General features: G+C 37.1%; 1 protein-coding gene across 1 annotated transcript; it reads right to left on the bottom strand.

The window, feature by feature from the left end:
* Positions 1-13,255: 13,255 nt before the first annotated feature.
* LOC128664695 (extracellular calcium-sensing receptor-like) lies at positions 13,256-60,251 on the bottom strand. Its single transcript, XM_053719505.1, has 6 exons — positions 59,980-60,251; positions 41,738-42,032; positions 28,753-29,565; positions 21,886-22,110; positions 14,802-14,925; positions 13,256-14,160 (listed from the first exon to the last, which is right to left on the bottom strand). Exons 1-6 carry the CDS (start codon positions 60,249-60,251, stop codon positions 13,256-13,258), a joined length of 2,634 nt encoding a protein of 877 aa, XP_053575480.1.
* Positions 60,252-72,089: the final 11,838 nt, after the last annotated feature.

Below are 72,089 nucleotides of genomic sequence, written 5' to 3'. Positions count from 1 at the left end.
GGCTTGGAGGATTCATTACACCCAGCCGAAGCTCTACTGACTGGGTGAGTGCACCATTTCTCTACTACTTTCTGTAATCAATAATAATATATAACCCATATGTGGAATAAGTGTATCAGACATTAATTCAATACAGATTAGTTTAAAATATTTACAGAGCTCTATTATTCTGACAGTGTGATCCTGTAACAAGTTATTTTTAGGTTATTAACAGGTAACTAGAGTTTAGCAGAAACATAAAGAAAAGTGTTAAATATTTTGTTGAAATAACTAAATAATATACATGTATCACAAGTATGTCTGTGTGATAAACAGCACAGATATAGGCAACTCCAGAAGCCAGAGAGCAACAAGGCTATTATAGGAATAATGCAATAGCAAACAGTAACAGTTAGGCATGTGTATCTGGCAGAAACATTTTTTTTCAAGTGATTTTACAAACACCTAGCAACTAAATGTTCTAAAATAGGAAACAGACAATGATAAGTGCTAAATCACTGGGAATGTTCTGATACACTCTCACTGTATTTACAAAAAACAGCTGACTTGTGACATGCACAAGAAATTGCAAAATGGCATTTGGGAATTGGATCTTGTGTGGAGGAGAATCTGGCCAATGTTCATCTCTCATTTGTGTGGTTAAGACAGCTATAGAGGCATCCAATTCATAATTCCAGATTATCAGCACTTCCAAGACCATGAAAGATTCCAGATCTTTACAGGTAAAGGGAAACTCTAAGCAGAGCAAACGCATATTTCACGTCTCCATCATTTAAACTAAACTGAATGGTCAATTAAATTACCTTATGTAGCAAGCTTCTTCACAAGGTGGAGAGCATTTTTTAAATTTATTTATTTATTAAAGAAGCTCAATTACCATCACAAATAACTGAATAGGCTACAAAATGAAAACGTTATCAGTAACATTTAATTTAAAAGGACAGTCAACACCAGAATTTTAGTTGTTTAAAACGATAGATAATCCCTTTATTACCATTCCCCAGTTTTGCATAACCAACACAGTTATATTAATACACTTTTTACGTCTGTGATTACCTTGTATCTAAGCGTCTGCAAACTGCCCCTTATTTTAGTTCTTTTGACAGACATGCATTTTAGCCAATCAGTGCTTACTTCTAGGTAACTTCACGTGTGTGAGCTCAATGTTATCTATATGACACACATAACCTAACACCCTCTAGTGGTCAAAAACTGTCAAAATGCATTCACATAAGAGGCGGCCTTCAAGGTCTAATAAATTAGCCTATGATCCTATCTAGGTTTAGCTTTCAATTAAGAATACCAAGAGAACAAAGCAAAATTGATGACAAAAGTAAGTTAAAAAGTTGTTTAAAATGACATGCCCTATTTGAATCATGAAAGTTTATTTTGAACTTGACTGTCCTTTTAAGATATAATTATAGGCAATAGTACAGGTTTTAAAGCTAGCCAGCACTGACAATGTTAGTTAAAGGATAATAACTGGATCAATGTGGCACTCAAGCTTTTTTTTAACCCAAAAGAGGAAAACATTCCTCAACTTAAAAAAATAAAACAAAAATAGAACCTACAAAAACCAAGAGAGGATTTCTCCTCATCTAAATAACTATAACAAAAATAACTCAATAATAATGCAAATCTACCATGTTTCAATCAAAATATAAGAGATAAATGAGATTGCCATTACCTTAAGAAAGATTGAGCATGGATGAGTGGACGTGTCCCCCAGCCCTTTGCCTGAGCTGAGGAGACCTCTTCGAAGAATGACCAAATGTATCAAAGCTAATGTTGTCAGGGAACATCTGCCATGTAGGTTTTCGATGAACATAAATTTAGAATGTTGGAAAGGTTGTAAAATTATATTGCTTAATTGTACTGGGATATATAATAGGTAGGGTTCCCATTAAACGTATCCTCAATTTTAAATTACCTTGAACATCTTTTTGTTCAACCAACAACTAAATATGTAAGGCATTGAGTAGTTTTTTAAAGGGCGTGTCTCTATTCTTAGTCCAGTATTGCAGTATAAGTTTCCTGGCATTTAACACAACCATATTTAAAAGCCTATAATGTTTAGGCTTGCCATTATCATCTTGTAAAAGGAAGATATACTTCGCCGATAGTACTATCTTGACCTTAAGTGCTTTGGAAAGTCAGTATGTTAACTTATCATAAAACCTTTTCAACTTTGGGCAATCCCATATCAAATTCATTAGGTCTGGGGAAGGGATCAAGTATTGATTACAAATATCTTGTGCTCCCGGGACCCAAATACTACTGGTGAAGTGTTTAAAATTTCGAATCGTTTCAGTTGTGAATCTAGTTATGTGGTCTATTTATTAGACTGCATCTGTGGGGTAGAGTATGTAGGTCGTACTATTAGAAAAGTATGCACCCGTTGGGGTGAACATTTTCTCAACTGTAAAAATTGCAAGAAAACCAAAATCAAACACAGTGTACCGAATCATTGTGAAATGATACACAGTGGTAAACCAGACATTTACAGATTCACTCCCATTGATTATGTTCCCCCTTCTACCGACTATGATCGCTTGGTTAAACTTAGACAAAGAGAGACCTATTGGATACAGAGATTGAAAACTCTGTATCCTTTGGGTCTCAACATCAATGTTGATCTTGCTGCTTTTACATAAAAGCTTTCTGATACATTTTTAAAATATTTTATAATACATTATAATTTTTTATAATTTGTTATAATTTTTTGATAATTTTTATAACTCTTTACAAAATATTCCCTCACGGAGGGTTTACAACTTATATTATATACTAATATCACACTTACACTACACACTTTTTATTGACCAGGCGTGCATATAGATCTTGCAACCGTAAATATTATATTACTTTCACACAATGTTTCTCTAAAAATCTAATTATTATTCACTTCTTCCTTTATATAATAAGTCACTATATATATCTTTAAAACCATAAAACATAGAGGCAAATTATATTTTACCTAGCTCTAGGTCATTTGATTTCAAATATCTTCACGCACCACACTTGATCTATTATCTTACAGTCACTCGCTAGGTATTTCCAATAATTATATATAACATTGACCTAAATATCATTTAGGTTTTAACAAGTGAATCTATATTAATTGAACACTATATCAATTGTGTTGACCGAGAAATGGTCCCTGTGTTTGAGAGACACATACACGCTGCTTCGATCCAGTGGAACACGCTCTCCTCCTGTCGAGGTATACACCTCCACTCTCTGAGCCCTTTGGAAGGTGGCTATTTGACGATCTGAGTCCTGATTTGGCGGGTCAAACATACGAAGACCCACAGCGTACTGACTGCTGCCTTAATGTAAGTCTGCGTGTCAGCATTTTATTGGTTTAAGATGCCAGTATTCTTGTGAATAGTTTTGATTTATTTCGACACACATCATGTTTGTAATTACATATTACACTATGAGGCGCCCCTTGTCTTTCTTTTCAATCTAGTATCCTTCGAACCATCACACAGTGGGACACAAGTAGAGCTTGCCGACTTATCATTTTTACAAGAAACTTTTCACAATAACTTGGAGCAAATTACAGGGACATTCTTTTTATTTACACATATTTATTCATCTATTATTCAAATTTTATTATATTTTAGTTATTTTGTTTTTGTTTTTTCAGTATATTACCAATCACTCCGATTATTTGGTTACACTTTTGAGGGTCTATATTGAAACCAAATTTATCTATATATTTTTACACACTTAGTAATATCACTGTTTTTTCACATATACAATACGCGCTTCCTCTTAGATATTCCCTAGAGAATATCCCTATTACAACCATATTTAAAAGCCTATGATGTTTAGGCTTGCCATTATCATCTTGTAAAAGGAAGATATACTTCGCCGATAGTACTATCTTGACCTTAAGTGCTTCGGAAAGTCAGTATGTTAACTTACCATAAAACCTTTTCAACTTTGGGCAATCCCATATAAAATTCATTAGGTCTGGGGAAGGGATCGAGTATTGAATACATATATATCTTGTGCTCCCGGGACCCACTTAGAATGCAACTTGGGTGTAATATTTGCATGATTTATGAATTTTGTATACATTTCCCTCAAGTATGTGGATAAGATTGCCTCCCTAACCCTAACAAAGCTCTTTGCTTTTTCCTTCAATGTGATGGATAAGCCCCTCAACCCCAGCCACCTGTTCCGAGTGGGATCCTTGCTTAGTTTAAATACAAAGCCTGTCCACGTATGTTAGAAGTTAAAAGGCCAGTAGACAGACGAGATTGTATGTAATGACGGCATTGAAAGTAAGCACATTTCTGAGTGTTGAGTAAAGTATATTATTCCTGAATATCTGAAAAGTGTAGAATTTGGAGGGAGAACTGGTTTAATAATTGTGCCACTGAGGTAAGTGCCTGCATTCCCAGTACTGAAAGACCTTGTGGTGAATCCAAATATGAAGTTAGGGTTTCCTTGAATGGGAAGGTATATGCTGATTTTAAAATCAATATTCCATAGTCTGTATATCTTCGCGCAGGCTCTCCAGGGATCTCTGAACAGAATGTTCTCTTTAATATGTGTAGAAGAGATGATAATTTAGAGTGTGGCAGGTAGGCAGGATGGATGGATGGGGGATAGCAACTCTTGCTCTATTAATGGACAGAAATAATCTGAACGTATAAGCCATCCTACAACCAATTTAATTAGGGATGCCCAGGTATACCATTGAAGGATTGTGAACTATAGACCTCCTGACTCAATTGACATTGCTATATTTAATTTACTTATTTTATGTTTTTTTCTGTTAACAGATGAATGTGCCAAACAGTGCTGATGAAGTATTTAAGTCTTAAAAAGGAGGGGAAGAATTTGTAATGGATACAAGGTTTTTGGAAGGATGATCATTTTACAGAGATATATTCTACTAGATAAGAAGAGAGGTAGAGTGTTCCAGTTACAATGCTAATAATGGCTTTATCAATGTGGTATAATTAGTACAGATTGATATGTAGCTGAATTCCCAAGTATTTAAAGGTCCCAGATGTTATTTTCAGATTACAATTATGCAGCAGGGAGTTATGTGTTATTTTAGCCAGGTATATTTATCGAGGGATTAGTTAAATAAAGTAGGAGATTGTCCGTATAAAGTGAAAGAATGCATAGTCTGTGTGTGGACCTTTAAACCTTTGCTGTGTTATCTGATATAACAGGCCAATGGCTCAATTGCCAGGTTGAACAATAGGGGAGACAGCAGGCATCCCTGCCTGACACTTCTTCCTAGTAAGAATGAAGGTAAGATTCCCCCATTGATGATTAGGGAAGCAGAGGGTGAGGTGTATAATTGTTGGATTGTTAGGGAATTTCCGGTTATGCCAAATCTATGTACGTATGTAAGGTGGTATAAAGGTGGTTCCACTCTACTCTGTCAAATGCATTCTCAGTGTCGACAGATAAGAGGCAAGTTTCCGCAAAGGAGAGCTTTGCGTCAGTTTGATGTGTAATGAGAAATGTCAGCAAGAGGTTTATGGATGTAAACAACAGAAGAACGTTTTTTGATTAACCTGTCTTATCATGATGTATTAAGAATTGTAGGACCTCAGCTAGTCTATCTGCTAAGATTTTCGTAAACAGTTCATAATCGCTGTTAAGTAGCGAGATTGGTCTTTACGAGGAAGTGTAGGTGGAATGTCTCTTAGGTTTTGTCAAAACTCAAATATGAGCATTTGTGAATCAGCTGTCTGGCTTAGATTGCTTGGATAAGTAATTCGAAAACATAATAGTAAAAAATGCGCTATGTCTGTACTTAGAATTTTGTAGTACTCTATAGGGAAGTTGTCTGGGCCTGGAGAGTTTCCTAATTTACAGTTTCTACTAGCCTTGAGGACCTCTTGAAGTTGAATGAGGGCATTTTGGACGGACTGCTAATTAGTAATCCTCTGTTAACTGTGGGATTTTAGGGCGAGATTACATATGCGGCCCAAGCATCAGCGTAACTGCTGAAACTTGCGTCGTTCTCACACATCGGGGAATCACATAAACCCTGCCAGCAGTTCATAAAGTTCCGTAAGTCGAATAAGCTAGCGATGTCCAGAAATGTGCGTAAATACAAATTTCGGGAGTCGCCAGTGACTTACGGCACTTTAGAAACTACCGGCACCTAATAAAATAAAAAAAAATTAAAAATCTACGGTAAAGTCAAACTGCCTACCAAAATAAACCCGACACGTAAAACCCCTATATCCCCCATCAAACCCACATTGCAACTAATAATAAATGTATTAACCCCTAAACCAACAACCCCCCACAACGCAATATGCCTAATAAAACTATTAACCCCTAATCCGCCATTTACCCACATCGCAATCTACCTAATAAAAGTATTAACCCCTAAACCCGCCAACCACAACATTGCAAACTACCTAATAAATGTATTAACCCCTAATCCGCCATTCACCCACTTTGCAAAGTCCCTATTAAAACTATTAACCCCTAATCTGCCATGAACCCACATTGCAAAGTACCTATTAAAACTATTAACCCCTAATCTGCCATTAACCCACATCACAACAAACCTTATAAATCTATTAACCCCTAATCCGCCAAACCCACACAACGCAATAATCCTAATAAAACTATTAACCCCTAAACGGCCAAACATCCACAACGCAAATAAGTAATTAAATTACTAAACCCCCTAACCTAACACCCCTAAATTAACCCCAATTAACTAAATTAAAAAATACTAAGTTACAAACAATTAAAATAAAAAAACTAAAATTACTTTAAAATAAAAAAATAAATAAAATTAAATTAATCTAAGATTACAAAAAATAAAAAAAGTCTAACATTACATAAAATAATAAACCAAATTATCAAAAATAAAAAAATTAAACCTAATCCCTATGAAAATACCCCCCCAAAAATAAAAACACCCCCTAATCTAATGCTAAACTACCAATATCCCTAAAAGGACCTTTTGTAGGACATTGCCCTAAATTAAGCAGCTCTTTTATCTTAAAAAATACTAAGTCCCCCTCTAACAGTAAAATCCCCCACCCACCAAACCCCCCAAAATAAAAAAAACCTAACACTAACAAATCATAAACTTCCCATTGCCCCTAAAGGGGCATTTCTATGGACATTGCCCTTCAAAGGGCATTCAGCTCTTTTTCAATGGCCCATTAAATGCCTAATCTAAAAAAAAATAAAAAAAAAAATAAAAAAGCCTAAGCCTAACCCCCAGATAGGTACTCACGGTTCCTGAAGTCCGGCGGTGAAGTCTTCTTCCAATTGGCGATATCTTCTATCTTTTTCCAGCTTAGCTTTAGAATAGGGGTTGTTTTTATTTTTTGGGGGGGGGGGGGGGTTCATTTTTATTGGGAATAGGTTTAATTTTTTAATTTTTGATAATTTGGTTTATTTTATGTAATGTTAGACTTTTTTTATTTTTTGTAATCTTAGATTAATTTAATTTAATTTTTTTTAATTTTTAATTAATGTAAGCTTTTTTATTTTAATTGTTTGTAACATAGTATTTTTTAATTTAGGTAATTGGGGTTAATTTAGGGGGTGTTAGGTTAGGGGGCTTAGTAATTTAATTAGTTTTTTGTGTTGTCAGGGTTTGGTGGGTTAGGGGTTAATAGATTTATTAGGTTTGTTATGATATGGGTTAATAGCGGATTAGGGGTTAATAGTTTATTAAGGTATATTGCGTTGTGGGGTAATGGCAGTTTAGAGGTTAATAGGTTAATTAGATGTTTTGCGATGTGGAGGTTGGTGGATTAGGGGTTAATATAGTTTATTAGGTATTGCGGTGGGGGTTGGCGGTTGACAGGTAGATAGATATTGCGCATGCGTTAGGTGTTAGTTACTATTTGCAGGAGGTTACGGTGCTCACACACTGCAAGTGCAAGTCTTACTGCGCCTGCCTATGTGTGGCCAGGTGAAAATGGAGTAAAATTTCTAAATTTTCACCGCATAAGTCCTTGCGCTGAATATGTGATACCGATTTGCGACGCGGTTCTATGTTAGCTTATGGTAGTACAAATTGCGGGTGACGGGTAAAATATACGCGCCACATTTATATGCCAAAACCGTGTAAAAAACGGCGTCGCCTGCTTTTGTGGGCGACGCCGCATTATGTAATCTTGCCCTTAATAATTTTCAAAAACTTCTGTTTGTTTTGTGCTACAATCTTCTGCCTTGCATATAATGATTTGTAATAAGACTCAAATTCTTTCATGATGTCTGATCTATCCATCTTAAGCTGCGTTCCTACACTAATAGCTGTTATGATGGATTTAGGGGAATTAAGTCTGACCATGTTCGCTAGTAGTTTTCCTGCTTTATACGCATGACGGTATAATTTACCCTGTCTATGGAAATTATATGCCTAATCTTGAAGTGGTAAATGGATGTCTCTCTCTTTTTTTAAAGTGTAATATTTTTGTCTATTTTGAACACTTTAAGGGACAGTCTACTCCAGAATTTGTATTGTTTAAAAAGATAGATAATCCCTTTATTTCTCTTTATTCCCCAGTTTTGCATAACCAATACTGTTATATTAATACCCTGTTTACCTCTGTGATTACCTTGTTTTTAAGCCTCTGCCAACTGCTTCCTTATCTAAGTTCTTTTGGCAGACATGCTTTTTTAACCAATCAGTGCTGACTCTTAAATAACTCCACTGGAGTGAGCACGATGTTATGTATATGGTATGGCACACATGAACTAGGCGTGTCTATCTGTCTAAAACTGTCAATATGCACTGAGATAAGAGGCAGTTCAACGACTTAGAAATTAGCATATAAGCCTACTTAGGTTTAGATTTCCACAAAGAATACTAAGAGATCAAAGCAATTTAATGCTAAAAGTAAATTGGAAAATTGTTTAAAATATAGTTTGGTATTCCATAAAATCAGTCATCATTAAAGGGACAGTAAAGTCAAAATTGTACTTTCATGATTCAGATAGAGCATGCCATTTTAAACAACTTTCCATTTTACTTTTGTTATCAAATTTGCTTCGTTCTCTTGGTATCTTTCTTTGAAGAGTAAAACAAGGTAGGCTCATAAAAGCTCAGGAGAGTGCACGTGTCTTAAGTACTCTATGTACATATGTATTTATTTGTTTATATGTGTATACATGTCTGTAAATACATAAATACATATGCACGCACGCACACACACACATATATACATATATATATATATATATATATATATATATATATATATATATACACACAGAAAGAAATGCACTCACAGGAACGAACAACCAGCTCAATACCATTGTTAGCCTGTTCTATGGCGATTTACCACCTGGGTGCAACTTCTTTTAGCCCAGCAATGCTTTTCACAGAGTAGAACTTTCCTGTAGTATATCAGTCTGATCCCGCCTATTACGGTCAGTCTAGCGCCGAAATACCAGGCAATTCCTCTCTGAACAAAGAACACAGCAACCCCAGACGATCGTTTCGGCCTTCATTGGGCCTCGTCAGTGAGGTGTAGCAGTATTCCTATAAGCACACTGAGCAAGGAGTCCACGTCTGATTTCCCCTTTTTCCCATAGGGAGACTTAATACACACAGAGAGAAATGCACTCACAGGAACGAACAACCAGCTCTCTGTGTGTATATATATATATATATATATATATATCCTGTATATATATATATATATATATATATATATATATATATATATCCTGTATATATATATATCCTGTATATATATATATATATATATATATTCACATATGAATACTCAGATCTTCATTTTTAAACTCTTTATTGTAACATAGTCCAACGTTTCGGCCTCCACATGGACCTTTGTCAAGGTAACAATACAGTGAACATCATCACCCTTATATACTCTCTAGTATTTACAATATACATATACATATATAACTATACATATACAAATTTATACATATGTATGTATCTCAATTTAGCGTAAATCGTAAGTGTGCTCATGCCAAAATAAACCCTATAACTAGTAATCTGGCCCAATGTAGGCTAAAATGCAGTGTATAAACACCTGCTTTTTTGTTAGTTACTGAAAATATGTGGGTTAAGTCTCTGCAAAATACTACTGGTAACAGGTATGTTAAATCATTCTGTAGATTAATAACAGCAAGAGGGTAACCGATGTGCTCTGTGTATTATTGGTAAAACAGTTAATTACTAATGCTCAGTTCTGAGAATTATAACTAAAACACTTGGAAACATACTTTTGTGTGTCAAAAATTAAACAATTGGCTTTTTTGTTGGACTATTTAGAATAGAAGAGATTGATGATATTGAAAAACTTTGGAATGATACAGAGGGCTAATCAAGAATCTGCACCACTTATTTTGTACTTTTTATAAATATTCCGCTCATCCCATTAATCATAAGAAACAGAGGCCTAGATTACAAGTTGTGCGGTACAGCTATACCGCTGAAAAATTGGCCTTTGCGAGCGGAATATTCAGCTCACCCGTATTACAAGTCGCGTGGTATGACTGTACCGCTAGTGTTTTTAGCCTATACCGCAATGATCCATTCCGCACTCAAAAAATGGCTTTTTAGTGTGGAATTTTCAGGTCACCCGTATTACAGGTTGTGCGGTCTGGCTATTCCGCTAGCTTTCTAGCTTATACCGCCACTATCCATTCCGATAACAAAGACCAGTAGTTATGGATTTTGTGTAATGAAAATGTTTCACAAAACTCATAACAAAAATGCTACAAAATACACTAACACCCATAAACTACACTATTAACCCCTAAATCGCCACCCCCGCATAGCAAATACTATAATAAACCTATTAACCCCTAATCCGCCGCCCACCCACATCGCCAACACTAAATTAAAGTATTAACCCCTAATCCGCCACCCACATCGCCAACACTAAATAAACCTATTAACCCCTAAACTGCCAGTCCCCCACATTGCGACACACTAAATTAAACTATTAACCCCTAAACCTAACACCCCCTAACTTTAAATTAAAGTTACAATATAATTACCTTAAAATAAATTAAAACTTACCTGTGAAATAAAAAAAACCTAAGCTTAAACTATAAATAACCCTAACATAACTATTTTAAAAAACTAATATCAAGTAAAAATAAAAAAATCCTAACACTACGAAAAACCCCCCAACTAAAATTACAAAAAAAACCCTGTCTAAAATTGTGAAAAATAAAAAAATCTAAGATTACAAAAAACGAAATGATCCAAAATAAGAAAAATTAAACCTAATCTAATACCCCTATAAAAACAAAATAAAAACAAACCCTAATTTAACAGTAAACTACCAATAGCCCTTAAAAGGGCCTTTTGTAAACATTTTTTACAAAGTACAGTAAAATCAGCCAATAGGATTTAAGCAGCTCACATCCTATTGGCTGATTTCAAAATTTCAGCTAATGCAAGGTACCCCAATATAAAAGGGGTATGTTGCATTCAATCTTCAGTGTGCGGTAGAGATCATATGAAAAGGAGGCTTTGTGTTGGATGTCCGCGCCGCCGACGAACCTGCCCCGTGCCGCCACAGCTCTGCGCCACCGGGATGAAGAAAGAAGATGGCCCCTCGCTGGATGAAGATGTCATCGCTTGGATGAAGACTTTACACCACCTTTAAGAAGATGGATTTCCAGGTTTTACTGTTAGGCGGTATTTTGTAATTTTTAAATGTAAAAGAGATGATTGGTAGTTTATTGTTAGATTAGGGGGTGTTTTTATTTTGGGGTGGCTTTTTTGTTTTTATAGGGGTATTAGATTAGTTTAATTTTTATTATTTTGGAGTTTATGGTTTATTATTTTTTGTAATCTTAGATTTTTATTTTTTTTGTAATATTTTAGGTTTTTTTTGTAATTTTTTTCTATAGTGTTAGGATTTTTTAATTTTGTAATTTAGGTTTTTTATTTTTAGTTTATTTTAGTTTTTTTAAATAGAAATGTTAGGTTTATTTATAGTTTAAGGTTTTTTTTATTTCACAGGTAAGATTTTATTTATATTAAGGTAGTTATATTGTAACTTTAATTTAAAGTTAGGGGGTATTAGGCTTAGGGGTTAATAGTTTAATTTACTGTGTCGTGATGTGGAGGGCCGGCGGTTTAGAGGTTAATATGTTTAGTTTAGTATTTGCGATGCGGGGGGGGGGCGGCGGATTATGGGTTAATAGGTTTATTGTAGTGTTGGTGATGTGGGGGTCGGCAGTTTAGGGGTTAACAGGTTTATTTTAGTAGTCGCAATGTGGGGGCTGGCAGTTTAGGGGTTAATAGGTTTATTTTAGTAGTTGCGATGTGGGGGGTCAGCGGTTTAGGTGTTAATAGGTTTATTTAGTGTCGGCGATGTTGTGTTAACGCACTATACCGCACAACACAAGACTTTTTTTTGTAACTTTTAATGGCAGCACTATGGAAAGTGCGGATCCGCTAAATTTTTGGCGTTATTTACGCACCGGGTTTAGCACACAACTTGTAATTTAGGTTAGAAATAGAAAAAAAGATGATTGCTGGTTAGATGACTGAGGCTGCATTTATATTGCTGGTGTTAAACTTGTCAGATGTTAATTTGCACCAGCTATTTAACCCATTAGAGTAAACATGCCAGCCAACGTACAGGGTAAGTTGGCTGTCATTAAGGGGTTAATATCAGTACTAGTTTGATCCATGCCTTCTGCAAAAAGATACACCTTTTCTTGGAGAGCATTACCATGATCAATGATAAATATGACCCAACAGACTCAAAGACTAATCCCTGACAACTTTATGTTAAACAAATTGTAGTGTTCCTACCAACATATTGTGTTGTAGTTTTCATGTCAGTATTTCATAGAACCATGTAACATAAGAAATTCTAATCATCTGCAAGTACACAATCTAACATTAACATGAGCCGAAGTTATTAAAAAATATATATGTTTTTTTATGTTATCTGTGTCTGATTTACACTGAGGATAACTGAAATAAGGGTGGATTGAACTGTAGTCCCTACTTATAGATGGACTAGTTCTTTGTTAGTTTTATTTTTACAATTTTGTATTTTTTTCAAAGCACCTGTTGGTTAAAGAACAAACTAAACTTGTTTTCGCCTCAAACAATCAACACATTAATGGCAATAATATTAACCAGTTAGTACAGCACACAACAAAATATAGTAACCTAAACAGAATTAGAGGATGGAGGAAAAAATACTTTGTAAAAATTAAAAAAACAGAATGCACAAGAAAGAAGAAAATATTTATTGGTGGCAATATAACCAAGTGATTTATATCATCATTTTTTCTTTTGTCCCATTAGAGAGTCTTTTGTATTTAGTTCAGGGCGAAAGATGATGATAAAACACTTTGGCATAAAAATGCAGACAACCAGAGCCCAGCTTGAAGAAAGTATGGCAAAAATCTCCATAGCAACTGTATACTTGCCATGGGCACTGAGGTAGGCCGGAATGAAAGTAATCCAGACAGTAAGAAAGGCCAACATGCTAAAAGTAATATATTTTGCCTCATTGAAGCTATCAGGAAGCCTCCTAACTAGGAAGGCAAGAATAAAACTGATGGTTGCCAAAAGTCCCAAATATCCTAACATGCTCCACAATGCTGTAGGTGAACCCTCATTACAACTGACAATGATAACACCAGGTTTTGTTTGAGTCTCTTCCTCTAAAAATGGAGGAGAGAAAGATAACCACATAGTGCACAAACAAAGCTGAATGAGCACACACAAACCAATGACAATATAGGACACATTTGGACCTGCCCACTTTCTTAAATTGCTTCCTGGCTTAGTGGCTTTAAAGGCAATGACAACAGTGATTGTCTTTGCCAGAATACAGGCGACACATAGGGTAAAGACCATCCCAAATAACACCTGGCGAACAAGACACTTGTCAGGTTGTGGGTATCCAATAAATGTCACAGAGCAAAGGAAACAAAAAGATAGAGATAGGAGAAGAAGGCAACTTAGTGTGTAATTATTGGCTCGGACAATTGGAGAAGTCTTATAATGGATAAAGAGACTCAATATTGCAACTGGGACTGTAGAGGACACAACACTTGTGGCTACCAAAGTAGAACCAAGTGACTCATCATAAGAAAGAAACTCAATAGTTTTCGGGAGGCATCTGTCCTGTTGGATGCTGGGCCATTTGTCCCATGGACATCGAAGACAGTCAACAGAATCTGAAAAAAGAAAGAAATATATTATTCACCTGTTGTAATAGCTTAATGGGGAGAGTAGTTGTATAAGCAATAACTATACCAATACAATACAACACAGTATATATATATATATATATATATATATATATATATATATATATATATATATATATATATATATATATAACAAAAAAATGCCTGTAATGGAATTTGAAACATAAATTAGTAATGCTTGTATGCATTGCACTGGCAAAAGCCTTGTTAGAAGGGACAGTAAAGTCAAAATCAAATACACTTTAAAGACACATGCACACTCCTGAGCTCTTATGAGCCTACCTAGTTTTACTCTTAGAATTTCTGTTAAAAGATAGGGGAAACCACATATGAGTAAACAGTTAAACAAAATGATAAAATATATAAAATGAAACATCAGTACATTTTAGTAGTATAATGCCAAATGATCTTATGTTAACTATACTTGAACAATATCATGCTAAACATACAGTATACATATATATTATATATTTATTTATTAGACATGTGCAATTGTTGTATTCTGTGCACAACAAATGCAAAATATATTCAGCTCTTTTAGGAGTGGGATTTCTTTGTGTGAAAGAGCAAATCGAGATGTGATCCTAGTACTAGGTATATTGTCATACCTGTTTGATTGGAGATGTCTCCACTGGGGCAGGGAACGCACAGGAAGCAGCAGATAGGCTTCCCTTGTATTGCTGCCTTCCTGAACCCTGGAGGGCAGCTCTTACTGCAAATAGAGAGAGGAACCTGGTGAAGGGGAAGAGAATGGAAACAAATAATGGGAAATATTTCCTTATAGGTGGAGCTGTCAACAATTGATGCCAAAAAAGAGAGACTGAGTTGTATAAAGACAAGTAAGGCTAACTATACTATTACATCTCGGAACCTCTGGATTCAGTTGATGATAAAACATTGTTGTTATTTAGACTCCCCTCCCAACCTAGTGCTGACCCAATCTCTGGGATATCTTTTCTATCTTTTTTTTCTCTTCTTTCTTTCTTCCAGCATTGCACACCTAGCTCTCCATATTCTCAGCCAAGATGTTGTCTTTTTTCTACTTCATTATAATTCTATCTTTCTGCCTATTGTAAAAAGAGAAAGTTTTTTTTATGGATTGTTTACCTTCATTTACTGATTTAGTTTGTCTAAAGGTGTGTATTTATCTACCATGTGAATTCCTTTGTACCTTTCTTGCTGATTTTTGAAATGTTTGATGTGAAATTTCAATAAAAACAATTTAAATAATAATAATAAAAAGATAAGTAAAGCTATTATTCTTCATGATTAGGCAGAGCAGACTACTTTAAGTATAGAGAGAGCAGACAGCTATCTATTACCTGTAAATATAGAGGGAGAGCTGTCTATCCCTTTGTCATATTTAATCTGCCTACTTCTCTTAAACAGTTTGACTACCGCACTCTTCACTTTTGACTCTGACACCTCCTTTGGAAATTCTATAAAAGACCTCTACATCAAGCAATCACTGCTTGGAAATTGCTATTCACGCTGTATCTGTGACAGCCACTCTACGCTACAAGCTTACTACACAGCTGCGCTCCAATTGCAGCTCCTTGCTCTCCCGGACCTAGCGGTGACGTCACACGCCGACATACGCGGCCGCGCCGACACAGTCTCTTCACTGCACACTAACAAGAAGCAGCACCTCTCGCCTAAACTTAACTTTGGAAGTAAATCTACCGGAATTTAATACCGGACCGACTCCTTGCAAATTAACGTGAGTTAACTTACCCTTACATTCAATAGCGATTACAGGTTCTTGTTCAATTGTCTCTAAATACAATCACGATGATTACTATTCATTCTCTCATTGCAATGCAGTCTAAACAATAGTTATTCCTCTTACTACCACTACTAATTATTCAGACAGACCTAAACTATTAAATAGTTTACTCACTTACATTAATTAAAGCCTATCCTGTACAATAGCTATTTAAGTACAGTGTCTATACTCTAAACCTGTATACAGTTTGGAATTGATATCATATCTAACCAGGTGAACAGGACAAATACTGAGCTGGGCATAAAGTTCAAATTATCTCAGCAATTTGTACTGTAGAACCTAATATCAAACTTAAGTGCATTGGCTCACTGCAACCTTGTTGCGCCCATCACAATTTGTAGTTTGCCACATTCACTTAAAACAAAACCACTAGGCTGCAGTTGTGGTCCTCATACTAACTATAACCATTTTGACTTACAGGGAAATACAGAGTTAAATAAAAAACCCTGACAGTAATTTCCAAGCCTGTGTAAAGATGGACCCAGCAGCCCTAGTAACACATGTAGAGGCTCTGACACTAACAGTTGAAAACCTCTCTAAGGGGTTAACTGCACTACAGGCAGAGAACACCTCATTAAGATTATATATTAATGAGCGACTAGATACTATGAAAATAACCCAAACCCCACATGAACCACAACCAAAACCTCCACAACCATTCAGTGGTATTAGAAGTGAGTTTAGAGAGTTTAAGAATTCATGCCTTCTTTACTTCCAATTGAAGCCTAAGACCTATACTACTGACCACTTAAAAGTTCTGACTACCATATCCTACCTACGTGGAGAACCCCGTATATGGGCCAATTTGTTCTTCGAATGCAACGACCCCATACTTTATTCCTTGGACCAATTCTTCAAGGCAATGGGACAATTATATGATGACCCATACAAGCAGTTATCAGCTGAGACTGCTATGCGTTCCCTGCGCCAAAACAAAAGGCCAGTGGAAGATTACATAGCAGAATTCAAGAAATGGTCCCCAGACACACAATGGAATGACCTCTCACTCCGGAATCAATTTAGGCTAGGTCTCTCAGAAACCCTAAAAGATGAGTTAGCAAGACAACCACTCCCAGACACCCTAGACAACCTAATTGACATCAGTATTATTCTAGATAGACGTATCAGGGAGAGACGCTCTGAAAGAAGCCACCACGACACTAGCCCAAAACAACCCACACAAAGCACAAGTATTACTCCCTCACATAGGCCTCCAACTAGGGCTGCCGAGACTCCCATGGAACTCGGTTTCATTAGAGGACCTCTCACACCTCAGGAGAAACTAAGGAGAAAAACCTTGGACCTCTGCATGTACTGTGGGGGCTTAGACCATTCTGTAAAGGATTGCCTTCAGCTCCAAAGAAGGAAGGGTAAGCAACAACCCACACAGTTATGTTTATCTGCTAAACAAGCACACACTAATCATTGTACTCTTCCTGTTCTATTACAGTGGGAACATCACAGAATCCACTCTGAGGCAATCCTAGACTCTGGAGCAAGTCACAATTATATAGATCACCAGTTTGTTGTTAAAACTAAAATACCTCTTGTCACTAAAAACACCCCCAGTGTCCTTCGTTTTGTTGATGGGAAGGAGATTGCCTCAGGGCCCATTAGGTACCATACTATCCCATTACGGGTTACAACTCACAATCTACATACTGAATTTTTGAGTTTTGATGTCATACCTTCCCCTATGTTCCCAATCATTTTAGGTATCACCTGGTTCAAACAGCATGATCCAAATATAACCTGGTCCACGGCACAGGTAGTGTTTAACTCCACCTACTGTGCTGATACTTGTCTCCATCAGGAACAGATTCTTTTGGATACTGCTACTCCATACCCCCATGAATATTCATCTTTTTCTGATGTTTTCGACAAAAAAGAATCCTCCAACTTACCTCCCCATAGGGTATATGACTGCCCTATTGATTTACTACCCGGGGTTGATATTCCCTACGGTCATATATTCCCTTTATCAGAACCAGAACTAGAACACCTTAAAAACTATATCAATGAGAATTTACAGAAGGGTTTTATCCGCCCTTCCACCTCACCTGCAGGGGCAGGCATTTTCTTCGTTAAAAATAAAGATCAGTCCCTAAGACCCATAATAGATTACAGGGAATTGAATTAACGTACTATAAAGAACCGTTATCCTCTACCCTTAATACCACAACTAATTGACAGACTCCGTGGCGCCTCTATTTATACTAAACTCGATCTTAGAGGTGCCTACAACTTGGTACGTATTAAACAAGGACATGAGTGGCTAACCGCTTTTCGTACTAGATACGGGTTATTCGAATACACAGTAATGCCTTTTGGCTTATGTAATGCACCAGCCACTTTCCAATATTTCATTAACGATATTTTCAAGGATTACTTAGACATTTTTTTGGTCATCTATCTGGATGACATCCTCATATACTCCACAAATCTCCACGAACACATCAAACATGTAACTTTAGTTTTAAAAAGATTAAGAGATAACTCCCTATATGTAAAGCTGGAAAAATGTACCTTCCATACACAAGAGATAAAGTTCTTAGGATACTCTATATCACCTACCGGCATACAGATGGAGGATGACAAGGTCTCAGCCATTCTGAATTGGCCTGTACCGAAAAACAAGAGGGACATCCAGAGGTTTATGGGTTTCGCGAACTTCTATAGGAAGTTCATTAAGAACTTCGCTGAGCTATCCAGACCACTAACGAACCTAACTAAATCGACTCAACGATTCCGCTGGAATGAAGACTCACAACGAATCTTCGACTTTCTAAAAAAAGCTTTCACAACAGCTCCCATCCTCCGTTATCCTGACCCTTCCCTACAATATGTATTGGAAGTAGACGCCTCAAACTTCGCACTTGGCGCCATCCTCTCCCAGAGAATTGCGCTTACTCAACCCTTACACCCAGTAGCATACTACTCTCGCATCCTCACTGCCGCTGAAATCAACTATCCGATTGGAGATAAGGAGTTGTTAGCCATCAAAAGCTCCCTGGAACAATGGAGACACTTAATGGAAGGAACCACACTCCCAATACTAATATACACAGACCATAAAAATTTGGAATATTTAAAAACAAACCGGACACTGAGCTCACGTCAAGTACGGTGGAACCTATTCCTCTCCAGATTTAATTATCTTATTACATACAGACCTGCTCAAAAAAATAAGAAGGCTGATGCCTTATCCAGACAATTTATAGACCCCATGATACCTCTCACTGAAGCACCTCTAATACCAGCAGACAGGATTTTAGGCCTGACTACAGAACAGACTGCTCAGTTCAAGTCCGAACAACTATCCGACATTCAAAAACCCCTTCATAATCTCACCTTGCATGATGATGGACTCTACTATTACCAAGAACGAGTCTATGTACCCCCTTCACTCAGAACAACTGTACTTAAGACCTTACATGATTCCCATCTGGTGGGACATCTGGGTATAAACAAGACCCAGGAACTGGTACAGAGGTTTTTCTGGTGGCCAAGTCTCCTCCCGGACACAGCTGAGTATGTCCAAACCTGTAAAACTTGTACTACAACTAAGACTGGGAAATCTTCCCCGTTCGGACAATTGATTCCATTACCAACTCCACACCGGCCATGGACTGATATAGCTATAGATTTCATTGTTGACCTCCCTGAATCACAGAAATGTAATACCATACTTGTTGTAGTGGATCTATTCAGCAAGATGGCTCATTTCCTTCCTTACCATAAATTACCTACTACTGCAGACACCGTAACTCTTATGTTCAACCATATCTTCAAACTACATGGACTTCCAAATACTATAACATCTGATCGGGGAACACAGTTCACCAGTAAATTCTGGAAACAGCTTTGCCAGTCACTCAATATTACCAGACGTCTCAGCACCTCATTCCATCCTCAAACTAATGGACAAACAGAGAGGACAAATCAATGGTTGGAACAATACTTGAGATGTTTTGTCTCTGCAAGACAGGATAATTGGGTTACACTCCTGCCCTATGCCGAATTCGCTTTCAATAACTCAGTTCATGCCTCCACAAGGTCAACCCCATTCTTCATCAACTACGGTTTTCATCCTACCTTCGAATGGGATTCCTCATCCACTACTATGTCCCCCGTAGTGAACGATCTACTTAATACCATATCTGACACATTTTCTTTGGTGAAACAGAACATCAACATAGCAAAATCTAGATATAAACTTCAATATGATAAAAGGAGGGTACCATCTCCAACCTATGCTATCGGGGATTATGTCTGGTTATCAACCCATAACCTGCGTCTACCAGTACCCTCCAGGAAATTGCCTTCCACATTTGTTGGTCCATTCCCTGTTGTTAAGGTCGTCAACGCCAATGCAGTCACTCTTGGATTGCCTCCTTCCATGAAATCTCACCCCACATTCCATGTCTCTCTCTTGAAGCCCTATAGGCAACTACGGCAGCATTCTCCTTTGAACCCGATCATCCCTCTGCTGCCGGATCCTTCCTTGGAATATGAGGTTCAAGATGTGCTGGATTCACGCCGAGTACTTGGACGGCTGCAGTATCTGGTTCACTGGAAGGGATACCCATCCTCTGAGGACTCTTGGGAACCGGCTGCCAACCTCTCTGCCCAGAGATTGGTGACTCGTTTTCACAGTAGGCATCCTGATCGTCCCTCACCTGATCCTCGGTGTTGATCCTTGGGGGGGGGATCCTGTCATATTTAATCTGCCTACTTCTCTTAAACAGTTTGACTACCGCACTCTTCACTTTTGACTCTGACACCTCCTTTGGAAATTCTATAAAAGACCTCTACATCAAGCAATCACTGCTTGGAAATTGCTATTCACGCTGTATCTGTGACAGCCACTCTACGCTACAAGCTTACTACACAGCTGCGCTCCAATTGCAGCTCCTTGCTCTCCCGGACCTAGCGGTGACGTCACACGCCGACATACGCGGCCGCGCCGACACAGTCTCTTCACTGCACACTAACAAGAAGCAGCACCTCTCGCCTAAACTTAACTTTGGAAGTAAATCTACCGGAATTTAATACCGGACCGACTCCTTGCAAATTAACGTGAGTTAACTTACCCTTACATTCAATAGCGATTACAGGTTCTTGTTCAATTGTCTCTAAATACAATCACGATGATTACTATTCATTCTCTCATTGCAATGCAGTCTAAACAATAGTTATTCCTCTTACTACCACTACTAATTATTCAGACAGACCTAAACTATTAAATAGTTTACTCACTTACATTAATTAAAGCCTATCCTGTACAATAGCTATTTAAGTACAGTGTCTATACTCTAAACCTGTATACAGTTTGGAATTGATATCATATCTAACCAGGTGAACAGGACAAATACTGAGCTGGGCATAAAGTTCAAATTATCTCAGCAATTTGTACTGTAGAACCTAATATCAAACTTAAGTGCATTGGCTCACTGCAACCTTGTTGCGCCCATCACAATTTGTAGTTTGCCACATTCACTTAAAACAAAACCACTAGGCTGCAGTTGTGGTCCTCATACTAACTATAACCATTTTGACTTACAGGGAAATACAGAGTTAAATAAAAAACCCTGACACCCTTGTATATACGGAAAAGAGAGACCACTGAGTTATGTTTTATATACAGAACAGTATTATAGTTACCTAATTAGGAATTCTCATGCATTGCTAACAAACACATACCACACTTGCATTTCTTTTCTTTTTAAACTATCTTTGAATAGTGGAGAGATTCTCTTAATTTTATACTAATTATAAGATTAGTGAATCCACTAACTCATGGAAATTGTAAGCTATCTTGAATAGACTGAGTTGATTAGAGGGAAACTGACAAATGCTTCACAGCAAAGATTAGTGCCACAAGAGATATAAAACAGCATACATACATGTGTGTTCCCTGTTGTCCATTGGATGGCGCTGATGTTCACCACAATTGTATGTCCTTCCTTTGTGCTATCATAGCTCCCAATCTTCACATGTCGTACAATGCCCTGTGAGGTTATTTGCCAGTTGACTATATCGTATACAGCTGGAATGTTACCATTAGAGTCAAAATAAATTTCTCTGTTGTCTTTAGTCCAGAAATGGACAGACTTCATAGACTGCAACACCTACGGAAAACCAAATGGAAACTTGTCAGAGTTGCCACTATATGTGATAAACACTTCTTCTTCAGGAGAATCACAATATTAGAGTCAGGAGTTTCTGGCACGGAAAGTTTTAATCATGATTGATTATAAAGAAACTCAGGATATGGAATAATTCTATAATTTTGGGCATGTGCAATAGATTCTGAAATGGCTGCAGACACCATTAATTTTAGATGCATATATAAATATACTGGGCCCTATTTATCAAAGGTCTTGCGGACCTGATCCGACAGTGCGGATCAGGTCTGCAAGACCTCGCTGAATGCGGAGAGCAATACGCTCTCCATATTCAGCATTGCACCAGCAGCTCACAAGAGCTGCTGGTGCAACGCCACCCCCTGCTGACTCGCGGCCAATTGGCCGCCAGCAGGGAGGTGTCAATCAACCCGATCGTACTCGATCGGGTTGATTTCCAGCGATTCCTGTCCGCTTCATCAGAGCAGGCGGACAGGGTTATGGAGCAGCGGCCTTTGGACCGCTGCTTCATAACTGGTATTTCTGGCGAGTCTGAAGACTCGCCAGAAACACGGGCCCACAAGCTCCATTTGGAGCTTGATAAATGGGCCCCATAGACTAGATTAATTAGATTTAGTAATTTCACCATTTACAATATGAGAACTGTAATTAATCCTGATATAGAAGTTGATATAAGTTGTAGCCAATTTTCTCTTATTGGATTGCATTTCCCACACTGTTCTTCTTGAGTTTAGATAAAAATCTTGCTAAAACAGAAAAAGAGGCTTTGTCACTTAATAAAAACCATTAGAAAAAATAATTTAAAATGATTATTAAAAGTTTAAAAAAATGTATTTTTTTTGGGGAGCAGCATCAATGATGGTAGTTTAGTTTGCCATTGGGGGAAAATGGAGTTTGCGTTTCGTAGCAGTTATCCAGCTTGGCTGTTTTTGATTTGGAACGATTGTGATTGCTTCATTAATGAAAAAGAATATAACAAAAAGAAAATTACAGTAAATCAGAATTAGAATTGACCCCATTGTAATAAGAACTGATATTAGATTTCATAGTTCTCTTTAGGAATTCATAATGGCATTGGTTGCATTTTGTTGTAGATAATTACCTGTTGGCCCTTGTTATTAAACATTACACAGAATTTGCTGGTTTAATATTACATAAAATGTTTCTAGAGATCATATAATTATTTTTAGAGATTTCAGATTTCTAAACTGTGAATATCGCTGGAAGTAAACTTTTCACACAAGCAGAATAGCGCTGCATTGTAAGTCGACTTAAAGACTTCTCCCCATAGAGCTGCAAAGTTTAAAAAAAAACCTAACACCTATCGCTAGTGTGCTATCCAGACCATGTTTAACCAAGTGCACTACAGCCGACGGGAGTTATTGATATTTTACTTTCCAATGTCCAATATATTTCTATATGTGTATATACAGTATATATATATATATATATATATATATATATATATATATATATATATATATATATACACATATAATCCCACAAGTAGTACTGTAATACATTTTTTTCTATCAGTCCAGTCCAGTGAGTGCGGATTCTACTACTTGTTGGATTGTATCTTCTTTTCCTGACACCCTGGAACATGTCTATTGTGATGTGAGTGCAAATGCTTATTTTGGACTCTATGCGGCATATTTATCAAGCTCCGTATGGAGCTTGATTCCCCGTGTTTCTGGCTGATTGACACCCCGACCCTGAATCTGCAGGGGGCGGCCCTGTGTTTCTGGCTGATTGACACCCCCTGCTAGCGGGCCAATCTGCAGGGGGCGGCATTGCACCAGCAGTTCACAAGAACTGCTGGTGCAATGATAAATCCTGAGAGCGTATGCTGTCAGCATTTATCGATGTGTAGCGGACATGATCCGCAATATTGGATCATGTCCACTCGCACAATGATAATTCGGCCCCCATATATGTACATGTTTATATGCAGGTATAGATATATACAGATACATGTAGGAATATCTATTTAAAATACTTAGAACATTTACCCCAATGTGAAGAACATTGGAATGTAAAATATTTACAGTAAATACACAGTTAACCACATTATTACATATTAATACTGAATAAAAATATTTGATTATTATACATACTATAAAAAATTCTAAATAATCCATAGGATAAATCTATATTTTTTACAGTATGTATAATCATTTTTCATAATTAATAATCTTTTACAATATTTAATATTTTTTAATATTTCAAGAATGTTAGCAATTCTTCATGTACACTAGCCAGACGCGCTAGACCTAAATTGCAAACCCTGATGCACGTTACGCATATTTTACATTCCTATATTCTTATATATATAGGGTCTGCGTGCCCCGAAACGTCACCTTAATACATTTTTTTATTTTATATACCAAATCCAGTGAGTGCAGTCCTCTTCTATAATGGATTATTGATATACCTGACTTGGCACCCTGGTTGATGTCCCTATTGCATTGTGAGTGCAGACACACATGGAAGTTATATATATATATATATATATATATATATATATATGATAATGTCAATGTAAACTAAATATCTATACCTATATATCTATAGAAATAGATATAAAGGTATAGATATAGAGATATGTATTTACAATAAGAAGTATATTGTTCTGTATGTAAGGGTTATTGGAATATGAAATATTCATAACTCCTGTTGGCTTAGCGCGCAAGTGATAGGTGTTAAGTTTTTTTCTTCTGCTTTCTCCATTGACTATGGGGAGAAGTTAACGCGGTCTCAATGTTTGGTTAGCGTGCTTCGGGTTTCGCTTGCAAACATTTTACTTTTAATGTGTACAGAACAAATCACCTGTTCAGGAAATGCTATCGTGGGAAGCTATGAACACCGCAGCAGCTACCAAGTTTTCATCTAAGCTGACCGCTGTGTGTGCCAGCTGGCTCACTCTGCGCTGTTTTCTCAGTGCCAACCCAATTGTGAGTGATATTTCATGCATTCAGTTGGAGTTTTTTGTGCAAACTAGATTTGACTCTTAGGAACCAGTTTCCGTTCTTGCGGATTTTAAATGGAGCGACCAAGCAGACTTTTTACACTTTGGACTGAGAGGACTGAGAGAACTAAGGTCTACTGTTTGTATGAGATTTCTCGCATTATTGATTAATTGATTTTTAACGCCAATTTTAGTAGATATTTGTATTTTTTCATTTTAATTATTCATTTTATATTATTTTACTATGCATTTTAGTGCTTAGTGTTGGTGCGTCCCTTTTTCATAAAAAATCACGTCTTTTTCTTCAGTTTTGCAGAAAGTCACTTTTATGCCTGTTTGTGGGTGGCTGGTGTTTTTTCTGGGTTATATGACATGAGTATAAAAATATGTTTGGGAAGGTGAAATTATGAATTTGCTTTTTATTAATATTTGCACTATAATATCTATCTTTATAGGGGACCAAGGGATCGCTAAAATGGTTTTCACATGTTAAACATTACAGAGCAACAAGTAGTTTTTTTAAATCCTTAAAGGGACATTCAGTTTAAAAAAAAATCTTTCATGATTCAGATGCATGATTCAGATCATTTTAAAGGGACTGTCAAGTCCAAAAAAAAAAAAAAAATCATGATTCAGATAGGGCATGTAATTTTAAAGGGGCAGTCAAGTCCAAAGAAATCTTTCATGATTCAAATAGGGCATGTAATTTTAAACAACTTTCCAATTATCACCAATTTTGATTTGTTTTCTTGGTATTCTTAGGTGAAAGCTAAACCTAGGAGGTTCATTTGCTAATTTCTTAGACCTTGAAGGACGCCTCTAATCTAAATGCATTTTGACAGTTTTTCACCACTAGAGGGGTTTAGTTCATGTGTTTCATATAGATAACATTGAGCTCATGCATGTGAAGTTACCTAGGAGTAAGCACTGATGCAAAAAAAAATGGAAGTCTGTCAAAAGAACTGAAATAAGTTTGCTGAGGCTTAGATACAAGGTAATTACAGAGGTAAAAAGTGTATTAATATAAAAGTGTTGATTATGGTGTTGACTGTCCCTTTAAACTACATTCCATTTTACTTATATTATCTAATTTGCTTCATTCTTTAGATACCCTTAATTGAAGAAATAGCAATGCACATGGGTGAGTCAATTATACGAGACAACTATGTGCAGCCATAAGACAGCATTAAAGGGACGTTTTATCTCTGTAATTACATTGTATCTAAGCCTCAGCAGACTGTCCCATTTTTTCAGTTCTTTTGACAGACTTGCATTTAAGCCAATCAGTGCTAACTTCTCTGTAAATTCACGTGCATGAGCTCAATGTTATCTATATGAAACACATGAACTACCGCCCTCTAGTGGTTAAAAATTGTCAAAATGCATTTAGATTAGAGGCGGCCTTCAAGGTCTAAGAAATTAGCAAATGAACCTCCTAGGTTTAGCTTTCAACTAAGAATACCAAGAGAACAAAGCAAAATTGGTGATAAAAGTGAATTGGAAAGTTGATTAAAATGACATGCCCTATTTGAATCATGAAAGTTTTTTTTGAACTTGACTGTCCTTTAATTAAAGAGTTTATGGAGAATGAACTAAGCTGAAGGTGCACATTTCTAATTGCTTTAAATTTTATTTCTAATGAGTTCAGTCATCAGATAGTTCACTGGTTATCAACTACCATAAACCTGCAGAGGCTGCCTCCATCATAAAAATGGTGTCTCACAATGGAAATTCCTTAAAAACAATTATAATTTATCAAGCCCTCCACCTCCCTATGACTGCAGGTTCTCACATAGAATTTGCAGTCAAGATTTATCTAGCAACAGTCATCAGACCGCTGTTTCCCTACCCTTTTTCTTCACCTTATAGGAGGAGAATTCCAATCTCCCCGGTCTTGTCCAATTGGGGAGATTGACAGCTCCTGCCCACAGGTGATTGGCTGTGTGCAGGCAGGGAGTGGGATTGCTGACAAGTGCAAAATAGCGCTTGTGTGCAATATTAAATTCCGGCAGCGGATTGCTGCCAGCCAGAGGCAAGCTGGGGCGGAAAGGGGGGAATATGTACACTCCTGTCCGCCATTAAATTATAAATAAAACCCAATTAGAGTGTTTAAAATAGACCACATTTATCATATATAAATGATCATATATCTAACAGACATGCCTAAAGTTGACTTCTATGATTAAAACAATCAGATTATTTATACTTCCTGATAAGATGAGAGGTTTCCTTGCTATAAGTTTATATTGAGTTAAAATGTAACCCCCACCATTTTGCCCTTAAAATATAGTGTATTAAATTGGCTAGGTCATTTATATATTTTTTTAACAGCGGCCAGGTTTTTTAGGGTTACCTGAATTAGTACTTATAATAAAATAAAAAGATGGTATACATCTACAAAACTTTATAAATGTACATAGGATATACATTAAATTAATTTTAGGAAGAATTTATTATGTAATGTTGAGCTAAAATTAAAGGGACACTGTACCCAAAATTTTTCTTTTGTGATTCAGATTGAGCATGAAATTTTAAGCAACTTTCTAATTTATTCCTATTATCAAATTTTCTTCATTCTCTTGGTATCTTTATTTGAAATGCAAGACTGTAAGTTTAGATGCCGGCCCATTTTTGGTGAACAACCTGGGTTGTCCTTGCTGATTGGTGGATAAATTCATCCACCAATAAAAAAGTGCTGTCCAGAGTACTGAAACAAAAAAAAAGCTTAGATGCCTTCTTTTTCAAATAATGATAGCAAGAGAACAAAGAAAAATTGATAATAGGAGTAAATTAGAAAGTTGCTTAAAATTGCATGCTCTTTCTGAATTACAAAAGAAAAAATTTGGGTTCAGTGTCCCTTTAAACTTTTAGCATAAATGTGAACATAATATAATGTGGCCCTCTGCCAATCCCTGTTAAATAGTTTACTTTTAGAAACATTATTGGTTCGGATAACGTCTTAGGGCCAGACTAGAAGTGAAGCGCTAAATTATATAATTTAATTTGCCCGTTTGCGGGTGCGCAATAATTAACCAGCCAATACAATTGGCTGGTTATTGCTAACGCAAGCTCGCGGTAGCATTAGCGCTCAGAAAATTAACCAGAGATCTGATTTCTGGTTAATTTTCTAAAAGTGCCCCAAATGCCCTCAAAATAGAGGGCATTATAGTTTTTTATTAAAAATTTTGTACTGTTTTTTTTTAAAATAAAAAACAACTGCACTAGGCAGTTTTTTGGGTCTAAAGTTGGTGGGAGTGGGGTGAAAGTGCCTTTACATTGCGGTCTATAGGAACTGTGTGTTCCCAGTAAATATATATGCATATGACAATATACATATATATTTATGCATTAATATGTGTATATACACGTATTAACACATACATATATATATATATATATATATATATATATATATATATATAGTATATACAAACAAACAAATGTATCATCACTATAATTATTTCCTATTTTATTTGCTCAGTTCACCTGCCTTTTAACACATATTTTTGGACACTTTCTTGATGCTCAAACAACTTGTCTAAAATAAAAGAAACAGTGTGGATAAGACAACTTATTTATCAAGTCAAAAGTTTACATAATGTAATTCTATCTTTATTTTTTGTGCTGCAAAACATAAAGCAAGTACATTTATGAAGTACCTCCCATTGTTGAAAAGCTAAAGATTCCTGACATTGCTCAGGTATTTCACGGCATCTAGCCTGCCTACGATTTAGAAAAATGTGTAGAGCCCAGGCAAGTGCGTAGACAGCAACGTAGACACTGTAGGTAACTCTTGGGACAGTTATATCACTGAAAGTAGTTCCGAAAGTCTCTTGACCAGTACATATTCTGGCTGTTATAGGCAACAGGGTGTCTGCTATCTCCCACTTACAACCAAAGGTAATCTCCCAAAATTCTTTCAAGAAAATATCATCAGGAGTTTTGTTGGGGTGGACTGCCATGAGGAAGTCTTTGAAATTAGGAATCTGTCCACTATGTAAAGCAAAACCAATGGTCCCCCTTAGGATATTCCAGTATTTCTCCTTGGACACCAGTGCTGACGTTGACCATGAATCACTGGCTATCCAACTCTTTCCTGTGACATTATGTCTCAGAAGTTCTTCTACTACTGGAAGAAGGTTGGAACCACTGGAGAAAACAATAACAACACTGGCATTTGACTCTGCAATAACCCTTGAGAGATGTGGTGCATTTCGATCAGGGCGGCTTGTGAGGATATACTCTGTGAAAGCTATACAGGACCCAGATTTTAGAATCTCCATCTTGGTAGCTCTAATACCATCTTCTCCATAGTCAGTGTCCTCAGCTAAGAGCCCTACCCATGTCCAACCAAAGTAGGAGACAAGTTGTGCTAAACCTTTAGACTGGAAAGTGTCACTTGGCACAGTCCTGAAGAAGGAAGGAAATTGTTTTCTATCACTCAAAATTGAACTGGTAGAGAAATAGCTGATCTAAAAGAAGATAAAGATAAAAGTAGGATAATTATTTTGGTTTTTATAGTACAGGTTAAGAAGAACAGATAAACATATCTAAGTTGGCTCATGAAATAAAAAAACATAAAAAATGAAAAATTGTGGACTGAGCATGCAACTCTTTGTTTTAGCTGTGCAACTTGACTATGAAACCAAAAGGATTGTCCAACTCTAGTCCACTATGGTCATACATTTTCCTGGATTTGGGAATCCTCCTGTAGGAATAAAGATGAGTAATTCAGGTTCCCTTATTGACTCTGGATTGGGTGCAGCCATACTCACAGCCATGAACTCATCAGAACCAATGTAATTCACAGCAGCATGCATTTGACGGTCAATGAAAAACACTAAAGACAGTTTCAGGATAGGGAAATAAGGTGATTTGAGATGAGGTAAGAATATTTGAAAGCTTAAAAAATGTATCCTTTTTTAAAGTACTCTTAACCCCTTAAGGACACAGCTTTAGTTTACTCAATTGTTTCATGACAGAATAATTCTGTCATTTGTCCTTAAGGGGTTAAATTCTGGCCTCTTTGTGACTTTTGTAGACTGGAATTGGCCACCCATGGTATAAAACGCAGTATTCTGTGGTAATATGGTAATTGTATATAGTAGTGACAGCATATTTGTTCTAATTACAGTGACAATTGTCAATTTACGATTGGTTTGTAATTGTAAAACATTTATTAATTTGCTTTTTATCCTATCTCTTGCATTCATTCCTGCATAATTTTAATTCAAAATCCTCATTATATATTGAGGAAAGAAGGGAAATATTCTCACAATATTTGTGTAATTTGGGCTAAACAGGTCAATTATGACATATTTTACCAAACCTACGGCTAGATTTAGAGTTTTGTCGGTAACGACCCGCGTAGCTAACGCTGGCTTTTTTCTGGCCGCACCTTTAAAATAACTCTGGTATTGAGAGTCCACAGAATGGCTGCGTTAGGCTCCAAAAAAGGAGCGTAGAGAATATTTAACGCAACTGCAACTCTCGATACCAGAGTTGCTTACGGAAGCGGCCAGCTTAAAAAACGTGCTTGTGCATGAATCCCCCATAGGAAACAATGGGGCTGTTTGAGCTGAAAAAAAACCTAACACCTGCAAAAAAGCCGCGTTCAGCTCCTAACGCAGCCCCATTGTTTGCTATGGGGAAACACTTCCTACGTCTGCACCTAACACCCTAACATGTACCCCGAGTCTAAACACCCCTAACCTTACACTTATTAACCCCTAATCTGCCGCCCCCGCTATCGCTGACCCCTGCATATTATTATTAACCCCTAATCTGCCGCTCCGTAAACCGCCGCTACTTACATTATCCCTATGTACCGCTAATCTGCTGCCCTAACATCGCGGACCCCTATATTATATTTATTAACCCCTAATCTGCCCCCCACAACGTCGCCTCCACCTGCCTACACTTATTAACCCCTAATCTGCCGAGCGGACCGCACCGCTATTATAATAAAGTTATTAACCCCTAATCCGCCTCACTAACCCTATAATAAATAGTATTAACCCCTAATCTGCCCTCCCTAACATCGCCGACACCTAACTTCAAACATTAACCCCTAATCTGCCGACTGGAGCTCACCGCTATTCTAATAAATGTATTAACCCCTAAAGCTAAGTCTAACCCTAACACTAACACCCCCCTAAGTTAAATATAATTTAAATCTAACGAAATTAATTAACTCTTATTAAATAAATTATTCCTATTTAAAGCTAAATACTTACCTGTAAAATAAATCCTAATATAGCTACAATATAAATTATAATTATATTATAGCTATTTTAGGATTTATATTTATTTTACAGGTAACTTTGTATTTATTTTAACCAGGTACAATAGCTATTAAATAGTTAAGAACTATTTAATAGCTAAAATAGTTAAAATAATTACAAATTTACCTGTAAAATAAATCCTAACCTAAGTTACAATTAAACCTAACACTACACTATCAATAAATTAATTAAATAAAATACCTACAATTACCTACAATTTAACCTAACACTACACTATCAATAAATAAACTAAATACAATATCTACAAATAAATACAATTAAATAAACTAACTAAAGTACAAAAAATAAAAAAGAACTAAGTTACAAAAAATAAAAAAATATTTACAAACATTAGAAAAATATTACAACAATTTTAAACTAATTACACCTACTCTAAGCCCCCTAATAAAATAACAAAGCCCCCCAAAATAAAAAAATTCCCTACCCTATTCTAAATTACAAAAGTTCAAAGCTCTTTTACCTTACCAGCCCTGAACAGGGCCCTTTGCGGGGCATGCCCCAAGAAATTCAGCTCTTTTGCCTGTAAAAAAACACATACAATACCCCCCCCCAACATTACAACCCACTACCCACATACCCCTAATCTAACCCAACCCCCCCTTAAATAAACCTAACACTAAGCCCCTGAAGATCTTCCTACCTTGTCTTCACCTCACCGGGTATTACACCGATCCGTCCTGGCTCCGATATCTTCATCCAACCCAAGAGGGGGCTAGACATCCATCATCCGACGGCTGAAGAAGTCCAGAAGAGGCTCTAAAGTCTTCATCCTATCCGGGAAGAAGAGTAGATCCGGACCGGCAACCATCTTCTTCCAAGCGGCATCTTCTATCTTCATCTGATGAGGACCGGCTCCATCGTGAAGACCTCCACCGCGGACCCATCTTCTTCCGGCGAAGTCCAACTGAAGAATGACGGTTCCTTTAAGGGACGTCATCCAAGATGGCGTCCCTCGAATTCCGATTGGCTGATAGGATTCTATCAGCCAATCGGACTTAAGGTAGGAAAATTCTGATTGGCTGATGGAATCAGCCAATCAGAATCAAGTTCAATCCGATTGGCTGATTCAATCAGCCAATCAGATTGAGCTCGCATTCTATTGGCTGTTCCGATAAGCCAATAGAATGCGAGCTCAATCTGATTGGCTGATCGGATCAGCCAATCGGATTGAACTTGATTCTGATTGGCTGATTCCATCAGCCAATCAGAATTTTCCTACCTTAATTCCGATTGGCTGATAGAATCCTATCAGCCAATCGGAATTCGAGGGACGCCATCTTGGATGACGTCCCTTAAAGGAACCGTCATTCGTCGGGAAGTCGTCGTCGGAAGAAGATGGGTCCGCGGTGGAGGTCTTCAAGATGGAGCCGGTCCTCATCGGATGAAGATAGAAGATAGAAGATGCCGCTTGGAAGAAGATGGTTGCCGGTCCGGATCTACTCTTCTTCCCGGATAGGATGAAGACTTTGGAGCCTCTTCTGGACTTCTTCAGCCGTCGGATGATGGATGTCTAGCCCCCGCTTGGGCTTAGATGAAGATATCGGAGCCAGGACGGATCGGTGTGATACCCGGTGAGGTGAAGACAAGGTAGGAAGATCTTCAGGGGCTTAGTGTTAGGTTTATTTAAGGGGGGTTTGGGTTAGATTAGGGGTATGTGGGTGGTGGGTTGTAATGTTGGGGGGGGGTATTGTATGTGTTTTTTTACAGGAAAAAGAGCTGAATTTCTTGGGGTATGCCCCGCAAAGGGCCCTGTTCAGGGCTGGTAAGGTAAAAGAGCTTTGAACTTTGTAATTTAGAATAGGGTAGGGCATTTTTATTTTGGGGGGCTTTGTTATTTTATTAGGGGGCTTAGAGTAGGTGTAATTAGTTTAAAATTGTTGTAATATTTTTCTTATGTTTGTAAATATTTTTTTATTTTTTGTAACTTAGTTCTTTTTTATTTTTTGTACTTTAGTTATAAACAAAAAAGGTATGAGAGAGTAGGTAATATTGCTGAACCAAAAATAAGTAAATATTTGCTGGTGCCACCCTTGATAATGAATTATACAAAAAATCAAACAGAGAGAATGTAATCACAACATATAATACTGTTGTGAAGAAAGCAAGGGATAAAACAAGGCACACAGGATTTGGTAAATAATCAAATTTATTAATTCCTATTTAAATCCCAAACCACACGTATGTGGATCACAAAAATGACAAGGTCAATCAAAATCTAAAAGTGAGCATTCTTAACTAAATAAAAGGCAAATTTCAAAGACTAAGTGCTACTCGAAGGGCCAGAAACCTCTAAGCATACGTATGCTAATTAGCTAAGGGTTAGGCCTAACCTACCATCTGTTACATAAACAGGTAACAAACTGTAAGCAAAAATCAAACATAAACATAATGGTAACAAGTTGACTCATAGCAAAAACATTTTCAACAAACAGATCAGAGGAAATGAAAGGCAAAATGTCTTATAAAACGTCTGTAGAGCAGACGTAGATAACTGCTGCTAGAGGCACAAGTTCACTTATTTTACTTAGCTGCTATATTTGGATCCGTTATTCAGATTCAAAGTTGATGCAGCATTCAGCGCGTGTGACGTCACTTGCAGCCTGAGGTGTGGTTGTCGGCCTGCTGGTAATTGGTTTTATTGTAAGAGGTGTGTCCCAAGTTCCGAGAATCCGTCCACTGGATTGGCCAATTGCACAAGGTGAAAGAAACCAGGCTTCCACCGATGTTATGTAGCTAAGCACATACCAGGATGCACCGTATACTCAGAAAAGTATAGTGAAACAGCCCCAAACAAATCCAAACGATTTCTCAGCAAAAGGTCTCTTATTCTTATACACCTTCAGATAGATGTTACACGCTCTATCCAGCGCAAGATAGGAATCCACATTCTCCAGTAACCAGCCGCTTTAACACACACGCTCTTTCTCAGCATGCAGCATCAGATAAGAACAGTCAATATTGAGTCAGTTCCAAAGTAGAAATAAACTTGTACCAAAATGTATTTTCTTTGTTTTCTTTGAAAAATGCACACAAGAGAGACAGGAGTTAGTCGACCTCACTCCTGACTAGTACAGCACATAGGTGCTAAAGTTACACAAAGTGCCTGTTCTTATCTGATGCTGCATGCTGAGAAAGAGCGTGTGTGTTAAAGCGGCTGGTTACTGGAGAATGTGGATTCCTATCTTGCGCTGGATAGAGCGTGTAACATCTATCTGAAGGTGTATAAGAATAAGAGACCTTTTGCTGAGAAATCGTTTGGATTTGTTTGGGGCTGTTTCACTATACTTTTCTGAGTATACGGTGCATCCTGGTATGTGCTTAGCTACATAACATCGGTGGAAGCCTGGTTTCTTTCACCTTGTGCAATTGGCCAATCCAGTGGACGGATTCTCGGAACTTGGGACACACCTCTTACAATAAAACCAATTACCAGCAGGCCGACAACCACACCTCAGGCTGCAAGTGACGTCACACGCGCTGAATGCTGCATCAACTTTGAATCGGAATAACGGATCCAAATATAGCAGCTAATGCTTAGAGGTTTCTGGCCCTTCTAGTAGCACTTAGTCTTTGAAATTTGCCTTTTATTTAGTTAAGAATGCTCACTTTTAGATTTTGATTGACCTTGTCATTTTTGTGATCCACATACGTGTGGTTTGGGATTTAAATAGGAATTAATAAATTTGATTATTTACCAAATCCTGTGTGCCTTGTTTTATCCCTTGCTTTCTTCACAACAGTATTATATGTTGTGATTACATTCTCTCTGTTTGATTTTTTGTATAATTTGTACTTTAGTTAGTTTATTTAATTGTATTTATTTGTAGATATTGTATTTAATTAATTTATTGATAGTGTAGTGTTAGGTTTAATTGTAGGTAATTGTAGGTATTTTATTTAATTAATTTATTGATAGTGTAGTGTTAGGTTTAATTGTAACTTAGGTTAGGATTTATTTTACAGGTAATTTTGTAATTATTTTAACTAGGTAGCTATTAAATAGTTCTTAACTATTTAATAGCTATTGTACCTGGTTAAAATAAATACAAAGTTACCTGTAAAATAAATATAAATCCTAAAATAGCTATAATATAATTATAATTTATATTGTAGCTATATTAGGGTTTATTTTACAGGTAAGTATTTAGTTTTAAATAGGAATAATTTCTTTAATAAGAGTTAATTTATTTTGTTAGATTTAAATTATATTTAACTTAGGGGGGTGTTAGTGTTAGGGTTAGACTTAGCTTTAGGGGTTAATCCATTTATTAGAATAGCGGCGAGATTCGGTCGGCAGATTAGGGGTTAATAATTGAAGTTAGGTGTCGGCGATGTTAGGGAGGGCAGATTAGGGGTTAATACTATTTATTATAGGGTTATTGAGGCGGGAGTGAGGCGGATTAGGGGTTAATAACTTTATTATAGTAGCGGTGAGATCCGCTCGGCAGATTAGGGGTTAATAAGTGTAGGCAGGTGGAGGCAACGTTGAGGGGGGCAGATTAGGGGTTAATAAATATAATATAGGGGTCGGCGGTGTTAGGGGCAGCAGATTAGGGGTACATAGCTATAATGTAGGTGGCGGCTCTTTGCGGTCGGCAGATTAGGGGTTAATTATTGTAGGTAGCTGGCGGCGACGTTGTGGGGGGCAGGTTAGGGGTTAATAAATATAATATAGGGGTCGGCGGTGTTAGGGGCAGCAGATTAGGGGTACATAAGTATAACGTAGGTGGCGGTCGGCAGATTAGGGGTTAAAAAATTTAATCGAGTGGCGGCGATGTGGGGGGACCTCGGTTTAGGGGTACATAGGTAGTTTATGGGTGTTAGTGTACTTTAGAGCACAGTAGTTAAGAGCTTTATAAACCGGCGTCAGCCCAGAAAGCTCTTAACTACTGACTTTTTTCTGCGGCTGGAGTTTTGTCGTTAGATTTCTAACGCTCACTTCAGACACGACTCTAAATACCGGAGTTAGGAAGATCCCATTGAAAAGATAGGATACGCAATTGACGTAAGGGGATCTGCGGTATGGAAAAGTCGCGGCTGAAAAGTGAGCGTTAGACCCTTTCCTGATTGACTCCAAATACCGGCGGTAGCCTAAAACCAGCGTTAGGAGCCTCTAACGCTGGTTTTCACGGCTACCGCCAAACTCCAAATCTAGGCCCTAGTTTTTGCTGTGTGTATACATGCTTGCAACCAGTGCAATTAGTTCATAGATAGAGGAACATTAAATGAATAGGAAACCTCAAATTTCTTGTTTGTGATTCAGACAGAACATACAATATGAAAAAAGTTTCCAATTTACTTCTATTATCAAACTTGCTTCATTCCCATGGTATTCTTTGTTGAAGAGATATATTGGTGTCTAGAGCACTATATAGCAGGAGCTAATGCTGCCATCTTTTGCTCTTTCCAATGGATAATATTTTTGAAAAACTGCTCTCATATAGTGATCCAGGCACATGCACTCTCCTAAACTTACACCCTGCTTTTCAACAAAAGATACCAAAAAACAAAAACAATTTGATAATAGAAGTAACTTAAGGCTAGATTCCGAGTTGGGCGTTAGGGTAAAAAAGCAGCGTTAAGAGGTCCTAACGATGCTTTTTCACTACCGCTGCTATTACGAGTCTTGAAGATTTAGGGTCACCGCACACTTCTTTGGCCTTACTGCAAAACGACTTCAGTAAACTTCGTAAAGTCTTTTTTCTATGGGACTTCCATAGCGTCGGTATTATGAGTCTGTCCTGGGAGGCCAAAAAGTGAGCGGTACACCCTACCCTGTCAAGAGTCCTAACGCATTTAAAAGTCAGTAGTTAATAGTTTTATGGTACAACGTCGTAACATAAAACTCATAACTAAAGTGCTAAAAAGTACACTAACACCCATAAACTACCTATTAACCCCTAAACCGAGGCCCTCCCGCATCGCAAACACTATAATAAAATTATTAACCCCTAATCTGCCGCTCCGGACACCGCTGCCACCTACATTATATTTATGAACCCCTAATCTGCTGCCCCCAACATCGTCAACACCTACATTATATTTATTAACCCCTAATCTGCCGCCCCCAACGTCGCCGCCACTATAATAAGCATATTAACCCCTAAACCGCTGCACTCCCGCCTCGCAAACATTAGTTAAATATTATTAACCCCTAATCTGCCGTCCCTAACATCATCGCCGCCACCTACCTACACTTATTAACCCCTAATCTGCCGCCCCCAAAGTCACCGCCACTATACTAATTGTATTAACCCCTAAACCTAAGTCTAACCCTAACCCTAACACCCCCTAACTTAAATATAATTTAAATAAATCTAAATAAAATTACTATCATTAACTAAATTATTCCTATTTAAAACTAAATACTTACCTATAAAATAAACCCTAAGATAGCTACAATATAACTAAGTTACAATAACACCTAACACTACACTACAATTCAATAAATTTACTAAATTAAATACAATTACCTAAATTAAATTAAATTAGCTAAAGTGCAAAAAGCAAACAAACACTAAATTACAGAAAATAATAAACAAATTACAGATATTTAAACTAATTACACCTAATTTAATAGCCCTATCAAAATAAAAAAAGCCCCCCCAAAATAAAAAAAAACCTAGCCTAAACTAAACTACCAATAGCCCTTAAAAGGGCCTTTTGCGGGGCATTGCCCCAAAGTAATCAGCTCTTTTACCTGTAAAAAAAAAATACAAACAACCCCCACAACAGTAAAACCCACCACCCACACAACCAACCCCCCAAATAAAATACTACCTAAAAAAAACTAAGCTCCCCATTGCCCTGAAAAGGGCATTTGGATGGGCATTGCCCTTAAAAGGGCAGTTAGCTCTTTTGCAGGCCCAAACCCTAACCTAAAAATAAAACCCACCCAATACACCCTTAAAAAACCTAACACTAACCCCCTGAAGATCGATTTACAGTTCTAAAGACCGTACATCCATCCTCAAGGAAGTGGCAGAAGTCTTCATCCAACCGGGCCGAAGTCCTCAACGAAGCCGGGAGAAGTCTTCATCCAAGCCGGGCGAAGTGGTCCCCCAGACGGGCAGAAGTCTTCATCCAGACGGCATCTTCTATCTTCATCCATCCGACGCGGAGCAGGTCCATCTTCAAGGCATCCGATGCAGAGCATCCTCTTCATCCAACGACTACCCGACGAATGAAGGTTCCTTTAAGTGACGTAATCCAAGATGGGGTCCCTTAGATTCCGATTGGCTGATAGAATTCTATCAGCCAATCGGAATTAAGGTAGAAAAAATCCTATTGGCTGATGCAATCATAGCCAATAGGATTGAGCTTGCATTCTATTGACTGCTCCAATCAGCCAATAGAATGCGAGCTCAATCCTATTGGATGATTGGATCAGCAAATAGGATTGAACTTCAATCCTAATAGCTGATTGCATCAGCCAATAGGATTTTTTTCTACCTTCATTCCGATTGGCTGATAGAATTCTATTAGCCAATCGGAATCTAAGGGACGCCATCTTGGATGACGTCACTTAAAGGAACCTTCATTCGTCTGGTAGTCGTCGGATGAAGAGGATACTCTGCGTCGGATGTCTTGAAGATGGACCCGCTCCGCGTCGGATGGATGAAGATAGAAGATGCCCTCTGGATGAAGACTTCTGCCCGTCTGGAGGACCACTTCGCCCCGGCTTGGATGAAGACTTCTCCCGACTTTGTTGAGGACTTCGGCCCGGTTGGATGAAGACTTCTGCAGCTTCATTGAGGATGGATGTCCGGTCTTCAGAACTGTAAGTCGATCTTCAGGGGGTTAGTGTTAGGTTTTTATAAGGGTGTATTGTGTGGGTTTTATTTTTATGTTAGGGTTTGGACCTGCAAAAGAGCTAACTGCCCTTTTAAGGGCAATGCCCATCCAAATGTCCTTTTTAGGCCAATGGGGAGCTTAGGTTTTTTAGATAGTATTTGATTTGGGGGGTTGGTTGTGTGGGTGGTGGGTTTTACTGTTGGGGGGGGGGTTGTTTGTATTTTTTTTTTACAGGTAAAAGAGCTGATTACTTTGGGGCAATGCCCCGCAAAAGGCCCTTTTGGTACTTTAGTTTAGGCTATGTTTTTTTATATTTTGGGGGGCTTTTTTTATTTTGATAGGGCTATTAGATTAGGTGTAATTAGTTTAAATATCTGTAATTTGTTTATTATTTTCTGTAATTTAGTGTTTTTTTGTACTTTAGCTAATTTAATTTAATTTAGGTAATTGTATTTAATTTAGTAAATTTATTTAATTATAGTGTAGTGTTAGGTGTTATTGTAACTTAGGTTAGGTTTTATTTTACAGGTACTTTTGTATTTATTTTAGCTAGGTAGTTATTAAATAGTTAATAACTATTTAATAACTATTCTACGTAGTTAAAATAAATACAATTATTGGTAAGTGTAGGTAAGTATTTAGTTTTAAATAGGAATAATGTAGTTAATTATAGTAATTTTATTTAGATTTATTTAAATTATATTTAAGTTAGGGGGTGTTAGGGTTAGGGTTAGACTTAGGTTTAGGGGTTAATACAATTAGTATAGTGGCGGTGACTTTGGGGCAGCAGATTAGGGGTTAATAAGTGTAGGTAAGTGGCGGCGACATTGGGGGTGGAAGATTAGGGGTTAATAAATATAATGCAGGTGTCAGCGATGTCGGGGGCGGCATATTAGGGGTTAATAACTGCAAGATTAGGGGTGTTTAGACTCGGGGTTCATGTTAGGGTGTTAGGTGTAGACATACATTTTATTTCCCCATAGGAATCAATGGGGCTGCGTTAAGGAGCTTTACGCTGCTTTTTTGCAGGTGTTAGACTTTTTCTCAGCCGGCTCTCCCTGTTGATTCCTATGGGGAAATCGTGCACAAGCACGTATAACCAGCTCACCGCTGACTTAAACAACGCTGGTATTGGAGTGCGGTAATGATCAAAATTTTGCTCAACGCTCAATTCTTGTCTTTTAACGACGAGTTTGTAAAAACCCGTAATACCAGTGCTGCAGGTAAGTGAGCGGTAAGAGAAAACTGCTCGTTAGCACTGCATAGCCTCTAACGCAAAACTCGTAATCTAGCCGTTATTTTTTTTATTTTTTTTTTAAATTGCATACTCTGCCTCAGTCAGTCATAAAAGAAAATTTTGGGGTTAATTTTCCTGTAAAGAAAGAAAATTAATGGGTATTTTTTTAAATAATGTATTATTTGAAACCTATTAAAAAAATCTATAGTGTTTCTATGTGCAGCCCAATACTGTTAATAATTACTGATAACATTATGTAACATAAAGGCCTAGATTATGAGTGGAACGCAAAACTTTCACGAGTGTGATATTTGCGCTTCACTCAGTAATGCCAGTGCACGCCAATGCAAGGTCACATTCGCATTGCCTAAAAGCATTGCGCTCATGACAGTGAGCTTCCATAGGCTCCAATGGGAGTCTCCTTCTGATGATGTGAGACGCGGCAGATAACCTATTGCAGCGCAGTGGCTAAGTTGCGCAGCGTTGGGAAGAAAATGTTAAATATATATGTATATGAATATATACATATATTTATGTGCTAATATGTGTATATACACATATTAAAACATACATATATATGTATATAAGCATATACATATATTTTTCAAGTAAAAACACAGTCCCCTTAGACTTCAATGTAAAAGTACTTTTCAGTGCCATTTTTTTCTAACACCCCAAATCTCCTCACTTTAACCCATTCTTCGTGCAGTTGTTTATTTATTTTTTAGAAAGGAACTGTACATTTTATTTAGCGCAAAATGCTACCGCAAGATTGTGGTAGCATTAACCAGCCACTTGTAATGGCTGGTTATTTAACGTGCGCCCGTAAGCAGGCAAATTTGCCCCTGTGCTGGCGCACGTTAAATTAGCGCTTCACTTAATCTAGCCCAAAATCTTTAGGAGATGTAGACAAGAGAGTCATCCATCTCCCAATTGAAACTTAAAGAACATTACTCCAAATTTTTTTCATGTACATGAAAGATCTCTCTACACACATTTTAAATAAATATTTGTTGTATTTAAAAGGTTATCCAGTGTACTGTAAGTGTGCTAGCTGGAGGGGATATTGCAAACTGTTTTTTTTTCCAGCTCTATATTAAATAGCATACATACCCATAAAAACTGTATATTAGTAGCTTTCTATGAAGGACTTGCCTTTGCTGAATAGTATCTTTGTAGCCCAACTAGAGTCCATAATCTGACAGCATTCTAATTCTTGATGTGTAACTTGGTCTTTTGTCAAAAGTAGTACTAAACTCAAATGTTCTGTGTATATATAGTAATGGGTAATCTATTACCTGTACATACCTGGGGATAGCTGTATAGACCTAGAAGTCTAGAAATGGTTAAGGAGCTTGCAGAACTTGAATCCCCAATGATACCTCCTATGGGTGAGGACAAGCGGCATCTGTAGTTAGGAATTGGGCTGTGGACTCCTCCTGTGAGGAACCAGGAAACTCCTTCCAAGGCCTTCCCTGGAGAAGCACATGAATCATATACATGAACGCCTAGGGTGATGTTGGGCAGTAGAGAGTCTGAGTTACTAATTTCTCTGACAGCTAGAAGAAAGGACTGCAGCCACTGGAATGTTAATGGTACAAATCTGAGGGGAAGAAATATGGAACAAACACTTCTTTTAAGCAATATGGCATATTGAACAAAGCTAAAAATATAAATAGTAAATCTGAAATAATTAAAATAAATAGGTTACTAATAAAAGGGGCATTCAAACCAAAATATCAATGAAAATCACATACTGGGGCCTATGTATCAAACGTCTAGCGGACCTGATCCGACAGTGCGGATCAGATCCGCAAGACCTCGCTGAATGAGGAGAGCAATACGCTCTCTGTATTCAGCATTGCACCAGCAGCTCACAAGAGCAGCTGGTGCAACGCCGCCCCCTGCAGACTCACGGCCAATGGGCCACCAGCAAGGAGGTGTCAATCAACCCGATCGTACTTGATCGGGTTGAATTGTGGTGATTCCTGTCCACCTGCTTAGAGCAGGCAGACAGGGTTATGGAGCCGCGGTCTTTAGACCGCTGCTTCATAACTGCTGTTTCTGGCGAGTCTGAAGACTCGCCAGAAACACGGGCCCACAAGCTCCATACGGAGCTTGATAAATAGGCCTCACTGTGTCAATAATAAACATTGGTGATATTTTCTCAATAAGGTTCAATTTAAAAAAATGTTTAAACCATAAAGGGATATTAAACACCTCTTGTTTTATTCAAGTATTGTGTTTTGCCCCAAGTTCTCTAGCAAGGCCAATAAGCAAAATCTGTAACGTATATATTTTTTAAAAATTGTACACATTTCCCAAACCAGCAATTTTATTTGAATCATTTATATGTTACAGAAATTGACTTTGCCTCTCTAGGAAGCATGTGACAAGCACAATTTTACAAAAAGAAATGTTTAATGTCCTTTTTAAGGTATTTAGTCAGCATTCCAGTCCATCTAAATTGCTCTGCAAAGTTTTCATATTTCAAGCCATTTAAACACCTTGGCATCTACTTATCAAGCCGTCAACTTACTTGCATTCGACGGCACCAATACGCCAATAGGATTGAGCTCACATTCTATTGGCTGATTGGAACAGCCAATAGAATGCGAGCTCAATCCTATTGGCTGATTGGATCAGCCAATAGGATTGAACTTCAATCCTATTGGTTGATTGCATAAGCCAATAGGATTTTTCCTACCTTAATTCTGATTGGCTGATAGAATTCTATCAGCCAATCGGAATTGAAGGGACGCCATCTTGGATGACGTCACTTAAAGGAACTGTCATTGTGCAAGAAGACGTCGGATGAAGGCGTCGGATGTCTAGAAGATGGAGCCGCTCCGCGCCGGATGGATGAAGATAGAAGACGCCGTCTGGCTGCCCATCTGGAGGACCACTTCTGCCCGTCTGGAGGACCACTTCTGCTGGCTTCGTTGAGGACTTCGGCCCGGTTGGGTGAAGACTTCTCACGGTAAGGTGATCTTCAAGGAGTTAGTGTTAGGTTTTTTTTAAGGGGGGATTGGGTGGGTTTTAAAGTAGGGTTGGTTGTGTGGGTGGTGGGTTTTAATGTTGGGGGGGTTTGTAATTTTTTTTTACAGGTAAAAGAACTGATTACTTTGGGGCAATGCCCCGCAAAAGGCCCTTTTAAGGGCTATTTGTAATTTAGTGTAGGGTAGGACTTTTGTTTTTTTATTTTGGGGGGGCTTTTTTATTTTGTTAGGGGGATTAGATTAGGTGTAATTAGTTTAAAAATCTTGTAATTTGTTTATTATTTTCTGTAATTTAGTGTTTTTTTGTACTTTAGATAATTTTATTTAATTGTATTTAATTGTATTTAGTTAGAGGCTCCTAACGCTGGTTTTAGGCTAACTCCGGTATTTGGAGTCACTCAAAATAGGGTCTAACGCTCACTTTTCAGCCGCAACTTTTCCATACCGCAGATCCCCTTACGTCAATTGCGTATCCTATCTTTTCAATGGGATCTTTCTAACTCCGGTATTTAGAGTCGTGTCTGAAGTGAGCGTTAGACATCTAACGACAAAACTCCAGCCGCAGGAAAAAAGTCAGTAGTTAAGAGCTTTCTGGGCTAACGCCGGTTCATAAAGCTCTTAACTACTGTACTCTAAAGTACACTAACACCCATAAACTACCTATGTACCCCTAAACCGAGGCCCCCCCCACATCGCCGCCACTCGATTAAATTTTTTTAACCCCTAATCTGCCGACCGCCACCTACGTTATACTTATGTACCCCTAATCTGCTGCCCCTAACACCGCCGACCCCTGTATTATATTTATTAACCCCTAATCTGCCCCCCACAATGTCGCCTCCACCTGCCTACACTTATTAACCCCTAATCTGCCGAGCGGACCGCACCGCTACTATTATAAAGTTATTAATCCGCCTCACTAACCCTATAATAAATAGTATTAACCCCTAATCTGCCCTCCCTAACATCGCCAACACCTAACTTCAATTATTAACCCCTAATCTGCCGACCGGAGCTCACCGCTATTCTAATAAATGTATTAACCCCTAAAGCTAAGTCTAACCCTAACACTAACACCCCCCTAAATTAAATATAATTTTAATCTAACGAAATTAATTAACTCTTATTAAATAAATTATTCCTATTTAAAGCTAAATACTTACCTGTAAAATAAACCCTAATATAGCTACAATATAACGAATAATTATATTGTAGCTATTTTAGGATTAATATTTATTTTACAGGCAACTTTGTAATTATTTTAACCAGGTACAATAGCTATTTAATAGTTAAGAACTATTTAATAGCTAAAATAGTTAAAATAATTACAAATTTACCTGTAAAATAAATCCTAACCTAAGTTACAATTAAACCTACCACTACACTATCAATAAATTAATTAAATAAAATACCTATAATTATCTACAATTAAACCTACCACTACACTATCAATAAATAAATTAAATACAATACCTACAAATAACTACAATGAAATAAACTATCTAAAGTACAAAAAATAAAAAAGAACTAAGTTACAAAAAATAAAAAAATATTTACAAACATAAGAAAAATATTACAACAATTTTAAACTAATTACACCTACTCTAAGCCCCCTAATAAAATAACAAAGACCCCCAAAATAAAAAATGCCCTACCCTATTCTAAATTACTAAAGTTCAAAGCTCTTTTACCTTACCAGCCCTGAACAGGGCCCTTTGCGGGGCATGCCCCAAAAAGTTCAGCTCTTTTTCCTGTAAAAAAAAACATACAATACCCCCCCCAACATTACAACCTACCACCCACATACCCCTAATCTAACCCAAACCCCCCTTAAATAAACCTAACACTAAGCCCCTGAAGATCTTCCTACCTTGTCTTCACCCTGCCAGGTTCACCGATCGGTCCTGAATAGCTCCTCCGATGTCCTGATCCAATCAGCCAATCGGATTGAACTTGATTCTGATTGGCTGATTCCATCAGCCAATCAGAATATTCCTACCTTAATTCCGATTGGCTGATAGAATCCTATCAGCCAATCGGAATTCGAGGGACGCCATCTTGGATGACGTCATTTAAAGGAACCGTCATTCGTCGTTCAGTCGTCGGCCAGGATGGATGTTCCGCGTCGGAGGTCTTCAGGATCCTGCCGCTCCGCTCCGGATGGATGACCATAGAAGATCCCGCTTGGATGAAGACTTCAATCGGATGGAAGACCTCTTCTGCCCCGCTTGGATGAAGACTTCAGCCGGATCATGGACCTCTTCAGCTCCCGCTTGGATGATGACTTCAGCCGGATCATGGACCTCTTCAGCCCCCCGCTTGGGCTTGGATCAGGACATCGGAGGAGCTCTTCTGGACCGATCGGTGAACCTGGCAGGGTGAAGACAAGGTAGGAAGATCTTCAGGGGCTTAGTGTTAGGTTTATTTAAGGGGGGTTTGGGTTAGATTAGGGGTATGTGGGTGGTGGGTTGTAATGTTGGGGGGGGTTATTGTATGTTTTTTTTTACAGGAAAAAGAGCTGAACTTTTTGGGGCATGCCCCGCAAAGGGCCCTTTTCAGGGCTGGTAAGGTAAAAGAGCTTTGAACTTTAGTAATTTAGAATAGGGTAGGGCATTTTTTATTTTGGGGGTCTTTGTTATTTTATTAGGGGGCTTAGAGTAGGTGTAATTAGTTTAAAATTGTTGTAATATTTTTCTTATGTTTGTAAATATTTTTTTATTTTTTGTAACTTAGTTCTTTTTTATTTTTTGTACTTTAGTTAGTTTATTTAAATGTATTTATTTGTAGGTATTGTATTTAATTAATGTATTGATAGTGTAGTGTTAGGTTTAATTGTAGGTAATTGTAGGTATTTTATTTAATTAATTTAATGATAGTATAGTGTTAGGTTTAATTGTAACTTAGGTTAGGATTTATTTTACAGGTAATTTTGTAATTATTTTAACTAGTTAACTATTAAATAGTTCTTAACTATTTAATAGCTATTGTACCTGGTTAAAATAATTACAAAGTTGCCTGTAAAATAAATATTAATCCTAAAATAGCTACAATATAATTATAATTTATATTGTAGCTATATTAGGGTTTATTTTACAGGTAAGTATTTAGCTTTAAATAGGAATAATTTATTTAATAAGAGTTAATTAATTTCGTTAGATTAAAATTATATTTAATTTAGGGGGGTGTTAGTGTTAGGGTTAGACTTAGCTTTAGGGGTTAATCCATTTATTAGAATAGCGGTGAGCTCCGGTCGGCAGATTAGGGGTTAATAATTGAAGTTAGGTGTCGGCGATGTTAGGGAGGGCAGATTAGGGGTTAATACTATTTATTATAGGGTTAGTGAGGCGGATTAGGGGTTAATAACTTTATAATAGTAGCGGTGCGGTCCGCTCGGCAGATTAGGGGTTAATAAGTGTAGGCAGGTGGAGGCGACGTTGTGGGGGGCAGATTAGGGGTTAATAAATATAATATAGGGGTCGGCGGTGTTAGGGGCAGCAGATTAGGGGTACATAGGGATAATGTAAGTAGCGGCGGTTTACGGAGCGGCAGATTAGAGGTTAAAAATAAAATGCAGGTGTCAGCGATAGCGGGGGCGGCAGATTCGGGGTTAATAAGTGTAAGGTTAGGGGTGTTTAGACTCGGGGTACATGTTAGGGTGTTAGGTGCAGACTTAGGAGGTGTTTCCGCATAGCAAACAATGGGGCTGCGTTAAGAGCTGAACGCGGCTTTTTTGCAGGTGTTAGGTTTTTTTTTCAGCTCAAACAGCCCCATTGTTTTCTATGGGGGAATCGTGCACGAGCACGTTTTTGAGGCTGGCCGCTTGCGTAAGCAACTCTGGTATTGAGAGTTGAAGCTGCGTTAAAAATGGTCTACGCTCCTTTTTTGGAGCCTAACGCAGCCTTTATGTGGACTCTCAATACCAGAGTTATTTTTATGGTGCGGCCAGAAAAAAGCCGGCGTTAGATTTTCGGGTCGTTACCGACAAAACTCCAAATCTAGCCGTGCGTTAGGCTCCAAAAAAGGAGCGTAGAGCATTTTTAACGCAGCTTCAACTCTCAATACCAGAGTTGCTTACGCAAGCGGCCAGCCTCAAAAACGTGCTCGTGCACGATTCCCCCATAGGAAACAATGGGGCTGTTTGAGCTGAAAAAAAACCTAACACCTGCAAAAAAGCCGCGTTCAGCTCTTAACGCAGCCCCATTGTTTGCTATGCGGAAACACCTCCTAAGTCTGCACCTAACACCCTAACATGTACCCCGAGTCTAAACACCCCTAACCTTACACTTATTAACCCCTAATCTGCCGCCCCCGCTATCGCTGACACCTGCATTTTATTTTTAACCCCTAATCTGCCGCTCCGTAAACCGCCGCTACTTACATTATCCCTATGTACCCCTAATCTGCTGCCCCTAACACCGCCGACCCCTATATTATATTTATTAACCCCTAATCTGCCCCCCACAACGTCGCCTCCACCTGCCTACACTTATTAACCCCTAATCTGCCGAGCGGACCGCACCGCTACTATTATAAAGTTATTAACCCCTAATCCGCCTCACTAACCCTATAATAAATAGTATTAACCCCTAATCTGCCCTCCCTAACATCGCCAACACCTAACTTCAATTATTAACCCCTAATCTGCCGACCGGAGCTCACCGCTATTCTAATAAATGTATTAACCCCTAAAGCTAAGTCTAACCCTAACACTAACACCCCCCTAAATTAAATATAATTTTAATCTAACGAAATTAATTAACTCTTATTAAATAAATTATTCCTATTTAAAGCTAAATACTTACCTGTAAAATAAACCCTAATATAGCTACAATATAACGAATAATTATATTGTAGCTATTTTAGGATTAATATTTATTTTACAGGCAACTTTGTAATTATTTTAACCAGGTACAATAGCTATTTAATAGTTAAGAACTATTTAATAGCTAAAATAGTTAAAATAATTACAAATTTACCTGTAAAATAAATCCTAACCTAAGTTACAATTAAACCTACCACTACACTATCAATAAATTAATTAAATAAAATACCTATAATTATCTACAATTAAACCTACCACTACACTATCAATAAATAAATTAAATACAATACCTACAAATAACTACAATGAAATAAACTATCTAAAGTACAAAAAATAAAAAAGAACTAAGTTACAAAAAATAAAAAAATATTTACAAACATAAGAAAAATATTACAACAATTTTAAACTAATTACACCTACTCTAAGCCCCCTAATAAAATAACAAAGACCCCCAAATAAAAAAATGCCCTACCCTATTCTAAATTACTAAAGTTCAAAGCTCTTTTACCTTACCAGCCCTGAACAGGGCCCTTTGCGGGGCATGCCCCAAGAAGTTCAGCTCTTTTGCCTGTAAAAAAAAACATACAATACCCCCCCCCCAACATTACAACCCACCACCCACATACCCCTAATCTAACCCAAACCCCCCTTAAATAAACCTAACACTAAGCCCCTGAAGATCTTCCTACCTTGTCTTCACCATACCAGGTTCACCGATCCGTCCTGAAGAGCTCCTCCGATGTCCTGATCCAAGCCCAAGCGGGGGGCTGAAGAGGTCCATGATCCGGCTGAAGTCATCATCCAAGCGGGAGCTGAAGAGGTCCATGATCCGGCTGAAGTCTTCATCCAAGCGGGGCAGAAGAGGTCTTCCATCCGATTGAAGTCTTCATCCAAGCGGGATCTTCTATGGTCATCCATCCGGAGCGGAGCGGCAGGATCCTGAAGACCTCCGACGCGGAACATCCATCCTGGCCGACGACTGAACGACGAATGACGGTTCCTTTAAATGACGTCATCCAAGATGGCGTCCCTCGAATTCCGATTGGCTGATAGGATTCTATCAGCCAATTGGAATTAAGGTAGGAATATTCTGATTGGCTGATGGAATCAGCCAATCAGAATCAAGTTCAATCCGATTGGCTGATCCAATCAGCCAATCGGATTGAACTTGATTCTGATTGGCTGATTCCATCAGCCAATCAGAATATTCCTACCTTAATTCCGATTGGCTGATAGAATCCTATCAGCCAATCGGAATTCGAGGGACGCCATCTTGGATGACGTCATTTAAAGGAACCGTCATTCGTCGTTCAGTCGTCGGCCAGGATGGATGTTCCGCGTCGGAGGTCTTCAGGATCCTGCCGCTCCGCTCCGGATGGATGACCATAGAAGATCCCGCTTGGATGAAGACTTCAATCGGATGGAAGACCTCTTCTGCCCCGCTTGGATGAAGACTTCAGCCGGATCATGGACCTCTTCAGCTCCCGCTTGGATGATGACTTCAGCCGGATCATAGACCTCTTCAGCCCCCCGCTTGGGCTTGGATCAGGACATCGGAGGAGCTCTTCAGGACGGATCGGTGAACCTGGTATGGTGAAGACAAGGTAGGAAGATCTTCAGGGGCTTAGTGTTAGGTTTATTTAAGGGGGGTTTGGGTTAGATTAGGGGTATGTGGGTGGTGGGTTGTAATGTTGGGGGGGGGTATTGTATGTTTTTTTTTACAGGCAAAAGAGCTGAACTTCTTGGGGCATGCCCCGCAAAGGGCCCTGTTCAGGGCTGGTAAGGTAAAAGAGCTTTGAACTTTAGTAATTTAGAATAGGGTAGGGCATTTTTTTATTTTGGGGGTCTTTGTTATTTTATTAGGGGGCTTAGAGTAGGTGTAATTAGTTTAAAATTGTTGTAATATTTTTCTTATGTTTGTAAATATTTTTTTATTTTTTGTAACTTAGTTCTTTTTTATTTTTTGTACTTTAGATAGTTTATTTCATTGTAGTTATTTGTAGGTATTGTATTTAATTTATTTATTGATAGTGTAGTGGTAGGTTTAATTGTAGATAATTATAGGTATTTTATTTAATTAATTTATTGATCGTGTAGTGGTAGGTTTAATTGTAACTTAGGTTAGGATTTATTTTACAGGTAAATTTGTAATTATTTTAACTATTTTAGCTATTAAATAGTTCTTAACTATTAAATAGCTATTGTACCTGGTTAAAATAATTACAAAGTTGCCTGTAAAATAAATATTAATCCTAAAATAGCTACAATATAATTATTCGTTATATTGTAGCTATATTAGGGTTTATTTTACAGGTAAGTATTTAGCTTTAAATAGGAATAATTTATTTAATAAGAGTTCATTAATTTCGTTAGATTAAAATTATATTTAATTTAGGGGGGTGTTAGTGTTAGGGTTAGACTTAGCTTTAGGGGTTAATACATTTATTAGAATAGCGGTGAGCTCCGGTCGGCAGATTAGGGGTTAATAATTGAAGTTAGGTGTTGGCGATGTTAGGGAGGGCAGATTAGGGGTTAATACTATTTATTATAGGGTTAGTGAGGCGGATTAGGGGTTAATAACTTTATAATAGTAGCGGTGCGGTCCGTTCGGCAGATTAGGGGTTAATAAGTGTAGGCAGGTGGAGGCGACGTTGTGGGGGGCAGATTAGGGGTTAATAAATATAATATAGGGGTCGGCGGTGTTAGGGGCAGCAGATTAGGGGTACATAGCTATAATGTAGGTGGCGGCGCTTTGTGGTCGGCAGATTAGGGTTTAATTATTGTAGGTAGCTGGCGGCGACGTTGTGGGGGGCAGATTAGGGGTTAATAAATATAATACAGGGGTCGGCGGTGTTAGGGGCTGCAGATTAGGGGTACATAAGTTTAACGTAGGTGGCGGTCGGCAGATTAGGGGTTAAAAAAATGTAATCGAGTGGCGGCGATGTGGGGGGGCCTCGGTTTAGGGGTACATAGGTAGTTTATGGGTGTTAGTGTACTTTAGAGTACAGTAGTTAAGAGCTTTATGAACCGGCGTTAGCCCAGAAAGCTCTTAACTACTGACTTTTTTCCTGCGGCTGGAGTTTTGTCGTTAGATGTCTAACGCTCACTTCAGACACGACTCTAAATACCGGAGTTAGAAAGATCCCATTGAAAAGATAGGATACGCAATTGACGTAAGGGGATCTGCGGTATGGAAAAGTCGCGGCTGAAAAGTGAGCGTTAGACCCTATTTTGAGTGACTCCAAATACCGGAGTTAGCCTAAAACCAGCGTTAGGAGCCTCTAACGCTGGTTTTCACGGCTAACGCCAAACTCCAAATCTAGGCCTGTGCACCTTTTTTTTTTGTTTTTATTGTGGGGTTTTTTCTTTCTCTTTTTACACCTGCACAATAGTTAGGTGTGAGCCTTCAATACTCCTCTATTAGAGGTGATATGATAGGAAGCGCACATAGGTCTGAGTTGACCCAGATTCACTTTCTTTTTTTTCTTTTCTTCTCATACATGACACATATGGAGAGATATATCACCACTAATAAAGACAAATCACCGGCAATGCCGTCTAAAGCTAAAGAAAAAAACTTGAGTAGGAATTGAGAATGCAAATAAATCTGTTGTGGATCCAACAAACACAAGTATACACTTTATAGATTCGAATAAGTTGGTCAGACAAATCTCAGATTTAATGTTACCACAATTTGATCAGGTCAAAAAAGAGATATCAATATTATCACAGGAAGTTAAACAATTCTCCAAAAGATTTATAGAAGCAGAAAACAGAATTTCAGATTTGGAGGACACTAACGCTAGGCAATATTTATTGATCAAAGAACAGGCTAAGCAACTAATAGGCATTCAGAGTAAACTTGAAGATTTAGAAGATCCCTCAAGGCAAAAGAATCTAAGAATTATTGGTGTACCAGAATCAATAGAATTCCAGGATTTAGTGAAGTTTACCTCAATCCAGCTACCCCAACTTTTGGGGTTACAAGTTCAACAACAGGGAATATTAGTTGAGAGGGCCCACAGAATAGACAATATCAGGAAATATCCTGATGGTAATATAAAAAAATAGACTGATTATCGTCAAATATCTTAATTACAAGAACAAAATAAATATGAGACAATATAAACAAAAAATGCCAGTTACTGTGGGAGATAAAAATATATTGCTTTTCCAAGATTTTTCGGCCGAAACTACACAAAAAAGAAGAGAAATTGCCCCAATATTTACAGATTTAATCAACAGCGGACAGAAGGCCGCAATAATTTACCCAGCCAAGATTAAGATTTTTAAGGATCAGTGAAGCGTACTCTTAAACAATCCTGAGGAAGGTAAAGAATATTTAAAAAATACACAAACTGAGCACAGTCATAGGCAGAGCTAGCATAATTTACAGTAGATTCTTACAGAATGAAAGTGTTAGGGGTTTTGATCAAGTTGCTCTGCTTAGATGTTTAACATGATAGAAAACAAATGTCCAACAAATGGCATAGGCCAATGTAATTCCCTTATGGGAATAATTTAATTTGGGGTAGGTTTTTTTTTTTTAAATAAATATATATTATTATTTGTTGCCTTCCTCCCTCTCTCTCCAATATCGAAGATTGGGATACATTAAAAGATAGCACTTTTAACTATATTGTAGAATGAAAGAACAGGTCATAATTACCTCTTGGAATGTTGGGGGATTTCCTCCCCTATTAAAAGAAAAAATATCATAAAACAATTAAAAAAATATAGACCTGATATTGCTATGTTACAAGAAACACATCTTAAAGACCAAGAAATAAGTAAACTACAAATAGGAAGGGTGGGAGAAGTTATAGCGACCACTTATTTAAATAGGAAGAAAGGAGTAGCAATTGTTAGTAATAAAGCTTAAAAAACATAATATTTTATTGAGAGATTTAGATAGCGAAGAAATATATATAATTCTACAGATTGAAATAGAGGGAACATTTTTGACTCTGTGCAACGTATATGGACTAAACGGATTAGATAAGGTCTTTTGGTAAGGACTTCAAATTAAATTAATGAACTATGGCTCCAAAAATATAATATTATGTTTTTACTTGTTTTTACTTGCTCTTGAAAAAGACGTTGAAAAGGTTGAAACGCATTGAGCTAATATTAAAGCTTTGTTCATTTTTATTGACATTGAAGTGCTTTTTTGCCTTTTTGCTGGGACACTGCTGGAATTTGAATTTTGATGGAGTAAATGACTACTTGTTTTATGTAAAGAAAATCTTTCACCTCATTGGAGCTTCTCCTTGTCCTCAGCTTGTTTGAATACAATTGAGAGGTTCTCTTCAGACAGGCGGACATCATGGATCTTATGGAGTGAGTATACTGCATTCTTATAATTTGGTATATATACGTACATCAAGCCGTTTTTCCTTTGTCACCAGAGACCAAAGATATCTGCATATCCTGAGTGAATATATAGGACCTGCGCCATCTATAACCACATTCAGATAAAGACCAGGTTGGTTTTATGCCGGGTAGAAATTCAACGGTTAACTTAAGGAAATTACAATTAACTATTGATTATTATTAGTACCAAATGAATAGGAAAAGATCTCCACCCAATACAGATATGGCTATTATAGCAATCAACGCGGAAAAAGCATTTGGTATGGTTACTTGGGACCATCTCTTTATGGTAATACAAAAATTCAGGATTTCTGGCCATTTTCTTAGATTTGTTCAAACTATTTACAAAAATCCATTGGCCAATATGTTAGTTAATGGAGGTATCACCCCAAATTTTTTTCTGCAGAAAGGCACAAGACAAGGCTGTCCTTTATCCCCCTATCTTTTTAATCTGGCTATTGAACCTCTCGCTATCTATCTAAGAAAACACAAGGAAAAATATACCCATAGTAATTCAAATTTTAAAAAAGTTTAGTTCCTTCTCCGGTTAAAAAGTAAATATAACCAAATCAGAATTTTTTTGTCTGTATAAAAATAGAAATAGTTATAAAAACTGCCCGTTTAAAGAAACAAAAGATGAATTAAAATATTTAGGTTTCAAATTTGCTAAAGATCCTAAAGACTGCTATGAGTTAAATTATTCCCCATCTTTGTGAAAATATTTAACAATTTAGCAAATTGGTCCAAATTCCCATTATCATTGTAAGGCAAGGTAAACTTGATTAAAATGGTGACGTTTCCTAAATTGTTATACTTAATACAAAATCTACTGTTATTCATTAAACGAAAAGATCTGTTATTATTTAAACAAAAATGTGTGAGGTTTTTGTGGGGTAAAAAACAAAGGGCTTTAGCTCTTGAAAAAATGTCCTATTTTAGAAGGGAGGGAGGAATGTCTTTCCTGGACGTCAAATTATATAATTTAGCAGGCATGGGAAAATTAGCAATGGACTGGTTAACAGAAACAGAATACTATTCAATTAAGGGGTTAGAAGAACAATTAGTCTGCTCTTATTCCTTAAAGGCCTTGTTACACTGTAAAGGAAATTTACCAGTGGGAGCTAAAACTATGATAAATGTGATACGAGCGTGGCGAAAAATGGTTAAAATAAATCAAGCCAACCCCAACTGGTCTAAACATCTTACAATAGTGGGAAATCCCAATTTTGAACCTGCATTAAGACCAAAAGTGTTCCAAAATTGGAAAAGGAAAGGCCTCATATATTTTGAGCAGTTAAAAGAAAAAGTTTCATTAAATTGTAAAATCTTTCAAGAATTAAAAATAGAGTTTAACATCCCGGACAAAGAATTCTTTGCATACCTACAAGCACGCCATTTTTTTAAATGAAATGACGGACAGGTTTTTCTGAGGAAAGCTCATGGGTAACATTAGGACCAATACTAAACATATACAAGTTAGGGAATCATTTCATCTCTGTCTTATACAACGCACTTAAAACTAAGGTCTAAAAACATGGAAAGCTTAGCGAATAAATGGCACCAATCTAATCCAAAGAAGTTTTCAACTAATGGAGAAGGCAACATTATCAACTTCCTGGAGGGAGTCCCATACCAAATTAATCAATAGAATATATATCACCCCGGCACTTAAAATGTAATGGGATAAGTTATATGATAATAAGTGTTGCAAATGTAGCTTCCCAGAACCTGACCTATATCAAATATTCTGGCATATGATAAACTTTTGGTTAAAAAAAATAAACAAGTAAGAGATAAAACTATTGGACGGACATATTTTTTTTCTTAATGGAGAAACTATAAATCAAATAAATAATAAATGAATGAACATGGTAATCTTAAAAGGCAGATCTTATATATATATATATATATATATATATATATATATATATATATATATATATATATATATATATATATATATACATTTTTTTGTAAAAGAATATGTTCTAATGTTTATTTGGTTAGGATTATGCCAATATTAAAAACCCAACAATGGGGACATTAATTTTGTGTAGAACAGATGCTTATTTAATTTAATTATTATTATATTAGTTGCTATATTTTAATATAGTAGTTACTAGTAAAATGTTCTGGTTTTCTTATATTTTAACTGCATACTGGCATATTTTATGTATATAATGCTTGTTTTTCTTGATTATTTTCACTGCCCTGTGTGTAGAATGATTTGTCAGTTTAACTCAAATATTGACTTAAAGGGACATGAAACTCAAAATTTTTCTTTCATGATTCAGATAGAGAATACAATTTCAAACAACTTTCCAATTTACTTCTATTATTTAATTTGCTTCTTTCTCTTGTTATCCTTTGCTGAAATGTTTATCTAGGAAAGTTCATGTGCAGCAGAGAACCTAGGTTCTAGCTATTGATTGGTGGCTGCATATATAAACTGATTGTGATTGGCTCACCCATGTGTTCAGTTAGAACTAGTAGTGCATTGCTGCTCCTTCAACAAATGATACCAAGACAATAAAACAGATTAGATAATAGAAGTAAATTAGAAAGTTGTTTAAAATTGTATTCTCTAGCTGAATCATGAAAGAAAATGTTTGGGTTTCATGTCCCTTTAATGATGACCTGTTGGTGAAAAAAAACAACAGTTACATGTAAGTACATGTATGCCGGTGAGGTAGCTTAGTTGTTAAAATGCCCTGACTACAAAAGCATGTTTTTCAAGTTTTCATACCTGGGAATATTACATAAGTTTAAAGGGGCATTCAAGTATTTTTTTTTTCATGATGATCTTGTGTTCGAATTGGAAACCTTTTGTTCTTTGGGGCATCTCACTGTTCTCCCTCTCAGCAGACAAGCAATCTGCCTGTAGGGATCGGCAAATGTGCACTTTCTGTTAGTTTCAAAATCAGATTCAATTTATTTTAATGAAAACCTATTTTAACCCTTCAAGGACTGGGGAAGTGTGCAAATTTAAGATCAAATATTTTGTTCACAATTATATAATCATTTAATTAAACTGTATTTCCTGTTTTTTCTTTTTCTTTCTAGAAGCATGTAACCCCACATGCTATATGCAATTGCTTTTAGGACAAAAATTATAACATGATATTAAAGTATCAATACGCTGCCTGCATTTAATATTGCACAAACTGCTGCTTGTGCAATGCCAATCACACACGAGCAGGGGGATGACCACTGCTTTGGAGCCTGCACTGAAGTGCCCAAAAGTTGCATCACACAGCTTGATAAATAGAGCCCATTAATTGTTTTAAAAATAGATATAAGATGAAAAATGTCTTTGTATAAAATGGGCTGTTAAATAATGGGGACAAAGTTAGTGAATATTAGGGAGTTTGTTGGAATTGAAGAGCATTTGATTGACAGTGTGATAAAGAGTGAAAGTAGAATATTCTTGCACTACTGGGCCCCATCACTAGTTGTTGTAGACTAGAAAGAATATAGATCATAAATACTTCTGATGCTGGAGTAATAAATATTAACCTATTTCAAGTCTAAAATAGGACGTATATAAAAGGAATATACCATTAAAAAAGAAGCTTTCCAATGTACTTTGACTTCTTTCTCTTGATATTGTTTGTTGAAAATGCAGCTCCTTTCATGGAAGCATACTAAGGTAGACTCAGGAGTGTGCATTGCATTTTACACTATGATGAAATAATGTTTTTCAACAATATTTTATGTAAAGTGCTCAAGACGTGCACACTCCCGAGACTACCCCAGTATGCTCTCATTGAAATGAGCTAAGTTTCAACAAAGGCTACCAAGAGAAAGTGGTAAATGATAATGGAGGCAAAATGGAAAGTTTCTTCTTAATTGTACACTCCATCTGAATTGTGAAATTTTTTTATAATTATTATTATTATTATTATTATTAATAATAATAATACTATTACCACTACTATTTTTACTATTTTTATTAGACGTGTCATGGCTGCCTGACTTTGAGCGATAACTTAAAGGGACATGAAACACTAAATAAATGGTAGACAGAATTATGTTTTCATAGCAAAGATTAAAGGGACAGTCTAGTCAAATTTAAACTTTCATGATTCAGATACGGCATGCAATTTTTAAACAACTTTCCAATTTATTTTTATCATCAAATTTGTTAAGATGTTACGGGGGGAAATAGTAGTGTTACATTTGGATTCTCTACTTCTACTTAACAGGATATTGAAAGCTCATCATTTTCAGAATGAAACTATAGGTAAAGGGGACAAAATAAATAATGAAACTATATTGTGTTTTTTAATACATATTATTGAGCATTCTATATTACAATCTAAAAGTGTGTAATGTCCATAAAAGAAACATTAAACGGCTGAACACAACTTCAATGGAAAAGCTCAGAGCCATTCTCTTATTTAACCCTTTACAGATGCTTGTGGGTGAAGCTCTGCACTTACATACTGGGCACTGCCATCTTCAAGCTCACATATTCTTGCACCCTGTGAGACAAGCACTGCATATTCAGTGATTTTGTTGAATTTTTCACAACTGTATCATGCTCTTCTGGTTAGCACAAAACGTTTTTACATTTTTGCAGTTTATATATAATATTATATATTATAATATTATATTCGCTGTCTTGGGGTCACACTAGACTCAAAGATCACATTCAACCCACATATACAAGCGCTTACCAAATCCTGCCATTCACACCTACGCAACATTTCCAGAATTCATCCCTTCCTTACTCAAAAAACGTCAAAAACACTTATTCATTCGCTCATTTTGTCACGCATTGATTACTGCAACCTACTTCTAAATGGCCTTCCAAAACACTGCCTCTCCTTACACCAATCTATTATGAATGCTTCAGCTAGACTCATCCACCTAAGTCGCCGATCTACATCAGCGACTCCGCTCTGCCAGTCTCTACACTGGCTCCCCATACGCTCCAGAATACAGTTTAAAATATTAACCCTAACTTACAAAGCGCTAAACAGTCTAACTCCCAACTATATTTCCTCTCTTATCGTGAAATATTCCCCATCCCGTCCTCTTCGATCAGCCTCTGACCTACGTCTCTCCAGTCCTGTTATCTCTACGTCCCACTCCCGCCTCCAAGACTTCGCACGTGCTACTCCTGTCCTCTGGAACTCTCTACCCCACTCCATAAGACTGTCTCCAACCTTGTATAGCTTCAGACGCTCCTTGAAAGCCCACCTATTCAGAGTCTTACCATTTATCCTCCATCTCTCATCCCAACCAAACTAATACATGAACTGCCTAACTCACTGCTGCAACTACAACTGATATAACAAGCTACCTCAACCTTATGTCTCTGCACCCTAAACCTGTAGACTGTGAGCTCTCCAGAGCAGGGCTCTCTTCCTCCTGTACCAGATTTGTTTTGTATTTTTATCAAAAATGTTGTCATTGTATACCCTTATCACTGTACCCAGCGCTACGGAATTTGGCGGCGCTATACAAATAAATGATAATAATAATAATAATAATAGTAGTATATGATATATAAAAAAGGCCACATGAAATATATATATAGGATTACAACCTCTACAAAAATGCAAAGCTCCTATTCAAAGTGCACTATACAGCTGACAAAAAGTCTGCACATATGTGAGTGTGTCTGTCACAGAATGCAAGAGTTACTAAATTCTAAGATGGTGGTGCAGAGTATGAATAAATGGAGTTTGACCCACTGGCACCATTAAAGGATTGAAATAAGAGAACAACTCTGAAAATAGCTGCAGGAAAAGAAAGAAAAACAATACATTGTAGTAACTAAGTTATGATAGATATGGCAAGCAGTTTAATGTCCCTTTAAGAAAGATTTAAAGGGACATTGTGAACTAGATTTTTCTTTGGATAAATGTTTTGTAGATGATCCATTTATATAGCCCATCTGGGAGTGTTTTTGTAACAATGTATAGTTTTGCTTATTTTTTTATAACATTGCGCTAATTTTCAGACTCCTAACCAAGACCCAAAGTATCAGATGTAGGGGAGGGAGTGTCTTCTTTTTTAAAAAGGTTTTATACTGGATTTTTATATCAGTATCTGTGCATATTCGTCTTTTAGCACTGTTTATTACATGCAGTTATATGAAAATTGGCGTATACTGTCCCTTTAAAAGCCTTTAGATATTGCCACACTTGTCATGAAAAAAAAAAGAAAAGAAAATGCAAAACTTTAAATAAAGTTTGTTGTTAGGTGAAACTGAAGACAGTACTTGTGTAAGATTATAAATTCACTTGACTGTCTTATGAAAAAGAATAGATGGAGTTTTGCCTGTATGGCATATGTTGGGCAAAGCATGTTTAAGTGTTAGAATTTAGTAAAGCTTTTTGTCTTACGTGTTGCAGGTTACAGGGGGAGGTGGATTCTTGTAGGTCAATTCATGAAATACCCGGTAGACATGAACAGGAAAAATGCCTCCAATAATTATATCTCCTTCCCGATACAGTCCAGAAATACTGCCCTGTGGGATCCTACATCCCCTCACTCTCTCCACACTTCCAACGCTTTGTGCAACAAGACAGGCTAAAAGCAGACAGCGCTGAAGTCTGTGACAGAGCAGAGAACTGCATAGCAATGCCAGGGACTCCCTGAGGGCTGGCACCAGCATAACTTGTCACAATAAACAATATGTGTTCAGAAAAGGAGAAATAAAAGGAAAGGAAACAGTGAAAAAAAGGAGAAATAAAGTTTGTGAAATTGATAGAAAAAAAATAATCAAAACAAGTCACAAAGCAGAAAGTGAAAGAGATGGGACAATATAGCAAACAAAAATAGAACTTGCAGATAAAAATCATTTATAACAAATTAGAAGTCACATATTGACATTAATTAGATAGAAAGAGAAGCAGATTTATCTTAGTAAAGAGTAGAAAAGATAAAGAAGGGCTGCTAGAAAATGTGTATAATATGCAAAAGTAAAAAAAGGTAGAAAAAGAATATGGAGGAAGGGAGAATGGTGAAAAAATAAAGAGGGAGAGTCAGTAAATAATGGGCAGATAGGAGATTGTAGATGGACAGAGCAGAAGCTGTCATCCCATCTGTGCAACACAGGACACAGAGTCAAAGCTTTTTATATGAATCACCATCCATTGGGACAGCAGATTAATTTCAGTCACATATGAGTACTTTAGGGAAATAAAGATTTATTCCTTAAAGGGACATTAAATTGTTATCACACTATTTCTGGACAATAACACACATCACAAGCATAGAAAGCAATGCTTATATAGGTTCCAGTATAAGTACATGCAAATAAGGCAATGCATTTTATTTAATATGCACATTTTTTTTTTAAACAAAACAATGGCTTAAAGGGATTGCAAAGTTGAGCCTTACTGAACACTTCTGTAGATAGAATATATTATATATATATTATAGTTGCTAACTTTAAAAAAAATATTTGGATACAATTATTTTTTTATAATTATATTTTGTTGTCTCCTTCTTACTGCACCTTGCTCCTCCCCCACTCTTTTTTTAGGGTTTAGGCAGATTGTGACATAGAGAGCTGTCCCACCCACCCTCTACGTAGGCATCCAGGTTTTGCTTCCGAGTCAATAATTTGTGCGAATGCGCAACTCTCCGCTCTACATCATAATTTAAACAATAAATCACGCAATTCATTATTTACTGCCAGAGTGGGGAGCTGCATGTGATATCATTTTGTTGCGTTCGTGTTGCCCCTTGACTAACCAGCAATTACACTATTGTAAGTTGGACAATTTCAATTGAATTGTGGGCACCAAATTCTTATTTCAAAAAACCTGAATTGGGCACATTTTAGTACCTGATATTTTTTTTTAGTAATGCAGTTAAAAACCTTAAAGTAGTAGTTTAAGGACAGAAAAGGAGTACCCCCAAAGCACTCAACAAATACTATTCATATCCGGTCTCAGCCTATATAACAGGAAACGAATATAGAACAACTTTTATTCATAATAAAGAATAAAAAAGGAAATAAAACACAATTCAAATAACATTAAAATAACAAGTATAGGCATGTGTGGTCCAAGTAACAATATATTCAAAATATTATCAAACCCTAGATCAAAAACAATTCTTTATAATAACGCCAAAATTCAGACAAGTACAAAGTGGGTAACTATCCCCATTGAACTGGGTTACATGAAACAAAAGGCCCCTAAATACAGACTATATGTGACTTATAAGGAGCATAATAGGTTTGCTATCTGCTATTCTTACGTGTAACACCAGAACAATTATTTGATGTTTGCCCTGTTGAGTGCTTCGGGGATACTCCTTTTCTGTCCTTAAACTACTACATAATCTTTTTTTGCATCTAGCACCTTCTTGTAGGAGAAATATTTACCTTGTTTTCTCTTAGGGCATTGTTATTGCGTTCACTGTATTATCTATACCCAAAAACCTATAATGAGCTGTGGCTGAATAAACTTACTTCAATAACAAATACTGAGCTGCTTAAGTTGAAGTTGGATGCACTTGTCAGCATCAATTCCAAGCAGTGCCAGTGAGTGACCTAAGCTGGGATTCCCATGTGTGTTTAAAATTAATGCGTCATCCAGGAATGAGCATTTAATTGGCCTGGCTGGATAATGACTTGCGCATGCTCTATTGATCGAAGGGGTGGATTTGGTTCAGTTGTTGTTGGCTAACAGCCAGGGTTTCAATAGGTTTATACCAAAAGGGCCAGATTACAAGTGGAGCAGTATTTTGTGCTTCAGCTAGAGCACTAATTGCGCTAGAAGTAAACAATTTGCGCTTGTCGGATTCTGCTTGTATTATATGTTGAAAGTAAAAAGTTATTGCTCTCGGTCTAACCCGACGAGCGCAAACAGCTTATTTCTTGCGCAATTAGACTGTTGTGCAAACGATAACCTACTCACCCATAAAAGTAAATTGTCTAAATTACAAGTTTTGCGTTACATGCGGTACGGCTATACCACTGAAAAATTGGCCATTGTGTGTGGAATGGCCGGTAACTCATATTACAAGTCGCTGTGGCATAGCTATACAGCAAGCATTTTAGCCTTAACACGACCCTCTATTCCGCACTCAAAAAATTATGTTTGAGTACAGTATTTTCCATAGCACCGTATTACAGGTTGTGCGATCTGGCTAAAATGCTTGCGTTACAGCCTATACCGACATGAGCCATTCCGCAATCTGAGACCAGTAGTTATGGATTTTGCAAAACAAAAATGTTTCACAAAACTCATAACTAAAATGTACACTAACACCCACAAACTACCTATTTACCCCTAAACCGCCACCCTCCCACATCACAAATACTATATTAAATTTATTAACCCCTAATTTGCCACCCACCCACATCTCCAACACTAAAATAAACCTATTAACCACTAAACCGCTGCCCTCCACATCGCCAACACTAAATAAATCTAGTAACCCTAAACCGCCGGCCCCCCACATCGCCAACACTATAATAAAGTATTAACCCCTAAACCTCCAGCCCCCACATTGTAACTAATAAACTAAACATATTAACCTCTAAACCGCCAGCCCCTCATATCGTAACGAATAAACTAAACCTATTAACCCCTAAACCTCCAGCCCCCGATGTCGTAACTAATAAACTAAACCTATTAAACCATTTTTAAACGGGTACCTTGCATTCAAGCTTCATTGTACGCTCAGTAATTGTTTGAAGAGGACGCTCCACGCTGGATGTCATCACCGGTCTTTGACAGCTCTGTTCTGCGCCTCCACAACTCTGTGCCACCGGGATGAAGAAAGAAGATGGTCCTGCAATGGAGGAAGATGTTGCCGCCTGGATGAAGACTTCTCGCCGCCTGAATGAGGATGGATAACCTGACTTCAGGAACCGTGAGTAGATATTCTGGGGTTAGTGTTAGGTTTTTTTCATTTTTTGAGGTGTTTTTTTTTTTTAGATTAGGGCTTTGGGCAGTTAAAGAGCTGAATGCCCTTTTAAATGCCATTCATTTTAAGGGCAATACCCATACAAATGCACCTTTAGGGGCAATGGGTAGCTTAGTTTTTTTTTAGACTATACTGTTGGGGGGACTTTGTATTTTTTTGTAGGTATTGTATTGGTAGTTTATTGTTACGTTAGGTGGTGTTTTTATTTTGGGGGGCTTTTTATTTTTATAGGGCTATTAGATTAGGTGTAATTGTTTTCATTATTGATCATTTTGTTTATTATTTTTTGTAATCTTAGAGTTTTTTATTTTTAGTATTTTTAATGTTTATTATTTTTTGTAATATTAGATTTTTAAAATGTAGTGTTAAGTTTATTTAAATTTGTAATTTAGGTTTTTTATTTTTTTGTAGTGTTAGGTTTTTTAATTCATGTAATTTAGGATTTTTAATTGGTAGTTTTTTTTATTTTATTAGAATAGTTATGTTAGGTTAATTTATAGTTTAATCTTAGTTTTTTTTTTATTTCACAGGTAAGTTTTTATTTATTTTAAGATAGTTATATTGTAACTTTTAATTTAAAGTTAGGGGAGTGTTATGTTTAGGGGTTAATAGTTTAATTTAGTGTTTTGCGATGTGGGGGACTGGCGGTTTAGGGGTTAAGGTTTAGTTTATTAGTTGCGATGTAGGGGGCTTAGGGGTTTAAAACTTTATTATAGTGTTGGCGATTTGGGGGGGGCGGCGGTTTAGGGGTTAATAGGTTTATTTAGTGTTGGTGATGTCGGGGGCAGCGAATTAGGGGTTAATCATTTTATTTAGTGTCTGCGATGTTGGGGAGCGGCAGATTAGGGGTATTTAGACTAGGGCTTTATGTTAGGGTGTTAGGTTTAAATCTAAATTTCTTTCCCCCATAAACATCAATGGGGATTGCGTTAAGGGGATTTGCCATTCCGCGATTGCAGGTGTTTATAAAAGCGTCAACTGAAAATACGCTTAAATTCTGCGTTGTATTTGTCGGGGAATTGATCTGCCATAGTTAGTTATCAAAGCGTCAAGATCGTCAAATGTTGAAATTTGTGACGTAAAATAAGATCCCGCGATCTCCATCCGACGCAGATCGATGCTTGCGTCATTACAGATGTTTTGAATTCACATTCGATTCTATTTGACACTTTTCCCAATTTATCAAAACATTTAATAGGTACGCTCGCATCTATTCCGTCGCAGCGTACCTAGTTTTTAATCCGCCACCCTTGAGGTCACAGATGCCATAGAACTCAATGGGAGTCTGAAAACACAGAAAGCTTATGTTCGATGCTGCAAGACAATGAAGTATATTACATAATAAAAGTAAATTAGAAACTCTATTAAAATTGTATACCCTTTCTAAATCAAACAATATTATTGCTCCACATTTAGTGCACTAGTAGATATAGGGATAAAAATGAAAAATATATAACTAATTATGGATTATGCTACAAATTTGTCTCTCATTACAAAGCAAGGGGACAATATTATTTCTACAAATTTGTTGAAAAGTTTTGCCCCAAACTTGTCGCACTAATAGATATAGAGATAAAAATGAAATAAATACACAACATAATATAGCTAACTTCCTTTTTATTTTTTGTTAAAAATCTATGTGCACCATGTTTAAGCCATGTAATACAAGTCCCACTCTCCACTTCGCACTTTTGACGCAACACTTTTCGCACCAATTATGACGCAAACTCCTAAACAACCCACACACTAGTAAATTTTTCAACCACTTTTGATTGGAATATGCATAATCACATGATTTATGACATCAACCAATCTGATTCAAATATACATTTTAAACTATCACTAACGAATCAAAATGCTCGATACTTGTGTCATTGATCACTCATCAGAACTTGTAAGTGCCATTTGTTATATTGTGTATTATACTTTGAAAGTATGTATATGTGAATTTAGAATTAAAGATAAACATTGATGCTGACATTAGGAAACACAGTGTAATATTTTAGACAAGGATTTTAAAATTTGAATTGATGTTTGATTCAATATAATCTTAAACTGATAGCTCAAAGGGATAGCCCACCTAACATTAAACTGTCATGATTCAGATACAGTAGAAATTAAAATCACCTCTTTACTGTCATGCTATTTTCAGTTTATTTCTTCCTTCTCTTGAATTTCTTTTTCAGTAAGAAATGTCATCTTATATGCCAGCCCATTTTATAACACCTGTGAATGGGGTGGTTTTTAAAACTAGACTGCAATCAGGAGGGGTTACACAGGTACTAAGAGAAAACTGACCCAGCTCTTAAAATATCAATTGATTGCAAATAAATACATATGATACCCTGATTACATGTTATATTTGCAATTATTCCTGCTCAGAATAATAATACATTTATACTATATACATATAGTGGTATAAATAAACACAGAGATATGAAAGACAACGTTGTTTAGAACAAAAAAAGGAATTTAGGGACATGTAAATATGTTTTCAAAAGATTTCCAACATAACACACACACATATATACTGTGTTCTGTCCATATATTCATATGTTCATCTTTAAATGCTATTTTAGTTCTTGTGCTCCCTCTAGTGTTATGTTTTATTATTGTATTCAATTTAATGTATATTCTATGTGCTACCTCTGACCTTTTTGAGGTCACTTCCTGCCTCCATTTTGTTTCACTTGTGTGTGTAAATTAGTTTCACTTTCAATGTGTAAGTTTGCTAGAACTCTCTGCTAATAGCTTTATAGAGGCAAATTCTTTTTACCTGGCAATTACCACTTCTGGAACCTCAGAATTCTTGTTTTGCAACAATAAAGCATGAAGGATTCATAAATCTCTGCTGTGGAATTTGTCTGAGTTAAGCTACTCTGCTGGATTCTACTAATCTGTAAGTTGGATTGCATGTTTAACTTTACATCATAAGGCATTGGGCAGTCATCTTGCAAATCAGTAAATGAAAATAGAATAGTAAAAAGAATACCTTCAGAGTTATTAATCTTCAATAGAAAGACTCATGTTTGTTAAACTGTACACAGCTCAGTGTGTAACTAAGGACTTTATATAATATAAATGAGAAGCTGCATTGCTTGCTGCACACAGCTCAGTAAATGTTTCTGCATTTAACAAGGAAGATTTCATTAAGCATCTGCACTGTCTCACACAAGATATCTGCAACAGAGAAGTGTACACTGAACTTTGTATAAACTGTCAGTTTCCTCAGAGAAATTTATGACTGCAGTTAAAATAGCTCTAATCTAGTTACTTAAAATGTCTGAAAAAGAACTTGCAATACAAGATAGACTGTCACAGGAGAAAGAGCAGAACATTAGACCACAGCGTACAATAAAACCCACTGAGAAAGTCATACAAAGTTATCAAGCTGAGAAAGATGAATTAGTGGATGCATTGGATGAAATGTGGGAGAAGCTTAGAAAATGTGTATCTTTAGCAAATGAAACTATTAATGATAAAGAACAGTTAAACAAGATTGCTGACAGACTTAATGCTTGTTATGAAAATTATGAAAGGTTGTCACGCAAATATTTTAATCTGCTATCAAAAACTAATGTTGAGGAAACTGTGCAAATTCAAACCCAGTTTAATTAATCTAATCTACAGCGCAAGAAACTAGTGCAAAGCACATTAGCAACAGTTGAAAGCAGGATTGCAGACTTGCTAGAATCCAGATCACAGCGTGCTGCCTCAACAATTCGCTCTGCTAAATCTAGAAGTACTTCCTCTTCATCTATAAGCTCCGCCATTATCAAAGCACGTGCAGAAGCAGAAGCTGCAATGGTGCGCGCATCTTTTAGCAAAAAAGAAGCAACACTGAAAATGGAGGCAGCAAAACAGGAGAAGGAAAAAGAATTAGAAGCAGCAAAATGGGAGAAGGAAAAAGAATTAGAAGCAGCAAAATGGGAGAAGGAAAAAGAATTAGAAGCAGCGAAAAAAGAAACAGATTTAGAAATACTGCAAAATGAAAAAGAAGTAGCTGTCGCCATGGCAAGATTAAAGGTACTTGAGGCAGCCAATACAGAAGAGCTCCTAGAATATTCTGTCAGTCTGGTGGGATCAGACTACCCAGAGAAAAGAACATGTGATTATGTTCTTAACCAGAGTGGAAAACACTACAACTCCTTTGAAGAGGAAGAAGGAGGCAATGCTCATAAAGACAGAGGTTGGAATGATGTGCACCCTACCACAAATGATTTACATCTCAATAGCGATCCAATTGCTCCAGCCAGAACAGATGCAATTCAGCGGATAAGCAGCTCAGGTGTCAATGCACAAATCACACAACCTCTTGTAAACAAACAAGTATGGGGTCCATCACAGCCACCTCCATTAAGATCAGTGAAAGAAAAGGCTTCAGCTGGATTAAATGTATCCGCGAACCCATACTATCCCTCAGCATTCAATTCCTATTATCCAAGTGATCTTCAGGCACCTCCAGTAACAAAGACTGAAAGGTTAGAGATGTCTGAGTTTGCAAGGTATATGATTCGACGTGAGCTTACTAATACAAGTCTTACAAAATTTGATGATCTGCCAGAGAACTACAGGTCTTGGAAGTCTACATTCAAGACTGCTGTTGAAGATTTAGGTATATCTGCTAGAGAAGAGCTTGATCTGCTGGTAAAGTGGTTAGGTGCTGAATCTGCAGAACGTGTCAAGAGGCTCAGAGCTGTCCATGTAGACAACCCAGTTGCAGGTTTAAAAATGATTTGGGAACGTTTGGATCAGACTTATGGTAGTCCAGAAGTAATTGAAAATGCCCTTTTAAAGAAAATACAAAAAATTCCAAAAGTCACAGTTAGGGACAATCGCAAGCTACAAGAGTTAAGTGATCTTCTGCTGGAACTAGAAGCAGCTAAAGCAGATCCATGTCTATCAGGACTGTGTTATCTTGATACTGCACAAGGTGTAAATCCAATTGTGGCGAAGTTACCTCATGCTCTTCAAGATAAATGGGCAACACAAGGATCAAGATACAAGCAAGAGAATAATGTATCATTCCCTCCCTTTTCCTTTTTCAGTAAGTTCATCCAAGACATAGCAAGGACAAGAAATGATCCAAGTTTCTCTTTATCCGAATTAAATCAGTGGGCAGTGACTTCTCCAGAACATGAGAAAGAAACTTCAAGATTCAAGAACTCAAAGAAATCAGTATTTGTCCAAAAGACAGATGTAGCACCTTCCAGACAGGAAATGCAAAGTGAGAAATTAAAGAATTTAATTCAAGAATGCCCATTGCACAAGAAGCCTCACCCACTTAAGAAATGTCGTAGCTTTAGAGAAAAACCTTTGCAACAACGCATAGAGCTTCTTAAAAATTATGGACTATGCTTCAGGTGCTGTGCTTCAACAGATCATATTTCTAGAAACTGTAAAGCCAATATTAGATGTTCAGAATGCAATAGTGACAGACATGTGTTTGCTCTCCACCCAGAGTCTTCAAGTTCCCTTCCACTTGAAAGTATTGCCCCTGCTGAAAAGCATGGCGGGGAGAAAGCAGAAGAGACAACAAACAAAACATCTGTTGCTTCAAAATGTACTGAAATATGCGGTGAAGGACTTAGTGGAAGGTCCTGCTCTAAAATATGTCTTGTTAAAGTGTATCCTAAGGGAGAGCCTGATAAATCAGTAAGAATGTATGCAATTCTGGATGATCAAAGCAATCGATCACTGGCTAGAACTGAATTCTTCAACATATTCAACGTAAATGGTAATCCTTCATCTTACACCCTTGGTACATGTGCAGGTCAGTTTGAAACAAAAGGAAGAAGAGCTAGTGATTTCATAATAGCTTCTATTACAGATGGTATACAGTTGCCTTTACCTACACTTATTGAATGCAATCAAATTCCAGATAACAGGGATGAGATTCCTACACCAGAAATAGCACATTACCATCCTCACATGAAACACATAGCTAGTTGCATACCAGCTCTAGAGAAGAATGCCCAGATATTTATTTTACTTGGTAGAGACATTCTAAGAATACACAAGGTACGCCATCAATGTAATGGACCTCATAATTCTCCATATGCTCAGAGACTTGACCTTGGCTGGGTAATAGTTGGAGATGCCTGTATAGGAAAAATCTACAGAACAGATATTACTAACTCCTTGAAAACTAATGTGTTAATTAATGGACGTCCATCTTACTTTGAGCCATGCCCAAATCACTACCATGTAAAGGAGAAACCTGGAATCTATGAACATTCATACTATGCCAGTCAAGATGATATAGTTACTCCCTTACCAGATGATGACAACATTGGAAGTACAGTGTTCCACACAACACAGCATGACAATAAACTAGCTCCTTCTATCGAAGATAAAGAATTTCTCAAGTTAATGGACAAAGAGTTTTACAAGGATGACTCAAACAGTTGGGTAGCCCCTCTGCCATTTCGCAATCCAAGACAAAGGTTACCCAACAACAGAGTTCAAGCACTCTCTAGACTTTCTTCCTTACAACGTACTCTAAAGAAAGATCCGAAGATAAAAGAACACTTTGTATCATTCATGCAGAAGATATTTGAAAATAAGCATGCAGAGCCAGCTCCTCCACTAAAAGAAGGTGAAGAATGTTGGTATCTTCCTTCATTTGGCATCTATCATCCACGCAAACCAGGTCAAATAAGGGTTGTGTTTGATTCAAGTGCACAGTATGAAGGCATGTCACTCAATAGTGTTCTTCTTACTGGACCTAACCTTACTAACAGTCTCTTAGGAGTATTGATCAGGTTCAGGAAAGAACCTGTAGCATTCATGGCTGACATACAACAGATGTTCTATTGTTTCATTGTTAGAGAAGACAATAGGAATTACCTCAGGTTTTTGTGGCATCGCAACAATGATACTAGTGCTGAGATAATAGATTATCGCATGAGAGTGCATGTCTTCGGCAATAGTCCATCACCTGCAGTGGCAATATATGGACTAAGAAGAACAGCTCAAGAAGGTGAAATGGAATATGGAACAGATGCCAGACAATATGTAGAAAGAGACTTCTATGTGGATGATGGAATCAAGTCTGTACCGACAGATGAAGAAGCCATTGATCTGCTTAAAAGAACACAAAAGATGCTATCTGTAGCAAACCAAAGGCTTCATAAAATAGTCTCAAACAGCAGCAAGGTGTTGAAAGCCTTTCCTCCAGCAGACCATGCAACGGACCTCAAAGACTTAGATCTAGGTACAGATACACCACCTATACAACGGAGTCTTGGTCTACATTGGAACATATCAACTGATGAATTTGTTTTCAAAGTTTCTACTGATGAAAAGCCATACACTAGACGTGGTGTTTTATCAATTATTAACAGTCTTTATGACCCACTGGGGTTTGTAGCTCCAGTGACTATACAAGGAAAGTCTCTGCTTAGACAGCTTTCATCTGAGTCAAAATCCTGGGATACTTTACTACCTACAGAGAAACGTCAGATGTGGGAAAAGTGGACGGATTCTTTGAAGGCTCTTGAAAAGCTCTGTATTACACGTTGTTATGCTTCTACGTCTCTATCAACAGCTACAGTAACAGAGATCTACATCTTCTCAGATGCATCTACAGAAGCTAATGCAGCTGTGGCCTACCTAAAAGTGACCGACACTGAAGGAAAACCACATGAAGGATTTATCAACAACCGAGTAGAACGCATCAGGAGATCTACAAAACCAGAGCAATGGTATTACGTACCTACTGACCAAAATACTGCAGATCTTGCAACCAGGTCATTAACTTCAGCACAATTCATGAAATTGACATGGTTGACAGGACCCGCATTCTTGTTAAACGCTACAGATACAACATCAACCAGTACTACATTTCAGTTTGTGGGACCTGATAAAGAGAACCATCTTCAAGCTACTACACTTCTTACCAGTGTACCTGCTCTTGGATTACAGAAGTTGTACTTCTTCTATTTCACATGGACTGTGATTATAAACATAGACACTGGTTGACAATTTGTAAGGATTACAATAGAGAGATGACTACAGGGGACAGTGCCAGCCCTGCTTCTCTTCAAGAATTATCATGTTAAAACAACATGGACTTATGTTTGCAATTGCATTTTGTATGTTTTCTCTCTTTCTTTGTCTTGCAGATCTCATGGATAAAGAGACTTCAATCAACATTTTTATGTTTATTGTTTGATTTATATAGTGGTATCTACAGATACCAGACGGGGAGTGTTCTGTCCATATATTCATATGTTCATCTTTAAATGCTATTTTAGTTCTTGTGCTCCCTCTAGTGTTATGTTTTATTATTGTATTCAATTTAATGTATATTCTATGTGCTACCTCTGACCTTTTTGAGGTCACTTCCTGCCTCCATTTTGTTTCACTTGTGTGTGTAAATTAGTTTCACTTTCAATGTGTAAGTTTGCTAGAACTCTCTGCTAATAGCTTTATAGAGGCAAATTCTTTTTACCTGGCAATTACCACTTCTGGAACCTCAGAATTCTTGTTTTGCAACAATAAACCATGAAGGATTCATAAATCTCTGCTGTGGAATTTGTCTGAGTTAAGCTACTCTGCTGGA

Source organism: Bombina bombina, chromosome 6 (assembly GCF_027579735.1).
Source record: "Bombina bombina isolate aBomBom1 chromosome 6, aBomBom1.pri, whole genome shotgun sequence".
NCBI classification, from domain to species: Eukaryota; Metazoa; Chordata; class Amphibia; order Anura; family Bombinatoridae; genus Bombina; species Bombina bombina.
Note: the sequence above shows the minus strand (reverse complement) of the source record. Positions and strands in the feature narration are given on the sequence as shown.

What these genes read in the sequence shown, in the direction of transcription:
- LOC128664695 (XM_053719505.1), bottom strand. Translation starts at nt 60,251, where the DNA reads ATGCTGGTGCCAGCCCTCAGGGAGTCCCTGGCATTGCTATGCAGTTCT. An exon ending in GTCTATACAGCTATCCCCAG is followed by an intron (nt 29,566 to 41,737) that starts GTATGTACAGGT and finishes ATCTTCTTTTAG; the next exon opens with ATCAGCTATTTCTCTACCAG. An exon ending in GGACAACAGGGAACACACAT is followed by an intron (nt 14,926 to 21,885) that starts GTATGTATGCTG and finishes CCCCTTCACCAG; the next exon opens with GTTCCTCTCTCTATTTGCAG.